The sequence below is a fragment of the Aulonocara stuartgranti genome (genome assembly GCF_965226115.1).
Source record: "Aulonocara stuartgranti genome assembly, chromosome: 10".
Lineage (NCBI taxonomy): Eukaryota > Metazoa > Chordata > Actinopteri > Cichliformes > Cichlidae > Aulonocara > Aulonocara stuartgranti.
Genome location: NC_138946.1, coordinates 1,538,960 through 1,599,907, shown reverse-complemented (window position 1 = coordinate 1,599,907; position 60,948 = coordinate 1,538,960). Strand labels below are relative to the sequence as shown.

The window sequence follows — 60,948 nt, the reverse complement described above, 5'->3', positions numbered from 1 at the left end:
CTCTCGTTAACTAGCAGCTGGTTCATTTGTGCTGCCAGACGCTCGTGGAGTGCAGTCAGCTTCTTTAGCCAGTAGGCGTGAACCATGTCTGGGCCTGGTGCTGTCCAACTCTTCATACTGGAGACCCTTTCTTGGATATCTGCCACTGTGATGGTTACTGGACCCTGTTCAGGGAGGTCGCTGTGGTCTGCCCTCAGATCCACTAGCCACTGAGCATTGCCGTTATGGGTTGCGTCCTTCTCCCATATGCTCTTCCAGTATTGCTCCGTCTCCAGCCTGGGTGGTGCTGTTCTCTTATTGTTCCCTTGCCACTGAGAGTACACCTTTGCTGGTTCTGTGGAGAACAGCTGGTTTATTCTCCTGCCTTCTATCTCTCTGGTGTACCTCCTCAAGCGGCTGGCCAAGGCTGTGAGTCTTTGCTTGGCAGTTTCCAAGGCCTCAGGTATGGACAGCTTGCTGTATTTCTTATGCACCTTCTTTGTCGCACCTTTCTGCAACTCCGTTAGTTGGCTAACCTCCCTCCGTGCTACTTTGATCTTGCCCTCTAGCCTCCTTCTCCATGGAGGGTACTGCCCCTTGTGGCTGTTCAACTTGTAGCCAAGCATCTCACTGATCACTGCTGCCGTATTGTAGATCAGCTTGTTAGTTTCGGTAATCGTGGTTGTAGGTATCGTCCGTAGTGCTGCATTAACATCATCTATTAGACCTTCTGAGGGTACTTCACGTAATCTTGGTAACCGGCTACGGGGGATCCAGGTTTCAAGCTTGGCCATGATCCTATTTTTCAGGTCAGTTCCTCTCGCACTCAACGATCCTTCTCCTATCGCACTTGGGGCTATGTACCCAATCTCGGGTGGGGAAGATGATATCTCCCCCCTGACCTGGCGTCCTGACTCCTCCTTGCCGTAGCATTTGTGTTGTACCTCGTCAATCTCTAGCTGTGATAGCAGTCCCTTCTTTCGAATGTTAGAACACTGAGCTGTCCTCACTCTGGACACTTGCAGTCGTCACACATGGAAATCAAATGTGTGATAAGCTGCAGGATTCAAACACAAGTGTAACTTATAAACACATGTTCATACTTTTATTCCACAATCAGAGAGAAAGAAACAGAGAGAGAGTGCAGGACAGACAGACAGGTGACAGTCTCAAGTGTACACACTGCTACACAACAGCACCAGAGAAGCAGGATTTAGTGTTTGTGTTATTACGAGTGCTAAACAAGAAGAGTTCCAGATGGTACAGTGGACACATGTGTGACTGCTGTGATTAAAGCATCTTTCTTTCAGCTTAACGAGTGAACCGTCAGCTCGTTCAAACACACGTTAAAGTGCGTTTGGCTCGACACCACCGAACAGAGGCAGCAATATAACACAGCTAACATTAACAGTGCAGTGAATCCTGCTTGTGCCGTGATGTTCAGGACTGCAAACCGAGCAGCATCACTGACTTTCAGCTTGTTGTGTTTGTGGATATATGACTGACTTTAATTATCCACAAAATCATCACAATCTCTGTGAGATTAAGGTCGACTGTAGAGGCTTTAAAACCAAGTTAACGCTGAAAGTACAAACGTCACTAATGTCACATAACTTTGCCGACATGTTTCCAACAGTACTGTTTTAAAGTTCTTCGTTATTAAACATTCACACATAAATAAGTGACGTCATATTCAGCACTTACTTTTGACAGTTCACTCTTTGGCCGCTCCCTTTTGCCGTATTTTGCGGCAAAATTAGCCACACCCACCGCCGCGCTATGAATTGTGGGATTTATGGGACCGCGAAGCGTGCACCGGACCATGCTTGATATGGGGAAATCGACGGCGCATTTGGAGTACACTTCGAATTGGGAAAGCCATCCTCGCATGGTGGTGACGTATTTGCACTTAAAATGCGTACTTCAAGCGTGCAGACCCTGAATTGGGACACCCTGAATAGGGGGGGCGCAGAGCCAATGCAAAGGGGGTGCAGTATGAAAAAAGAAAAAAAAAGGAACGCTTGGACACTGCTAGCATCATTGATAGGTTTTTGATGGGGCTCCCACACAAACGCAAAGCAAGAGATGAAGCATCGCTGAATATGTTTCCAAACCAACTTCATTCTAAGCCAAAGACTAGAAAACATGATGAAGCAAATCTGCCCTTTGGCTTCACCTGCACAAGTGCCGAGGTAGGTCTCCCTGCAGGATTGGTTTTCCCTTCTTTGGGAGCAGCGCTGGGCTGTTTAAATCATGGACAAACAGCTGTTTATGTTTTTAAACCTATTTTGCACAGAGAGGCATTTTTTGAAAAATGTATTAATAGCAATGTTGAATATTATTAAATGGTAAAATGGTAAATGGCCTGTATTTGTATAGCGCTTTACACATCCAGTCATCCACTCATTCACACAATGGTGATGGCAGCTACATTGTAGCCACAGCCACCCTGGGGCGCACTGACAGAGGTGAGGCTGCCGGACACTGGCACCACCGGGCCCTCTGACCTCCACCAGTAGGCAACGGGTGAAGTGTCACAGGAAAAAAACAACTACATGTAAAATAATGACACCGTGACGCCTCTGCCTTTGTAAATGGAGGGACAGTAACTGCGTGTAAAACCTGCAGACAGTCAGATTAATGGTATTGTGTCTCTATCTGCCATTCTGCAATTCATCTCATGTAAACAATAACGTGGCGCACAGCGTGACGTGAAAAAAGGCGCATACCTTTGATGTTGCGTGAGGAACTCTGTATTCCTCGTCCACACGTAAACGCAAAAAACGGCGTTAAAAAAACCCTGTTTTCGGTGATTCGAAACGCCGTTTACGTGTGGACGAAAGGTCCACACATAAATGCATAGAAACAGCTGCGTTTCCAAAAATACCCGTTTAAGTGCTGACGTAGCGTAAAAGAGTTAGTAGTGTATTTTATCGCTGCCTGTAATTTATTGCAGTTTACTTCTATTTGCTTAATTGTTTACTAAATGTTTGAGGTGTGAAATAAACCGCAATGGATTGGGGACATTTCAGATAAATCAAGTAGGTTAGTGAATTGTGGTCAGTAAAAGTAGCAACTGGTACCCCTGAAGTCATACGCAACAAAATGAAGTCCAAAGAAAAGCCAGGGTCTGATGTGATCTTTGTTACACAGAAGGCCCTTGATACTCTGGAAAGCACAGAGAAGAACACACATATGTCACATGTTCCTTCATCAGATCAGAAAGGGGAGTGGCAGTGGAGGAAGTGGCAGGAGGTGAGGTCCAGCGTACCTCACCTCCTCCATCACCGTGTGGTACGCTGGAGCCACTATCAGGGACAAACAGAGACTGCAGCGTGTTGTGCGCTCTGCTGAGAAGGTGATTGGCTGCGGACTCCCATCTCTGCAGGACCTGTACACCTCCAGGACACTGCGGCGTGCAGCCCGGATCTCAGCTGACCCTTCTCACCCTGGACACAGTCTGTTTGACCTGCTCCCCTCAGGCAGGAGGCTCCGGTCCATTCGCACCAGAACCTCTCGCCATAAGAACAGTTTCTTCCCCTCTGCTGTTGGACACATGAACAATAACCATATGACTGTTCCCGCCACTAACACATGACCCCACGCTGTGTTCACTGCATCATTCCATGTTTGGCACTGATCACCACCTGCACCCATGTATATATCTTTCTACGTAGCACTTTTAATTCTTATTCTCATGTATATATCTCATGTATATCTCATGCATATATCTTTCTACGTAGCACTTTTAATTCTTATTCTTACTTGTATTTTTTCATGTCTATTTACGCACAATTTTATGACAGTATGTTTGCACTGAAGCACCGCAGCAATTTCCTAATGTTGTAAACGCTCAACATTTGGCAATAAAACCCATTCTGATTCTGATTCTGATTCTGATTCTGAGGAACACTTCAGACAGAAACTATGGTAACATCTGACCTAAAAATCACATCAGCTCATTGGTTCTTGGCTTGGGGAACTATTCTATGACTATCACCTTCACTTATACTGACTGGACCTGACTCAAACTCAAAGTACATCACTGTTGTACAGGCAAACTGACATTTTATCAAATTAATGGTCAGTCAGGCTGCAGACAGTGATTCAAATAGGGAACAAATGTAAAGTACATGATGGTCACAAGTACCACTATATACAGGGTGGACCATTTATATGGATACGCCGTAATAACATGGGAATGGTTGGTGATATTAAAGTCCTGTTTGTGGCTTTTTTAGAATATCAACAAATTAAATCCATAGTAAAAAAGAAATTTAAACCGTGTCAAGTTGAACTACAAACATCACCAAGTGTGGTTCAATTTCTTACTCTTAAAACAGATGAATCAATATCACTTCCTATTGCAAAATGGGAAGCAGATTTATCAGTTAACTTAGACCAAAACTTGTGGTATCAGACTTGCTTAAAAACCTTTCATCTAATTAGAAATCTCAGTCTTCAATTAATTCAATACAAAATACTACATAGAGTGCACTATACAGGTCATCGGATGTTCAAGATGGGCTTTACGTCTACCAACAACTGCTCACACTGCCAAACCAATTCACCGGACAATTATATCCACGCTCTTTGGTTCTGTCCACCAGTTCAGAAGTTTTGGCGCGAGATATGTGAAGACTTATCAAAGTGTCTGAAATGTAACGTTCCAACTTCCCCCTTAGTGTGTTTGTTGGGCAGCTTAGATAATGTCACTTCAGAAAAGAATATAGCCCATATGATCTTCACTGCCCTATGCATAGCCAAGAAAACTGTCCTCATGAACTGGAAAAATAAAAACAATCTTAATTCTAACCAATATAGAAATTATCTATTAGATTACATTAGTCTTGATACAGCCTCTGCCACCACATCAGATCAATTGCTCTGGGCTCCTTTGATCAGCTCCATCACCTAGTGGGGTTGGGGGGTCATAGTTTGGTCCCGCCTTCACTGTTGTGATTGGTGTGGGGGTAGGGACAGGCTTAGGGCATCGGGGGGATCCCCGGAGGCATCTTCCTTGGGGGGCTCAACCCGGGGTAGCAGTCATGTCCAGTTAGGAGCTCTGTTGGCTCTCAGGTGACTGTTTCCTCGCGGCTGCGTGCAGCGGGGCTAGGGGAGGGTCTGTGCTGACGGACGTGGGTTACTGACCTGGTAGCCTGGCTGCCCCTGGGTGGGTCCGGGATGGGCGTGAGGTTCTGGGGGCGCTCCGTCTCTGGGCTGGGGCCCTGGCCGGGCCTCAGGGCCTTGGGTCCTGGTTGGTGTGTTGCCGGGGTTGTGGGCGGGTGGGTGCATGGGGGCCCATCCCTGGCGCATGGTGCCGCCGGTGTGTCGAGCCATCTGGGGGGCTCTTCAACTGGTGGGGGAGATTGTCACATCTTGCAGGAGCTTTCCTCTCCTCAGGAACTCTCTGCAGGAGGGGGAGATACAGGAGAGGTGGAGGAAGATCTCAGCCTGGGCGTCTATTGTCTCATGTAGTCTGGAAGATGAGTGGATGGGGGGGTGGGTGCAGTTTTCTCTGTGGTGGGGTTGGGTGGACTGTCCCGGGCTCTGTGGGGCCGGGGGGCGCTGCTGCACTGGGCCCCGGTCTGGATGGGCCTGGGCCCCCTTTCCCTGGCGGGTCGCGGAGTATGGGGTGCCTACTGGGGTCAGCGGGGGAGCTGGCCCCAGGGAGGGGTCACCTGCCCCTCCCTTCCTTCCCTCCCCATCTCCAGCTGCCTCCCTCTTCCACCTCTTCCACCACAACCACCCACACATGCAGGGCCTTGGAGTAGGGGTATGTCACCAGGGTGCAGAGGAGGCTACCCCTCCCCCCCCCCCCCCCCCCTGTCCCCTTCTGGCTGCCTCTGCCTCAATTTTATCCCACAACTTAGACATTACTCACACTCTCATTACACATACATATAGGATCTTGGGGGTGGGCACAATCACGGAGTCCAAAGTACCATCAGGGTGTACACCTCACCCCTGGCGTCGTTGCCCTCCTCTCAATTTTAAATACACGTAGACATTGAGGGCTAGCAGGAGGGACCATGCGCTTACCTGCTGCTCTCTGGCAGGTAGCTCCATGCCCTCCTGGGTTTTAATTGCACCTTAGAACACACATGCATCAACACTACAATGAGCGGGTGGAGGGAGGTTTGGAGTCTTCTCCCAACCCCCGTTCTCTGCGGCCTGCTGGAGCGGGGGGGCTAGGAGGAGGAGTTGGCCGTCCGGCTGCGGTCTGGAGTGTGGGGCCTCCCTGCTGCTGCGGAGTCGGGGCGGTTTGCCTCTCCCCACCGCAGGGAAAAAGGGTAACACCACCTGGGTCTGAGTGCCGTTCCCCCCTCCAGGGGCAAGGGTACCTAGACCCGGTTTGTAGAGTACGCTTGGGGAGTGTGATCGTGTGTACAGCGTCTCTTTATGTCTGTCTCCACGTCGGTTGAGTGTGGAGTGCATATGAGAGCATGAGGGTGGGAATGGATGTTTGTATCTGTGTGTGCCTGTATGTCTGTGTCTATATGTCAGGTTGGGTATCAGACACCACCTCTCTGGGGACACCTCAGGCCCTCCAAGGTTTGGAGGCCTATCTCCACCCACCACCACTTCCCCTGCCGGTGGCGGACTCCCTCAGGTGTCGGTGCGTTGGTGGTTCTTTGTATCTGGGGGTGGGCGTCCAGGTACACACCGGCTCACTCCTTGGCGGCCGCTTATTGGGGCTCGCTCGGGCCACTTCGGAGGTGGGGTGCCCCCGGCCTCTCGGCCTGGGGCTCGGTCACTCAGGCACAGCTGGCTGCCGGCGGAGCTCACGGGCGCGTCACTGCAACTCCCCCTGGCTTCTGCTCCGCGGCTGCTGAGTGAGCCCTCATCTGGGACTCTCCTCAGCTCTTTCTGGGACAGTGGCGCGGCTGCCCCTCTGTTAGTCTTCCTTGGTCTCTTGTGTTCTGGGGGCCTCTGGATGTCTGGAGTTTTGATCTCCTCCATACCTGCTTCGTGCCCTGGAGGACGGGGCTGTGCCCCCCCCCACACCCTCTAGCAGATTATTACATGAAGGAACCTTTTAAAAAAACAAAAAACAAGCGCGTCCATGCTCACAGGTGTACACACGGGTGATCACACCCACAAACTACACCCTTTTTGGCTCCTACCTCAAAGCACACTGTGTTCTGTTGATCTTATGTGCTGCACAATAATGTTTAATATTTAGTATTTACTGTCATATTCCCATATATCATTGTGATGTTGTTTATTCTATTACTCTTGTTCTCTTCTGCTTGTTTTCTTTTTTCTTTCTCAACAGGTGATCCAGGTGATTGATATATGCATTTTCTTTTTTTTTTCTCTGCCCGTTCTGTTGGTTTTTGTCTTTTGCCCTTCTCCCCCGTCCCTCTCCTCAGCTGTTTCTCTTTCCCCCTTTCTTTCTCCCCTTCTTTCCCCCAGTCAAGTCTGTCCTGTATTCAGCTAGTGAAAATAAAATAAACAATAAAAGGTGAATCAAATAGACCATTACGGCAAGGCTGCGATGGTCCATTAGGTAAAGTAAATCCGTTGGGCATCTTTCTTTGCCTTTAGACAACAATTCTGATGCAAAAGAGCCAAACGGGACAGGCCAAAAAAAAAGAAAAAAAAAGTCCTGTTTGTGGCACATTAGTATATGTGAGGGGGCAAACTCCTCAAGATGGGTGGTGACCATGGTGGCCATTTAGAAGTCGGCCATCTTGGATACAACTTTTGTCACAAGAAAAACAATGGTGTGCTTGGTTTCAGGGTAACTTTATTCTTTCATGAGTTACAAGTTTCTGACCACTTATAAAATGTGTTCAATGTGCTGCCCATTGTGTTGGATTGTCAATGCAACCCTCTTCTCCCACTCTTCACACACTGACAGCAACACCGCAGGAGAAATGCCAGCACAGGCATCCAGTATCCGTAGTTTCAGGTGCTGCACATCTCGTATCTTCACACTATAGACAATTGCCTTCTGATGACCCCAAAGACAAAAGTCTAAGGGGGTCAGACCTTGGGGGCCATTCAATTGCCCCACGACGACCAATCCACTTTCCAGGAAACTGTTCATCTAGGAATGCTCGGACCTGCACCCATAATGTGGTGGTGCACCATCCAGCTGGAAAAACTGAGGGAACGTGCCAGCTTCAGTGCACAAAGAGGGAAACTGATAGGTTTTGTATTGTTGATTGTCATTTATACTTAGAAACATTTACTCATATATGCTTAGAAGTGTATAATCATTTGTAGATTGAAAGAATGTCTCATCTTAAAGGAGGTCTGTATTAACTCTGTGTAGAAGGAAGTGCATTCATCCCTCTAGAGTGTCCTTGGTATAAATCACATACTCCCTAGGAGAGTTTATCTTTTCTTGTTGATTTATGGTATAGCAAGCAAGCGTATATCTGTTTAAGTATAAGAGCCTTTTGTTAGATGGACTCAGACGTCCTGGCACTAGCTTTAGGGAGTCTTCACAGGGTCACGTCTTGACCTCACACAGATCTCTCTCTCACACACACACACACACACACACACACACACACACACACACACACACACACACACACACACACACACACACACACAGAGTATTCTTTGTTCACATGTATACCTATGTAAGACGTCATATGTTAATGAACCTATGCATATTCATATAACCACAATAAAAGGAGTGCTATGGGGAGCCTGGCTGAGAGTCTCTGACGGAGGTCAAGTGGTGGGACGACACTTGGCTCCAGCCAGACACCTCCCTCATGCATGAGTAAACCAGAACTTTGTGTCTTGCTTTTTGTTGCGTAGCAGATTGTCCTCAACGTTCCAGCGAATAGGTTTATGCTATAAACCTAACAGAAACACATCATCATGTAGCAATTTCACATATCCAGTGGCCTTGAGGTTTCCACTGATGAAGAATGGACCCCCTGTCGTTGTGCCCCATATACCACACCAAACCATCACTTTTGTTGTTCCAACAGTCTTGGAGGGATCCATCCAATGTGGGTTAGTGTCAGACCAATAGCGGTGGTTTTGTTTGTTAACTTCACCATTCACATATAAGTTTGTCTCATCACTGAACAAAATCTTCTGCGTGAACTGAGGGTCCTGTTCCAGTTTTTGTTTTGCTCATTCTGCAAATTCTGTGGCCGATCTGGGTCGTCCTCGCTGAGATGCTGCAGTAGCTGGAGTTTGTAAGGGTGCCATCTGTGAGTAGCTAATATCCGCCGAAGGGATGTTCAACTAATGCCACTCTCCAGTGACGTGCGGCGAGTGCTACGCTGTGGGCTCCGCTTGCTGCCTTTTATTGGAAAAAACAGTTACACAAGTTTGCACAAGCACCTCCCCTCGTAAAACCCCCCTTGGTTACAAAGACAAGGTACTGTGTGTGTGTGTGTGTGTGTGTGTGTGTGTGTGTGTGTGTGTGTGTGTGTGTGTGTGTGTGTGTGCGTTTCTCTTCATTCTGAGTCAGTGCATGTAGATGTGTGTGTTTGTGTTCATCACTTTCCTGTTCTGGTGTTCTGGGTAAACCACGGCCTGAAGCGTGCCCTGGGGTCCTGCCCTCCTCCTTTTCAGTTCGTTTGCGACCATTGCTGCTGCTGCTACTCGAAGTTCTGTCCGTCCTGGTTCTGACCCCAATTGGGGCAGTCCTTTCTCCAGTGTCCATGCTCACCGCAGGTGAAACCTGCATCTTCTTCTGTGTTTTTTTGCCCATTCTGAGGTGCCTTCTGACCTCAGTTACTCCTCCTGTCTCGGTCACGCCCTTTTCGCCGCCCGATCATCCGTGTTGGTCCATCACTGTCCTGCACAGTGTGAATGCAAAGTTATCAAGGTCAGCATTCTTTCGCTCGGCCTTACTTTTCATTCGGGCTTGGCGGGCGTCTCTTTACAGCTCTGTCAGCTGACGCAGTCTGGGAATTTTTTCCCCCGTGTAGTGAAACGGGCCTTAGGTTTAGTGCTCTCTGTCTCTGCTGCATGAGATCACATTCCTGCAGCACTGTTGACATTTTCAGTTCGTTGTTGTGGGTCCAGCTGTTGCAGCATTTGGTCAGTGTCACGTATGGGGGAGAGCAGGAGTCCAGTCCGCCTCGGCTTTCAGGGCCGGCAAAGCAGCCTGTAATTAAATATGTATAGAAAAAACAAAAACAAAACAAAACAAAAACAAACAAAAAACAAAAACAAACGAACAGGAAAATGTTGTTGTGTTGGCTGTGTTATTCAGAGGGGAGACAATGGGGCCAGGCCCTGTGTCAGCCTTCTCTCCCCCTTTTTTTTTTTTGTTTTGTTTTTTCTCACCATATAATCAGCTCATGACCCACCAAGCTGACAGGACAACACAGGTACATATTAAAATTCTTAAGATCATGTTTAAAAGCCCAAAAAAGGAACTTTCTTTCATTCAGTAATCACTTTTATTAATCAATCAACAGAAAACATGTCACAATTTGAATCTTTTAACCACTAAATTTGTTGCATCTTGCCTGGTTGGTTAGACCAGTGTTACTTTTTTTTTTTTAAATTGTTGTCCTGCAACCCAGAGGGTTTCTTTGTCAGTAATGTATAGACTTCATCATTTAACTATGTTAATTTTTCTTTAACCTTGCTGGAAAATCTTCACGTGTTCATGAGTGTAAGCTGTTTCTTCATTGCGTGAGTGTGCATTTGTATAAAAGCAGGTTAATTTTATCTTTTCTCAAACTAGGCGTTACCTTAAAAGGAGCCTTTCTCTCAGATTTCTCTGCTTGTGTGTTTTTGTTTCACCTTTTTGTTGTGATGCTCCGGACGCCTTCCCAACCTCCACAAGTCCGTTGGCCCCAATTTTATGTGTTAAAACTTCTCTTAATTTCTCCTCTAATTCTCTCCTCGCTGCTGTCTTTTTCACAGCTGCTGATTCGTGCTGGGTGTGGTTCCCATTACCTATAATTTTGCTTCGGCCGCTGTGCTTGTGGGGGCAGTTGGTCCAGGTCCGCAGCTTCCTGTATTAACACACTAAGAGATTTATTTAATTTCATTTTCATCACTTTTAAACCGATAAGCAGGCAACACGCCTACCTTGACAGGGTAAACTGTACGCCAGTCTCCCAACACATTCCTCTCTGTACTCCTCCATAATTCTCCACTGCACACCTCTTACTATCTCTCCTTTTTATTTTTATTACACCACAGAGTAATACACCCAATTATGCCCGTCTATCTCTATGTGGCTCCAAATTCCCTCTTTATTTAATTTCACACTCGTCAGGGGACAGGCACACAACAATTTCAACCACTGAAACGAGGAATTCAACCTTTTTTATTTCTTTACTAATCTAGACTCAACCTTTGTTCGCAAAATGTGTCTTGTTCTAGTCCAGAATAAATGTGAACCCGTGATTACACGGCCGTTCCAGTGTTATTTCCGTAGCTAATGCGGGAGTCCTCAGTTCCCAAGTTGCCACCTTAGCACCCAGACGCCGCTGGTCCTGGCCATGCGTCCACGACCAGGAGGGTCGCCACACCTTGAACAAAATTTCCACAGGTACACTAGGCATCAACCTTTGATCCTAAAATGTGTCTTTGCTCTAATGTCCCCCTAATCAAACACATCAACCGTCACTGTCACTGTGTTCACACTTCACACTCACAAAAACACACTCAAAGCGCGCCTCACCCACAGCCAGAGCGCGCCTTACACACACAGCGCGTTTCACCATCAGTGAGACACACAGAGAGCGCCTCTCATCAGCAGAAATTTGCACAGAAACCTCTGAGCTCAACTGTTAAAACTCTTCTGGAGCACAACAACCAAAGATCAAAATACCCTTTTCTCTGCGTTATGGCCGCCACAACGGGGCAAAGTCGCATCATAAAAGTGATGCCTGCGTCCCCAGAAGTTATACCCGACACCATAAACCAGGTTTTGCTCTATGTACTTCTTGGCAAGTAAAATTTTACTTTGTTTTATGACCGCAGCCCTTACTCGACAGACACCATAAACCACCGTCAAACCTCTATTCAATGTACTGAAACCAGCACCAACCACTACTGCACTTCACGGCCGTACCACCGGAACACAGCCGTATCATAAACCAAAACCTACGGATGTGTTGCGCTTTCGGCGTTGCCAGCGTTTAACTGCACCGTGAGCCAGCATCTGCTTTTCCTTAAATCAATTTCTATTTCATAGCCGGCAAAGAGCCAGGACTTAACCGACACCATAAACAAACTTCAAATCCTCGACTTCAATGTACTGAACTTATGGCTGCGTCTCCAGAAGAAATTCTAATGTATTATTGCTACAGAAGCCAGTTTTAGACAAAATTAAATGTGGAAGGTAAAGTGGGCTGCAACTAGTCCAACGTAGTATGTTATTAGTATCTCGGTAGAAGCAGATTACTTAACACACTGGAATTCAGCCTCAACTTTTGTTGTTAGTATCTTGCGCCAAAAACCAGACACCGACAAATTTACTGTGAAAATACATGTAACTCAGTGAACAGATTAATTTGGAAAGCCCAATATGCACATTTGGTATTTATAATACAACAGGCTGTGCTTACCTTTTTATTTTTGGACCGGTCCTCTGTTCACCTCGCCTCACGATCTCACCAAAGGCCAAATCTGCACCTCCTCAGCACACCAAAGATCCGGGTCACACGGCACCAAGTTGTTGAAATCTCCCAATTCTTTGAATCTTTGGGCTGAAGGAGGGACAATACTCGGTGTATAAATGCTCAATCAACAATCATTTATTTCCATACATTTCAACACTTATGAGCATTAGAACCATCATGATGGGGAGACCTGCCTGAAGAGGGTCACAGCAAGTCTCAAAATGGTAGCAACTTTCACAGACTTTTATAGCTAGTAACAGCCCCCCTCCTTGTCATAAAAGCCCAAACATTCACATTCTTTCTCTCACGGCGCCTAAATTATGACCTCGGCTCTCTGTCTTTCTGTGTGAAGTAGGAAGGGGGGTAAGGAATGTGGTTTTATCTCTTTCTCCACAGACCTCAAGTCTCCTGCTCACAACCTTCTTCATATGATTCAGCAGTAAAACATGTCAAGAAACAATGTAATACATTCAACAGTGTTGAGTAATACAGGTCAAACCAATAGATCGAATGATTTTCACACTCTTTTAAGTCAGAAGTATAATGCAAACTAAAACTACATACTGATCACACACTCTATATTAAAGGGTCTAATATGATCTACAGCAATATCATTATTCAACTATTTTGATTACATATAAATGGTAACATATAATAACAGAATAATATCACAGTGTGTGTGTGTGTGTGTGTGTGTGTGTGTGTGTGTGTGTGTGTGTGTGTGAAAGCATGTGCAAGAACTTGTGCGTGTGTGTATGTGAGAATGTGTGTGTGTGTCATGGGGGTGCGTTTGTGTGACCTCCTGATCACAACTGTTTCTAACAACATCCTTGGTCATAAAGGGGGTAATCTCCCCCACACCCAATATATGGTTCAATTCCTGTATTGGTTCACCATACACAACACAGTGAAACCATAAAAAGGGCAGGAAGCTTACCAAATATCAAACAAACCTTCACAAGGGATGTGCCTGTGATAAAATACTACAGCCTCCCCCCAGAACCTCGAGAGGCTGGGGAGGGGGACAAAGGAATGCCTTGATCACAGAGTTTGTGACCCACACCTGTTTTCACAGAGTTCTTTCAATCAGCCAGGGTTTCGGGTTTTTTCACACCTTGGCTCATGTGATTAGGTAGAGGATCATCAGGGGTCCTTTGTCCCTCTTTGGGGGGAAACTCCTTCTGGGTTTATATCTGGGACTCTCCACCATTTGACCTTAGAACTGAAGAAGCTTCTCGGATGAGAGGTGAAACGTCTTCAAGCAACTAAAAGAAGTCCAGACGCTTTTCTTTCCAAGCTCCTTAGACTACGATGACCTGGATGACTGAGAACCTTCACAGACATTTTCTTGCTTCCACTTTTTGGCAAATCCAACACTGAACCAGTTTCACCAAACTTAGCAAGCAGTTTGCTAACTGTAGCATGGGAGATGGGTGGTCTCGTAGGGTGTCTTGCATTGAAATCTGCTGCAATGACCCGGTTACTGCGTCCACCAGATATCAACACGATTTCGATCCGCTCCTCACGTGTTAACCTCTTCGACATGTCAATGGCTGTGAACAAAGAGAAACTTGTAAATAACTCATGAAAGAATAAAGTTACGTTGAAACCAAGCACACCATTGTTTTTCTTGTGACATTACCAATAAGTTTGATGTGTCACATGGCCCTCTTCTTATTGAAAAAACAAAAGTTGTATCCAAGATGGCCGACTTCTAAATGGCCACCATGGTCACCACCCATCTTGAGGAGTTTGCCCCCTCACATATACTAATGTGCCACAAACAGGACTTTAATATCACCAACCATTCCCATGTTATTACGGTGTATCCATATAAATGGCCCACCCTGCACATCAGTGACAGCTGGTGCAAAAACACAAAGACTGTAGAAAGCTCCGGATTTGGAATATTTGACTGTGAAGTGCAGACTTATTTATTTATTCTATTTATCCCCTTCGTATATTTTATTTTTATTTATATTTGTCTCTGTATTTATATGTGTGTGTGTGTGTGTGTGTGTGTGTGTGTGTGTGTGTGTGTGTGTGTGTGTGTGTGTGTGTGTGTGTTATGATCAGTGTGTATTTGACAAGCAAACGATATAAAAGGTAAGTTGGTATGTTCGACCTGCGCGCTGACATCACACAGACGCTGCGTAGTGAAATATGACACTGAGCAGCTTTCCCGCCTTCCTCAAACAGTTTGCTGCTCTGAAACTCGTAAACTAAGCTGCGGCTGAAAACCAGCAGGAGTGAGTATTATTTAAATGCTTTTCCCTGAAAGCTGTTACAAAAGAAATGTTTTATAGTTAAGAATTTTACATTTATAAACTATTGTTGATCTTGTGGTTTGAACAAAGAAATGTGAGAGCAGATTATCGCCTGTTATGGGTTCTGTTTCCTGGTAGTGCGTGCCATTGGCACAGCAGCTCTGTCCTCGGGCAGCATCTCCTCCCATCAGGAAGTTTGTTTCAGGGAAGCTTTTTTTTTTCTGCAGACGATGAATAAAGCACCTCTGCAAAAGCCTGTATACAGTGTGTGTCGTATGTACCTGCTCCTTAGTGCAAGGAGGAACAGGATGAGCAGTGCCGGAGCTACAAAATGACCTGCAGCAGGTCAGTGGTGTGACAGACGGGGTCCTCGGGTCCTCCTGGTGAACAACACCTGCCCTCATGGAGAATAGAAAGGCTCAGTGCAAAGGAAACACTGACTATAGAGCCTCTGTGTAAATGTTGTTGTTCGTGATTCTGATCTGCTGCCGAGTCGATTTCCCACAGCTGGAAACAGAACACACAGATCACTCTGTGTTTACATGACAGCTCTCAGAGGGCGGGGCCTTTAAACTGCGTTTCAATAAGTGTTAAAACAAGGCTGAAAGTAGAAATGAAACTTCTCAGATGAATGTGAGGTGCAGTGAAAACTGCACAGTGTGCTTTCACCTCTCAGTGTGTTGGCTTCATGGAGCTGGTGTAACAGAGCGTTTCTGTCCGTGTGTCAGATGTCAACGATTTCAGAGGAAGAGTGGAAAATAGCTCTGACCGAGATCCTCGAAGAGCTCGATCGGTCACAGTACAAGAAGATGATGCTTTTTCTGTCGGGTATCCCCAAACATGTAAGGACGGACAAGCCCAGAGAAGAGATGCCCCAAGTAATCATCGAGCACTACGGAGTGGAAACATCTGTCCATGAAATCAATAAAATAATGGATCGGATACCTCGGAGGGACCAAAGAGTTCAGGACCGACTGCGCCCCTTTGTGGAAAGACTGAAGAAGAAACAGGAGAGTGAAAGAAGAGGTGAGTTCATCCTGTGACCTGATGTTTATGTGAAGTTTCTACAGATGGTCTGTGAGCAACAGCAGAAGCTTTAAAGGTCAGTGCAAGTGATAATCAAGAGGTTTTTACAGATGTTTGATGTTTAGGTCTTTTTTTCTTTCTTCATGTTAAAATGAGAATCTAAGATTTAATTATTTATAATTTATTGTAATTCCACATTTCTTGAAAGGTCGAAAAATGTTTTATGAAAGTGCCAGATACACATCACATGTTCCCAGATTAAACCAGGGACCACTGGGAGGGTTTCATGCTTACTTTGTGGAGAAAACTGCTGCCTCACACGACTTTAACAACCTGTGTGCTCAACCTTTAAAAATGTGACTTTCAGGGAAGAAGAGGAAACAGAGTGAAACTGTTCTGAGGTCAGCGGGCAGAAAGGGTGAAGCTGGTAGGTGAACATCTATCTGTATGGAGTCACAGTGTTTCTGCTGAAGGTTAATGTTGTTTTCATACCTATAGTTCGGTTTTTCTGATCACAGAAAAACCGAAGTGAACCAAAATGTTTCTCTAACCATGAGAGAACGTTGAGTCCACTCATTGGTCAGACATGTCTAGGGATGGGTATCGTTTAGGTTTTATCCGATACCGGTGCCAAATCGGTACTTTTGAAACGGTGCCGGTGCTCAAACGGTGCTCAAACCGGTGCTTAAAGAATGAAGAACACAAAATTGGTCCAAAAACCTCTCATGTTCAGCTGTTTTTTTGTAAAAATATAACAATGTTAGCCTTTTCTGCAGCTATGGGGCATATATGGTATCACTCTTGGCTGGAAGCAGTGCTTAAACAATGGAAAAAACACAAACTTTGTCCTAAACCTCTCATGTTTAACTGTTTTCCACTTTTTCTTTGGTCATTTTAGCCTTTTTAGCCAGGGTGAAGGGAGTATCTGCCATCAAACAAGAAGACAGCTGCATGTAGCTATGATGATGTTTGCTAGTTCACCTTACATGCATTAATTTAATAACGTGGTTAGCCTACTCAACGTAAATTACACACGAACAACATTAAGCTACTCACGCAGAGAAGAACGGCTGCTGCTGCATCATCATCCTCATCATTTCTGCTACACTGGCAGGGCTAGGGGCCAGGACTCTCCTCTTCGGGTTCTCGGGGGATGTTGCTAACTCCGGGTCCGATAACAGGCACCACACCCGCAGTAGATGTGCTCGGTGTGAGGTCTCGCAGCAAGCTATCAAATACGGCGCATTTCTCGGCTTTTAAAAAAAACGCTATGCGTCGCCAGGTGTTTCATCGGATTTGAGGTGTTACCTCCTTTGACAGTATCACAGTATCAGCTTAAAGCACTTGTTGCTGCTGAGTTTGCATCTTTTGCTGTGAAGTACAGCCAGACTTTGACCGCTTCGCCTTGGGCATTTTTAATCTGTAGCTCTGCTCTAAAAGAACGTACGTACCTGGCCCCGCCTACTATCCTCGGAAACGTAAAATGATTGGCTAGAATCTAAAGTGTATCACAGCTCAGGAAAAAAAAGCACCGAAATAAAGCACCGAAATGTGCGCTGCTTTTCGGTCTGGTTACTACCGTTTATGTCAGAACCGGTGCCATCATGGCACCGGACACCGGTACCCATCCCTAGACATGTCTGAAGGCAGCAGCCACAAAAGTAAAAAACTGCACTTGTAGATAACATTGAGAGTTTGCATAAACAGCTGGTTGCTCGCCTGTACTGACATCTATGGCATCCTGCTGCATCCCAGAATGCAAAGCGTAGCTACGGGAAGGCGCTTTGTTTCAACCTTGTAGCATTCCTGGTAATTTGTTTGGAACAGGACCGAGACCATGTCGTCCAAAGGGTCTTGGTGCAGTTGTTTTGGTTGCATTCAAGTGTGATTACTGTCAGTTCCTGCATATCCCTGAATAACTTGTAACAACGGGCCTGACACTCGGTCCTCCCAGAGCTCCTCCTACAAGACATCCATAGCAGGAGACCACAAGAGACATAAGGGAGCCAAACCTCCTCACGTTGTGAGAGTAAAGTGTTGGTCCCGTGCTGCCAGCTGGGATGAAAAGTGCATCATCCAGAATGTGAGGATGATCTACCTGCTCCAGTAACCTGACATAGACCTTCCCAGGGAGGCAGTGGAGTGTGAGTCCTGATCACTGCAGGAACCACACTCTGGTCCCCCTCTTTAAAACGTGGGACCACCACGCTAATCCAGAGGCTCTGACCCAGATATCCATGCAGTGTAGCAAAGACCCGTCAATCAAAGCAACTCTGGTTGACCTTCTGATGTCTGTGAGCTGACTCAAAAACTCAAAGGCTATAAAAGCTAATCAAACTCGACTGGAGATGGTTAGCTTGTGGCGCCACATTGTTGATGCCACAACAGGAACCAAGGAACCTTACGGCCATAGCTGCATGTAGCTGCCTCAGTAGTTGAGGTCGGTAACTCGGCCCATACTGACTCTTCATTGAAGGTCATACCAGAGCTCCCAGCACGTCCTCACTAAACACCAGAGCACAGCAGGGCACCAGATCCAACTCACGCCCAGGTTGTGATCACACAGCTCTGCTCATAGATTCAGCTGAGTCTCCATGTGGCTGCACATCTGATGCTGGGCTGGTGTTTGGCTGTGCATCGAGGTGAGCCTGACTATATCTGGTAATCTCTCAACCTCAAACACAAGATGAGGCTCACTGGCCACCACAGAGCTGACAGTACAGGCTCCAAAAGCCAGTTTGGATCGGACTTGATCCACAAACAATCATATTAAACCGACAGACTTGAGGGTTTTACCTTCAAACCAGAGTAACACAGTTTCTTCTCTTATAGGCAAGCAGAAAAGCTGCCAGCCTGACAAAGTCAGAGTGAAATCATCATCATCATCATCACCGAACCGCTCCCTCCGTCAGGTATGGTCATTTATTCTGCTGCTTTTATATCTCCTCAAATCAGAGGAAGCGGAGGAAGGTGATGATGTGACAAACACAGAGACACCAAGGGAACAGATGAATATAATAATGAGATGAGGGGACAGATTATGGAAAAAAAGATTCATCAACTGAACACAAATATAAGTAACTGATAAGATTTATTAACACAGAGAAGCTGAAACCATGCTGACAGATTATTCATATTTTCATACAGTGTTTAACACAAAGTCCCTGCAGTACATCAACATAACTCTGATTTGAGCTGCTGGTTTCCTCAGACTGATCCTGGGACAGCAGAAAAGTCCAAGGAGAAGAAGAAGATGGAAAACAGAGATGCATCCAAGACTCACAAGGTACCCACTGCTCTCAGAATACAAGGGAACAGAGGGAACATGTTATAAAGTGAGGGAACTGATTAACAAGTCACAGGACATGATTGATAAACTGATGGAGGCTGCAAGATGATACGGTCTGTGGTTTTAGAGGATTGTTGCATGAAACAGCCTCAATCTTAGTATTTATTGTTCACTCTGATTTTAATACAGGTACACTAGTCCAACCTGTGGGTCGGGCCCCTGAAAAGGGTCAACAGATAAATGTGAGGTGTCATTTCATGATTAGAAAGAGATTTCCAACTATTTCCAGATCAACATACAAATTCCTGCCTCCAGATTTTGGACTTGTCTTCACTTTTATAGTTGCGGTGAAGTTTTGAATGACAATAACAGAGAATTGAAAAAGACTCAGAAGACACTGTCTCTTGATCTCTTCACTGCCGGAGTTACACTGGGATTGATTTTCTAAACTTACTGTTTTAATGTATAATCTAAAATAACACAGCTGTGTGAGTCCAGTATCTCTCTGTGTCTCAGGTGCCAACGATTTCAGAGACAAACTGGAAAAGAGCTCTGACTGCCATCCTCGGGCAGCTGAACAACCCTCAGTACAATGAGATGCTGACATTTCTGAAAATCCTCCAAAAGAAGAAAACCACTAAGTTCAAAGAAAATTTGCCCCAAAACATTATTGAGCGCTTCGGAGTGGAAACTTCCATCCGGAAAGTCAAAGAAGCACTAGATCGGATACCTCGGAGGGACGATGCAGTCCAGAAACACTTGCGACCCTTTGTGCACAAACTGAAGAGCAAACAGGAAAAGAAGAAGAAGGGTGAGGTCACACTGTGAGGTGTGTAAATGTCACACTTCTACAGACAGTCTGTGGCAGGACCAAGCTTTTATCATAAGAAACCCTGTTTTTAAAAGTTCATTAAAGGATTCAGAGAATCTGAAATTTCTGCACACACAGAGAAACCTGCAGACCGGTACTGAGGCAACACCTGCTGTTTCTTATTTCAGCAGACAATGAACAAAGTACCTCTGCACTTACACTGACCTGTCTGCAGTCCACACATGAAAACATTTTTGTCATTATTTTGTCATGTTTCTCAGGTCTTTGTCTGAATTTCTACGAACATTATTGCTAAGGATTGTCTTATTGCATTGGAGTCACACTGGGTTAAATATGTACACTTGGGTTTTAAGGGGTATTTATTATTTTCTTCTTTTTTTGGGTTGTATGGAAGCCCCAAACGCAATTTCATTGTTCTTGACAATGACAATAAATAAATACTACTACTACTACATCCGCGGCAGGTTTTTAAACCAGCTACTAAACCAAGGAGCTGATTGAACATACTGTGATCAGCTTAGTCTCTGATCACAGAGTGAATCAGCTCGCAGTTTGAAGTTAGAGTTTGTTTTCTGCTTCTCGAACAGAAGCCAGATCTTAACAGCATTTTTCTTCTTTTAAAGGTAAACGGATAAACTCTCAGCGTAAGGTAAGAAGAAATAAACCACCATTTTTAACCACATGGCCCCTGCAGTGCATCACAAATAGTTTGTGTTTAATTAATGATTGTTGTGAATTTGGTCTCCACAGACTGATCCTGCCGGCATAATGAAGTCCAAAAAGAAGAAGATGGAGAACAAAGATTCATCCCTGAGATCAACTGAAACCACAGAAACTCCAAAGGCAGCTGCTGTTTTCAGCCCCTTGCCCATGAATACTGTATCATCCATGAGTTTGAATGGAGCCACCAAAACTCCCGAGGTAGCTTCTGTTTACTGAGTGCAGGGTGTAAATGTGTTTAAATAGATTTTGAGCTAGTTTTTATTCAGTTTTTTAGTATAATATAAGGTAACAGCTTAATAAAAGAGAGGAAATAAACTGAGGGAGCACATTAACAAATCAAGGTAACAGCTTAATAATTTTATAGAATTGATTAGTAAACTGAGGAACCAGAACTGTGGGAACTGATTAATAAAACGAGGGAAGTAATTAGTAAACATAAGGAACTGAATAATAAACGTAAGTAGTAAAAGAATGGAATAGATTTATAAACTGAGTTAACAAAGTATTGATTTAAGAGAACCTATTGATAAACTGAGGTAAATTAATAAATTAAAGATAACTAAAAAACTAAAGGAATAATAATGGAGTGGATTTATATAGCGCTTTTCAAGGCACCCAAAGCGCTTTACAATACCACTATTCATTCACTCTCACATTCACACACTGGTGGAGGCAGCTACGGTTGTAGCCACAGCTGCCCTGGGGCAGACTGACAGAAGCGAGGCTGCCATATCGCGCCATCGGCCCCTCTGGCCAACACCAGTAGGCGGTAGGTGAAGTGTCTTGCCCAAGGACACAACGACCAGGACAGAAAGCCCGGGGATTGAACCGGCAACCTTCCGGTTACAGATACGCTTCCCAACCCCCTGAGCCAAGGTCGCCCCTAAACAGATCAATAAACAAATCAATAAACTTGGAGAACCGATTACTATAGTTATGTTAACAGATGAATTATTCGAGGGAATGTTAAGGTTCACATAATTGAGGAAGGAGACTACAAACAACCAGGTCCAGAAGATCTTGGTCAAACAATTGATTTTAATGAATACACGCGTGGGAAGACCACTGTACGCAGACAGCACTTGATCTTCGACTTAATCAAAGCATACACAGATTTTTATAGCATCAGGGTTTGAATTAATGACGCCCCTTCATACGTCACAGACAGAATATATACATACGTCAAATCAAAACCACAATGACTTTTAACACTGTTTAAAGGAACGTTGTCTTCTATCTTCATGTCCGGTACTTCCTGTCACTGCCGGATGCTCTCTTGTCATCTTGACACATCAGCAGCAGTTCTGCGACAAACTGCTCTTTTTGCAACCCCAAGCAAAACATGATTAAACTTTCACCTATAAATGATTCTCTAACTGAGTGTGTGTCTATGTCGTCCTCAAATGCTCTCTCAATTCACCCGTTGCACTTCTGACCTTTTACCAGACCAGAGGCTCATCCTTATGTGTAATAACCTAACTGAAACTATATGTACTATGTTGAATAAATGTTTTAATCAAGAACCTCTACTAAGAGCTTAGTAAAAGAATATAAAAGTATAACAGACAATTTGAATAACCTAGTAATTCAAATAGCCTCGTCTAACCTGCTCAGAATGACTTTCGGTTTCAGTCCTGCAAACTCTCTGCAACTTCCTGTCAACTCCTGCAACTTAGTCTTTCTAAAAGACACACACACTGTTTAAACCTCTGAATACAATATCAATGCTGCAGATTCTATTATTAATGCAATGGTAATGATGATGATTATTTAACACTAGCAGTAAAATAATTTCCCTGCTCCACAGGAACTTATTCATGAATTTAGGGAACTAATTAATAAATCAAGGTCAGTGAACCAACAACAGAACTAATTGATAAACAAAGAAACCGAATAGTACTGAGTTAACAAATTAATAAACCCAGGGAAGTGATTAATAGAGGGACATTAATCCATCAAGGGAACCGGACATTAAACTCAATAGTAAACTAACAGATTAATTCACCAAACAAAAGGTTTATCAAATGGCAGTTTACACTCTCACAGTTAACATCCATAACTGACAGGATGTAGTAGAGAAACTCAATTAGAGGTCAAAATGTATTCATGTATCTATTAATATTTTTACATATTAATATATAATATTTCTTTTAAAAATTATCAATAATATTTATTAAATAATTATATTTGGTTTTACCATATGGCCCCATCATTGCATCACAATTATTTTGTGTTTAATTACACTGTAAATGATTTCCTGTTTTAATTTGGTCTCCACAGACTGATCCTGTCGGCACAATTAAGCCCAAAAAGAAGAAGACGCAGAACAACGATTTATCTATGAAGTCAGCTGAAACCACAAACGCTCCCGAGGTAGCTGCTGTTTCCAGACTGCAGAGTGCAAATGTTTTTGATTTTCTTCCTTTTTTAACAAGTCAGTTGTTATTCAAATGCTTGGTAAAGTACAAGGGAATGGCTTAAAAATAATGGAAATAAACTGAGGGGACATATTAGTAAATCAAGATTACAGATTAATAAACCAAAGGAACAGATTAGTGAAGGGAAGAAACCAAAGAGTGTGTTTAAAAGGAGGAGCTAACATTTTAATACATTAAATTTAAGGATTGGATTAACAGATTTACAAACAAGGAGTAAAGATTAGTACCACATGACCATTAGGGGGCTCTGTAATTTGGGGTTTTTGGGTAACCTTGTGCTCTTTTTCAGTCTGATTGTTCAGAACCATCAGAGGCTAAACTGGAGGAGCCAGCGAACAGAGATTCATCCCTGAATTTGAATGGAGCCACCAAAACTCCCAAGGCAGCTGCGCAGAGTGCACCTGTCCACCCTGGGAGAGTTAAAATCAAAGCAGTCACATCCTTCAATAAAACCAACACTCACCTGGTGGTGGATGTAAAAACGGAGCTGAAGGAGTGTTTTGTGAGGACTCGTCTCCTGGCAGAGGCACTTGGCTACAAAATGGATGAAGGCGTTGAAGCCAGAATCCGCGAGGCAATGCCGATCTCAGCAGAGGCTACAATGCAAGGAAAGAAAATTACGGCCATTAAAAAGGTTTAAAAATGTATTTTTATGATTATTTAATTTTACCTGTCTCACTCTGTTTTTCTAAGCTCATTGTGTAAATGACCATTAAATGGACACACATATTTCAGTAGTATTCTCACGTTTTTTGAATGTTTTGTTTTGAAGTTCAGCCTTTTATTTTGAAAGACAAAATTATAGTGCAAAACAGGAAAAAGGCTAAGTAGTAAGAAGTAATGTGAGATAAACCTCGCAGTGTTTCCTGGTCTGTTGGATTTTCAGCATTATTTCCTCTGTTCAGATTGTCGGTCTTTGGTTGTTGTTGAGTTAGTAGTTTCAGGCACTTTGTGTAGCACTTTTGGAAGTTACAGATTTTCCCAGTGTTCCAATAACTGATGGATCAGAGGCACTTTCAGACTGAAGGAACTTTTTCAGAATTTTTAAAAACTTTTTAAGTGACTGCATCTTTTTTTAGCTTCTGCCTCCAACAAGTTAGGTGCTTGGAGTTCTTCAGTGGTTGAACAAAGAGGAGCACCAAGAACAGGCACAAACATGGTAATATGGTATGTTGTTCTTGTGGAGGTAACACATTTGGACAGTTACCCTCAGGTATGGTTCTTCTATATTATATACAGTACTGTGCAAAAGTTCAAGGCATGTGAGAAAAATTGCTGTAAACAAAGAGTGCTTTCAGAAATGGAGGAGTTAGTCATTAATTTCCACAATCAACAAAATGCAGTGAATGAGCAAAAGAGAAATGTAAATCAAATCCATATTTGTGGTGACCACCCTTTGCCTTCTTCTAAGTACACTTACAGGGCGATCGTGGCTCAAGAGTTGGGAGTTCGCCTGGTAATCGGAAGGTTGCCGGTTTGAGCCCCGGCTCGGAGAGTCTCGGTCGTTGTGTCCTTGGGCAAGACACTTCACCTACTGGTGTTGGCCAGAAGGGCCAATGGCACGATATGGCTTCTGTCAGTCTGCCCCAGCTGTGTCTACAACTGTAGCTGCCTCCACCAATGTGTGTGTGAATGGATGGATGACTGAATGTAGTGTAAAGTGCTTTGGGGTCCCTAGGCGGGACCAGTAAAAGCGCTATACAAATACAGGCCATTTACCAATTATTTACTTGCACACAGTTTTTGAAGGACTCGGCTGGTAGGTAGTTCAAATATCTTGGAGAACTAAGCACAGATCTTCTGTGGATGTCGGCGTCCTCACATCCAACTGTCTCTTCATGTAATCCCAGACACACTCGATGATGTTGACATCGGGGGTCTGTGGGGGCTGGACCATCACTTCCAGGACTTCTTTACACTGCAGATAGTTCTTCATGACTTTGGCTGTGTGTTTGGGGTCAATGTCCTTCTGCAGAATATATTTGGGGCCAAAAAACAATCATTTATATTTCTGAAAAGTTTCTGTTTACAGAATTTTTTCACACCTGCCTAAAACATTTGCACAGTACTGTAAATAATAATAATACTATTACTACTATGAATACATTTGTTACTGTAAGTATTCTTAAACTCTGTGTAACATTTGAGGCATTTTAGATGATAAGATAAAAACATTATTTGTTTCCCTATCTTACATGCATAGTTATGTGTTGTGGATGATGAAGTAATCACTAACATTACACATGAAAGAGCTTTTCTACTTTTTGTTTGTAATTACCAAAAATCATTGAGACAAAAAGGAGAAAATGGAATCTCTCTTCACTTTTTTGCTTCTGTACATACATTTTTTAAATTTTGCATACCAAATACAGTCGTCATTGTTCTGCCTGACTGATAATGACTTCCCGTTAAATGGTGAATGATAAACGGTGTTACCTTTAATGTTAGATGATTTTCTTCCAGACTTAATCCTTTCTTTTACTAACTGTACTGTTCCTTTAAAAGCAGTTCAGTAGACAGTTTGAATGTCAGTAATAAACTAACGAGGCCTTTTTTTTGCTGGGTGTACTTTTTGACCAGGTTTTGATTTTGCTTCCAAACATGGGTTACAGGTCTGTTTGGTGTTCTTGAGGTTTTGTGTCTGAACCATTTCTTTATCATCACACCACATTAAAGCTGTGTTTCCTGTTCCTGTTCTCTTTGGCTTGTTGAATATTCAGTAGAGTTTTTTCTGTTTCTGGTGTTTTAAAAAAAAAAATTAAATTAAACCCACTTGCCTCCATCATACAATCACACAGGCCTGTGCCCTGCAGTGTTTCAGGCTTATTTGTTCTTGCGGGCAGCAACCTTTTATACAAGTACAGCTGAACAGCGGAAAATTCATCATCTGCAATAAAATAATTTATATTCTTCTTGAGGTTTTGTGTCGTGATCGTGGCTCAAGAGTTGTGAGTTTGCCAATCGGAAGGTTGCCGGTTCGAGCCCCGGCTCCGACAGTCTCGGTCGTTGTGTCCTTGGGCAAGACACTTCACCCGTTGCCTACTGGTGGTGGTCAGAGGGCCCGGTGGCGCCAGTGTCCGGCAGCCTCGCCTCTGTCGGTGCAGCTGTGGCTACAATGTAGCTGCCATCACCAGTGACCGAATGTTGTGTAAAGCGCTGTACAAATACAGGCCATTTACCATTTTACTTATGATGTAAGACGGTGAGGTTAAGTCACTCCATAACACAGCCCGTGTATTTTCACTATAATACCCGAGGTTATTAGATAATTTAAATGCCACTCTTACACAGAAACATTACAGTAAACATTCATGTTAAATCTGGAGGAATTACAGATTTATAAACATCATAAAGTGCTTCCACATTGTTCTGTAAAACATTTATACGTGTCCTTTACTGATCCATAACAGAGCTCCAACCTAGTGTGACAGGAAGCATACACATGAAGACTAGAATGAAGCTTTTTTCATTTCTTTTAATAAGACATGATTAAAATCACCTGATATTAAGTGTGATGCTTCATTTTCGCACCAGCAGGTGGAGTGGTGGATTGTTTGATGGCTGTGTTAAGATTGCTGTTGTGTGAGGAGAGGCAACAGGGGGTCCAGTACTGAACCTGAAAAACTGATGCAGCTCATTAGCTCGGTCCGCCTTCTCTCTATATGTATCTGCTCCTCCTTGTTCCTAGACCTGAATATCCTCGTCTTTTCATTCAGCTTCAGGTGATGAAATGGGAGAAACGTACTGAACTCAGAGAGAAACAAGCAAGTTAGCAATCAGCCATGCTAGTATTGATCCAATACCAACAACAACATATCGATATTACCAATATTTGGATTGATCCACCCCTTACACAACTTTCAGGTGGGCACAACAATAAAAAGGAGTCCCTTAAAGTTACCTTGCACATGGGAGGTGACTTGGTTAGATGTATTATGAGTCTCCACAAACTTTCATTCCTTCAGTGTGTCTGTGTTTGAGTATAGAGGTCTGATGTCCTTAACACTGTGCTCTGAATTTAATTAAAAGCATTTAAATGTAAACTGTAACGAGCACTGATACACAGCAGAAAACATCTGTTTGTGTCAAACTGGCATCAGTAATGAGTGTGCCATTTGGTTAAATGCCTCGACTGTCTTATCATTTCTTCATGTCCTCTGCTCACATCGCCGGTGGGAGGGGCTAACATGAGGAGAGGCATGGCAGAGAGTAATCCACGATGTGCAAATTATGAAATGAGGAAGCAGGAAGTGGGGCTCTGCTCTGTGGACAAGAACTAGTGACTGGATCGTTGCTCATGGGGGAGGAGACCTATTATTTCATACTTGGGGAGGCTTGTGCCACCTCATGCCCTCCTTTCAGACACACACCTGGTATTAAAAGCGAGCTCTCTATATAAACGATTTATTACACTTGCAACACTGACAGCTGCAATCACAACAGCTGATGAGTCATTTGTGTTACACTGCCCAGAAGACCATGCGCATGCGCAACTGTCTCACAGACGAGTCTGGTCGCAAGTTGGCTGTAGAACCATTTTTAAGGCGGTATCTGCCATTTGTTGGTATAACTCTGGGACGTGCTGGGACTCAAAAGTTGAATATCTCTCCCTGCTGTTGACAATACCTGAAACACACACACTTCAGAAGAAAACAAGGAAAGGTGAGCATTATTGAGAAAATGAATCTTACAGCAACAAATGCTCTCTCTGCGAGTATCACTTCCTGTTCCTACAACACTGTGGTGTTTTTGTGGATCTTATCTGCATAGCCAATTTAATTAGAAACCTATAGATAACTTATTTCATATTGTAATCTTTAAAGTGTTTTATCCAAAGCACACTCTCTGTTGATTCACCTGCTAGTTATATTCACAGTATTTACTCACACTGTTCATGTGTCTAACCGTTTTTCCCCACTCGGCGACACACCCGCCGGGGGTCCAACTCTGGTTATTGGTGATTCTGTTCTCAGACATGTGAAGCTAGAGCCGGCAACCATTAGGGGTGGGTTTTTATAATCGATTCATCGATTAAAATCGATTCTGGCTCGGATAACGTAAAATCGATTCATTAAAATCCTGAATCGATTTTTTAATATAAATTTATTTTGTCCGAAATGCCAGAATCTCTGGTGACATCTCACAAAATTTCAAGAACCACCAAACAGTAAATGAGAGCAGGTACAGGGATTCTGCACATAGACTTAAACACACAGCGCGACCCGCGGATCAGAATCAGTTAGATGTCGCCTTTCTCACAGTCGGGGCTGAAAGCCGACAGCTCGCTGATCCGGGTCCGCGCTTTGTGTTCACGCCCTTTATGCGCTGATTCTAAAGCTGTTAGTTTGATCTCTCTCCAAACAATATTGACCGAACCAGCAGCAGAAGAAGATCCGAACGCTTCACATAAACATCGTCATGAATTCACTCTTTTACTGTTTTGCTTCCATTGCGATGCGCAGCTCTCTCTCTCTCTCTCTCTCCCCCCCTCTCTCTCTCGAACAGTTTCCCTTTCTTCATTATTCGCTTGCTTGTTACGCACAAGTCTACCGTTGTTTACAGGCTGTCGGCCGCTGTTTTTTTCCCTTTTTTTTTTTTTTACATTCTTCCGAAAAGAAAACCTCATTTCTGCTGTTCAATACTGAACAAATTTAAACTTTTTAATATTATTCAAAATGCAAAACGCTTAGCCGTGTGTCTAATAAAACCGCTGTAATGTCAGAGGTAATGTTCATTAATTAATGGTTTTCTTTCGTTTTTGATGTACTGCAGAATATTTTTATAAAATCCCAGGCCAGGAAAATCACCTTCATGTTTTTCTGTGTTTTATCTTCAGCTACTTTGACACAAAGGCCTCTGCTGTGATGCTCACACCTGTGATAAAGTCTTGCGTGTGTCAGCTTCCTTTTTATAGATACAAAAATATGTAAATGTTCTGATCTGAATTATACTTCTGACTGTCAAAATTTCCCAGATTTAAATCGAATCGAATCGAATTAAATCGAATCGTGGATCGAATCGATTTGGGACCTTGTGAATCGGAATTGAATTGATTCTAGAAATCAGTGACGATACCCAGCCCTAGCAACCATAGTCAATTGTCTTCCAGGGGCCAGAGCAGGCGACATTGAAGGAAATTTAAAACTGCTGACTAAGAGTAAACGTAAATTCAGTAAGATCATAATTCACGTCGGCAGTAATGACACCCGGTTACGCCAATCGGAGGTCACTAAAATCAATATTGAATCGGTGTGCAGCTTTGTAGTTTTCTCTGGTCCCCTCCCCAATCAGACCAGGGGTGACATGTTTAGCCGCATGTTCCACTAATTACAGTAATACTTAGGCTGCGTTCACACTGCAGGCGAAAGCGCATCAAATCCGACTTTTTTGACCCTCTGCGACCCATATCCGATCATGGTGTGACAGTGTGAACGGCACAAATCCGATATTTTCAAATCCGCTCTGGGTCACTTTCATATGTGGTGCTGAATCGATACATATCTGATGTTTCAGAAAGCGACTGCTGTTTGATGGTCACGTTGCATTAAATCCGTCTTTTATGTCACTGACACAAGACAGACGCCAACTATCAGCGCCGGAGAAGACATCGCGAACGCTTCCTGACCATCCCGTGTAGATGTCAGTGAAACTGTTGGGAAGACAACGTGAACATTTTATTTGTACTGTATAATCTGCAGCTATCCTTTGAAGCACCGCTCCTCTAAAACAGCAATAAGGATCATTATTAGGTTATTTACATTATTATGTAAATAACAAGGGCGTTTTGATTTTGGCGTTGGTGGGGACGGATGATTCAACCATCGAATCCTGCCCTGTTTCTTTTTTCCCCCTTTTTGTCTTTGCTTCTTGATAACAAAAGGAGAAATATAGCCTACTTGCCTACATATGCTATTCTACCTGCTTTTAAACCATTTAAAATTACAGTTCATAGTTTTATATGTGAATTATATGATGTTAAATTACTATTAAACAAATGACTGACTAAGTATTTCAGGCTTTAGTTTACTGCAGCCATATTCCATATAAATCAGGTATCATACAAAAATAAAAATAGCTTCAAATACAGTCATGACAATAAAAGAATATGACTTGAAGGACTTAACAACATTAGTTCAGTTATAGTACACCAACATCTGTTATACATCAGCACTAAGGGAACACTGAATGACCTGCTGGGTTTTGTCCATAAAACTACTCGTCTAAGATGACCACAAAGTAAAAGATCTCTCAGCAAAATTATGCAACATTTTAGGCACTATTGCTCCGATCAAGTCAGTGAGCTGAGATTTTTTATTCTATACATGAACTACTGTTACAGCAACAGACATGGACTATTGGTGTCCCACACAACAACTCAATGTCCACTGTGTGAAGCAGCCAAACACAGGCCTGCTCCTCTCGTTAGCTGAGATAAACTGCTGGCATATTGGTTTTCCATCTATACTGTCCAGTGTCTCCTGGTGGACACACAGCAGCATTGTTTAATCTCATTCGAGTCATTGTTGACCTTAGCCATGTTTTTAGTCTTCTGAGAGCACTGAGGCTTCTTTCAGCCTCAGTACCTGCGTTTTATCCTCAGATTAAAATTATTACTATGTGCTTGATGTGCCTCACCTTTGGCCCTGGCTCCTCCCCTCTGACTGCACTAGGACATATTGCCACCTGATAAAATAACACATTGATTTGTGCCATATAAAAAGTGAGACGTGTCAATTCAGATTCTTTGTCAAACATACACTAATGAATCAGTTTACATCAGCAGCCTGACAATTGTCATGATAATAAATACCAGTTAATCTACAGTCACCTGTGCGCTCGCCTCTTCACCTCTGAGCTCCAACATGGCAGAGCTGCCTCTGTCACCTGACAAACAGGACATACATGACAATAAGAATAAAATGTGCAGCTGCTTCAGTGTTTCTGTCACTTTGTGCAGATCCTGACTCGTCAGTAATGTTTGTAGGCTGAGTGCATTTTTAAAACAATTTGTGCAAACTGCACTACAAGGTGGAATATTTGCAAAATCATGACTACCTCATGATATTTTGTCTCAAAAATGAACCCTATGAATACGTCAGTGCCATTAGGATGAAATTATTGTGTCACCAACATTTTAACGTTAGACATATAATTCTAACAGCCTCTGTAAACTAATATCCTGGCTGCTCGAGGCTCCGTTTTCTCTGACAGTTCCAATCAAAATTAGAAATGCTGCTCTGACACTGAGAGAACTAACAGTGCTGCCTGCTGTGCAGTTAGTTTCCAAAACACCTTATTCATGGTTACATACAGTTTTAGATGATACAGGTCATAGCCTGTAACGTTATTATGACGGACACATTTTATGAGTGATCTTGACTTTAAGAGACTTACAGGTTTATTTGAAAAATACTTTCTTTCATCCAGCTTCTTCCTCTTTGCTGCCGTCCTCCTCTCCTCCTCACAGCGCAGGTTTGCCGCTGCTAAAACTAAACAGAGCTCCCTGAAAGGCTCAGCCAATCACATTGGCCATATTTGTCACATGATGTAGGACTCCAGTAGAGGACGTAATTTAACTCTTTCTGCACCGCTGGGTGAACGAGACGCTGACAGATCGTTTTTTTCTTTCTATCGGGTTTGTTTTTCTTTACTCGAAGAGATCAAATTATTGGTGGGGACAATTCAATAATCGCTGGATATTGGTGGGGACATGTCCCTTCCGTCCATGCCAAATCTACGCCCTTGGTAAATAACAAAATACCTTAAAGCAAAAATTGGGAAACTTGAAGTCTTTATATTAAGGGCCATCAGTCAAACAACACTGTTTGCTCTGGGTCTAAACAGAGCGCGTCGTGTGTGACGTCTTCTTTTGCGCATGCGGGCCGCTTTGAGCGTTCACACTAGAGCGCGTTTGCTGTCGCATTTTATTTGTAGCATGAACAAGCAGACAAAACAATCGGATTTGGTCAAAAAATCGGAATTGAGCATTAAGACCTGCTGTGTGAACGTAGTCTTAGAGATGGCGCGATACCACTTTTTTTTATGTCCGATACTGATATCATAAATTTGGATATGTGCTGATACCAATATGAATGCGATATAGTCTATTTTACAATTATTAAACCCGATTCTTTTATCCCCATGATAGAACAGAGAAAACCCGACTCAGAATGGTCAAAACATTTATATAGCCTATTTTTTATTCAATCATCTTCCAGAAGAGAGAGCCCTGCACAGCCCAAAGCCAGTTGCAGAATCTCTAACATTAGAGCAGGGGTCGGCAACCCTAGGCACGTTTTTTGTAACGGTATAAACACGGAAAGGTGGTGGATTGGCCAGATGCTGGTCGGTGTGTAAAAATAACTCAGTTGTTCGGTGGTGGCATCGCGGAGCTTCCACAGATTCAGTAAAATTAACAAGTGGTGGAGGCCAGTAGGTGGATGAGAGGAAGGGGAGGCAGGAGGAGCAGAGACCCCAGGCGGCCGCCGGTCCGAGTGTCAGGTGAACTGAACTTCAGTTAAGAAGTTATGACAAATCGTCAACATATTACGTTTTCGGCTGCCCACCACCTTCCTAAATGACGACCTCGGAAAAATGAGCAAATATGAGAACCGTCTGGACTCAATCTACACATGTTCGCTCTTTTTCTTCAAATCGCTTACAAACACGCTATTTAACGTCATTAAAGTCCTGGTTAAGGTCAGGAATAAGGTTATGGTTTGGTCTAGAATACAGGGCTGGAACATCTATTACCGCGGGAGTGTCATTGCACTGGATTTCAGCCATAACCCTTTGCATACCATAAGAACGCCGAAGGTCTCCTTTCGCATTCCTCAGGAACACCGCGGGACGTGACAAAACGTCGGCATGTTACGCCTCGGGAGTGAGAACGGGCTGTTACTGAATCATCAGAGCTGAACAGGTGATGGAGAAACAGGTTTACCTTTTAGGTGACATGAATGAGTTGAAGTTATGAACTGTTTCTGAGAGACAAATAACACCAGGATCCTTTTCTAAGTAGCTGACAGCTGGTAACTGTGCAGGGGCGGATCTAGCAAAGTGTTGCCAGGGGGGCAGGTAGGGCATTAACAGGGAAAGGTGGGGCACAAAGACATACTTTTCTTTCTTATTCTCATTCAAAATATCTAGCTTTTATTAAATAATTATCTGAGTCTTACAACCAACGTTTTTATCTGATGTAAAATGTATAGAAATCATACATATACAGTGGGGCAAAAAAGTATTTAGTCAGCCACCGATTGTGCAAGTTCCCCCACCTAAAATGATGACAGAGGTCAGTAATTTGCACCAGAGATACACTTCAGCTGTGAGAGACAGAATGTGAAAAAAAATCCATGAATCCACATGGTAGGATTTGTAAAGAATTTATTGGTAAATCAGGGTGGAAAATAAGTATTTGGTCAATAACAAAAATACAACTCAATACTTTGTAACATAACCTTTGTTGGCAATAACAGAGGTCAAACGTTTACTATAGGTCTTTACCAGGTTTGCACACACAGTAGCTGGTATTTTGGCCCATTCCTCCATGCAGATCTTCTCGAGAGCAGTGATGTTTTGGGGCTGTCGCCAAGCAACACGGACTTTCAACTCCCGCCACAGATTTTCTATGGGGTTGAGGTCTGGAGACTGGCTAGGCCACTCCAGGACTTTCAAATGCTTCTTACGGAGCCACTCCTTTGTTGCCCGGGCGGTGTGTTTTGGATCATTGTCATGTTGGAAGACCCAGCCTCGTTTCATCTTCAAAGTTCTCACTGATGGAAGGAGGTTTTGGCTCAAAATCTCACGATACATGGCCCCATTCATTCTGTCCTTAACACGGATCAGTCGTCCTGTCCCCTTGGCAGAAAAACAGCCCCATAGCATGATGTTTCCACCCCCATGCTTCACAGTAGGTATGGTGTTCTTGGGATGCAACTCAGTATTCTTCTTCCTCCAAACACGACGAGTTGAGTTTATACCAAAAAGTTCTACTTTGGTTTCATCTGACCACATGACATTCTCCCAATCCTCTGCTGTATCATCCATGTGCTCTCTGGCAAACTTCAGACGGGCCTGGACATGCACTGGCTTCAGCAGCGGAACACGTCTGGCACTGCGGGATGTGATTCCCTGCCGTTGTAGTGTGTTACTGATGGTGACCTTTGTTACTTTGGTCCCAGCTCTCTGCAGGTCATTCACCAGGTCCCCCCGTGTGGTTCTGGGATCTTTGCTCACCGTTCTCATGATCATTTTGACCCCACGGGATGAGATCTTGCGTGGAGCCCCAGATCGAGGGAGATTATCAGTGGTCTTGTATGTCTTCCATTTTCTGATGATTGCTCCCACAGTTGATTTTTTCACACCAAGCTGCTTGCCTATTGTAGATTCACTCTTCCCAGTCTGGTGCAGGTCTACAATACTTTTCCTGGTGTCCTTCGAAAGCTCTTTGGTCTTGGCCATGGCGGAGTTTGGAGTCTGACTGTTTGAGGCTGTGGACAGGTGTCTTTTATACAGATGATGAGTTCAAACAGGTGCCATTCATACAGGTAACGAGTGGGGGACAGAAAAGCTTCTTACAGAAGATGTTACAGGTCTGTGAGAGCCAGAGATTTTCCTTGTTTGAGGTGACCAAATACTTATTTTCCACCCTGATTTACGAATAAATTCTTTACAAATCCTACCATGTGGATTCATGGATTTTTTTTTCACATTCTGTCTCTCACAGTTGAAGTGTACCTCTGGTGCAAATTACTGACCTCTGTCATCATTTTAAGTGGGGGAACTTGCACAATCGGTGGCTGACTAAATACTTTTTTGCCCCACTGTACCAACAAGACTGTACATCACTGTCACGACAGGGTTTGTTTTCATTCAAAGGCTTTATGGCTTTAATACCTGGGGGGCCGGTCTTTAGTCAAGCCCGGGCTGTTTTTTGTCCCAGTCCAGCCCTGGGCACGACACGCAGTGAATTAATCTGAGAAGGTGCATCAAAACATAAATGGCCGCGCCAGCGTTGCACATCGCAAATCAGCTCGCATAGACACATTAGTTGTGCCTCTTCTTAATGACGGTACCTTAACTAACAAACCCAAGTACCAGATTCAACTTGTAATTGGCTAAAAATAACTTGGTACTAGTAAGAGGGACGTTGTTAGCTTTCCACATTCCGACACTTCAAAAGCTTCAGGAGCTGTCCGCTCAGCATCAGCACCACGGAGATACACGGATACGTTCGTAGGCTTCAGACGCAATGCATCTTTGGGACTTTCAGGTGTTTAGACCAATGTTTTATTTTCTGATCAAACCAGAAAGCTTTAATGAGCAGCTGGATTTGTCTCGCATTAACTGGCTGAGTTAATGCCAGTTAATGCAACATCGAAGCAGCTGGAATCCACAGCTGTGCGTGCTCATGGAGCTGCATGTTCACCTGCTGGACGTCACTACTTGACAGGTTTAACTGTCTTCAGAACATTGCAGAGGCCTTATTGACAGTATTTGGCTCTACATGTCTGTGTGAGCAGGTTGAATGAATAAGTTCATACAAAAATTTAAAAAAACAAAACACTAAAGTTATTCTAATACACTTGTATGCAAAAACATACACTGCGCCCAAAATATTTCGCAGTTCAGCAATACTGATCTTTTTATTTAAACTTTTAGCAGAACTTTAAATCGAAATATTTAAACTAATATTCAAAAACTAATTTAAAACGCAATTTTATGCAGATTTTGAAAACTCTTTGGTTCTGAAAAAAGGAAGTGCAGTATCAGCAAAAAAAAAAATGTTTATATTCAACAACTAAAAAAAAACAGGTTGTAGAATGGACCCTTTTATACTTAAAGCTGAATATAAATAAACATGCAGAGTGTAAAGCAGTGCAAATGCAAACACAGCTTCATGACACTCATCTGTTATTAAGATGTCAGTGTGAGCTGTTTCTATCACATTTAAGCTGAGACTGAATTTTGTGTAATTTCTATACAGAACTTAACACAAGTATGAAAAAAAGTGTTTTTCATGGGGGGGGGGGGGGGGGGGGGGTTCGAACAATGGAACTGTTTAGCCTGCAGCACAGTTTTTTCAAAGTAAAACTTGAGTCTATCCATCGTACGATCAGACTTAGCCATGGCAACGCACAGACGTCCGAGCTCCAGAAATCGGCTGTTAAGCTTAACGTGAGAATGCTTTACAAACATTCAGAGATGAACTTACACACATGCTTTATTTCTCTGGTATAGCTTTCTCGGAGATGAAATGCCAGTTTGGCAGCACGTAGCGAAGCTCCAGTTGCTTTCAGTGTGAAGTAACTCCAGACCGCCGACAGGTCTCGTACACAACAGCCGCTCTATCACATGACGCAAACTGCTCCAGTGTGCTAAGGTCACTACCTGGGTTACGTCATGTCACAAGTTTTGTGAGGTGCTTTTGTGATATTTAACCTCCTAGGACCTGGCGTCCACATATGTGGACATCACATTTTGGGTTATTTAGACCAAAATACTCAATTTTGCTCTACAAGGGCCTGATATCCACTTACGAGGACATTATCCTGCTACTGTTCTATCAAAATTTTAAACGAATATCCTCATATGGCTCTTATTTTTCTTAAAAACAAAAATAAGGTAAAAAAAAAAATCTGGTAATTCTTTGTTTTTACATTCATCGGGCCCCAATATGTCCAAATATCAAAGAGAAATTAAAAATACTGCTGTGGAAGAGTTCGGGTCCTAGGAGGTTAAGGGACCGGGTTACATTTTTTATTTCTCCCCGATAGCCGATCCAGTAATTTAGGTCAGGATCGGACGGATACTGATATCGTATGTTGGATAGGTCCATCCCTAGTAATAATTACACATCTGACACCATAACTACCCTACATCACATCACAGACACCCAGTGAGACAGCATAACACACTCAAAGAGTCCATTAAAGTCATTTTCTCTTTTCTTTTCTTTTTCTGTCTGCACATGGTCAGCCAGTCATCCAGAGGTTACCAGCACTTAGCCTAAATATATAGTCAGTCTATGCTGTACATCTCATAGTGTTAAAGTCAAATCAAAATAAGTCATGTTAAGTTGTGTTAAAGGTGTCGTCGTCATGGGTCGGAGGTCTCCTGAAGAAGGGATATCTTTGTGATGGGTATGCATACATGGCTGATTGGGGTCTTAACCAGACCTGGCTTACAAGCCCTTTTTGGTCTAGCGCAGCTCCTTTGACTCTCCCAATGATCCAGGAACCACGAGGTGCAGAGTCATCCAACATGAGGACCACATCTCCAGGAACAAAGTTGTGTTTAATCCTCCCCCATTTCTGGCACTGTTGAAGTTATAGCAAGTGTTCTTTGATCCATTTTTTACAAAACAGATCAGATGTATATTGGAACTGTCTGCATCGTTTTCATGCATAGAGATCACTTTTGGAACTGGAACAGACCAGGTGGTAAACATGCGTTGGACTTGAGAAGAAGGAGGTGGTTTGGTGTTAAAGCTTCCAAATCATTTGGATCGGTCGATTCCAGTGTATTGGGTCTACTGTTGAGGATTGACTTGACTTCACAAAGAGCAGTTTGGAGTCCTTCTTTGTTAAATGCTGTGTCTACAGGGTGGAATTAAGGACCTTTCTGATGGAACAAATTAACCGTTCCCATGCTCTGCCATGGTGTGATCCAGTTGGAGGATTAAAGATCAATGTCACTCCCTTCAAGATGGCACATCAGAGATCTTTTCCTGATTCCACTCTCGTCTCAGTTTGCACTCTGCACCAACAAAGTTGGTCCCATTGTCGGAGCACAGGAATTGAACCTGACCTAGTCTTGCAATGAAACGTTGTAAGTCGTTAATGAAAGAATCAGTGTCAAGAGTTGAGGCGACCTCAATATGTACTGCTCTTATCGCCAAACAAGAAAAAATAACTCCATAGCACTTCACAAGACTTATCTCACGCTTCACTTCAAATAGACCAAAATAGTCCACTCCAACAAAGCTAAATGGGGGTTTCTCAGGGGTCACTCTGCTATCGAGCAAGTCAGCCATCTGCTGCTGGCTTGCAGCTCCATGAAGCCTTCTGCAGATCACACATCTCAACATAATGCTTTTAATCAAAGCACCAGCACCAGGAATCCAATATTTCTGATGCAGCTTTGAAGGCATGTGGTTCCTTCCACTATGACCCACCTTTGATGAATATGCTGTAGAATGGGATTCAATTCAATTCAGTTTTATTTATACAGTGCCAAATCACAAAAGTCGCCTCAAGGTACTTTATATTGTAAGGTAAATCGTACAATAATAGATACAGAGAAAAACCCAACAATCATATGACCCCCTATGAGCAAGCACTTTGGTGACAGTGGGAAGGAAAAACTCCCTTTTAACAGGAAGAAACCTCCGGCAGAACCAGGCTCAGGGAGGGGCGGGGCCATCTGCTGTGATTGGTTGGGGTGAGAGAAGGAAGACAGGATAAAGACATGCTGTGGAAGAGAGACAGAGGTTAATAACAGATATGATTCAATGCAGAGAGGTCTGTTAACACATAGTGAGTGAGAAAGGTGACTGGAAAGGAAAAACCCAATGCATCATGGGAATCCCCCGGCAGCCTACATCTATTGCAGCATAACAAAGCTATATGCTTTAGCAAAAAGGAAAGTTTGAAGCCTAATCTTGAAAGTAGAGATAGTGTCTGTCTCCTGAATCCAAACTGGAAGCTGGTTCCACAGAAGAGGGGCCTGAAAACTGAAGGCTCTGCCTCCCATTCTACTTTTAAATACTCTAGGAACAACAAGTAGGCCTGCAGAGCGAGAGCGAAGTGCTCTAATAGGGTGATATGGTACTACAAGGTCATTAAGATAAGATGGGGCCTGATTATTTAAGACCTTGTATGTGAGGAGCAGGATTTTGAATTCTGGATTTAACAGGAAGCCAAAACAGGAGAAATCTGCTCTCTCTTTCTAGTCCCTGTCAGGACTCTTGCTGCAGCATTTTGGATCAGCTGAAGGCTTTTCAGGGAGTTTTTAGGACTTCCTGATAATAATGAATTACAGTCGTCCAGCCTGGAAGTAATAAATGCATGAACTAGTTTTTCAGCGTCACTCTGAGACAGGATATTTCTAACTTTAGAGATGTTGCACAAATGGAAGAAAGCAGTCTTACATATTTGTTTAATATGTGCATTGACAACACATTCTCACTCCCAAAGCGTAACATTTTACGCTAGGTGACAAATCGTCTGTATGTTACACTTTCGGCCACCCAACATGTCCCTATGTTACGCGTTCAGAAAAATGAGGAAACATGAGAACCGTTTGGAATGAATCTACACATGTATGTTTATTTCACTTTAATCGCTTTGGAAAACACTATCTAACATGATTAAGGTTATGGTTAGGGCTGGAATACACAGCTGGAACGTGTATTACCGCCGGGAGCATCAGTCTATTGGATTCCATCCACAACCTGGTGGGTATCATAGGGATGTTGAAGGTTACCTTTCGCGTTCCTGAGGGACGCCTCGGGACCTGACAAATCGTCGGTATGTTGCGCGTTGGGAAAGAGAATGCTCTGGCGTTGAAGGACATGTCCTGGTCAAAAATGACTCCAAGGTTCCTCACAGTGTTACTGGAGGCCAAGGTAATGAAAGTGTACTTTATTGGTCCCCGTGGGGAAAATCCCTCTCTGCATTTAACCCATTCACTCAGTGAAGCAGTGGGCAGCCATTGGGCGCCCGGGGAGCAGTGTGTAGGGACGGTACCTTGCTCAGGGGTACCTCAGGGTAGCTGTTCAGGGGAATCAAACCCCCGACCTTCCGATCATAGGGCCACCACTCTACCTACTGAGCTATCCCATGCCATCCAGAGTAAGAATCTGGTTAAGATAAGACTTTATTGATCCCACGATGGAGACATTTTTGCGTTGGGATCAATAAAGTCTTATCTCAAAGTCTTATCTTAGATACCATATTTCTATGATTTTCAGGGCCGCGTAAAATAACCTCAGTTTGACCTGAATTTAGAAGCAGAGAATTAGAGGCCATCCAGGTCTTTATGTCTTTAAGACATTCCTGACAGCTGGATCACAACAGCTGATGAGTCATTCCTGTTACTCCCCCTGTTGAAAACAGTTACAAAAGAAAAAAATGGAAGTTGAATTTGACGTACGTTCATCACCTGGATGCCTCGGCTCGACTTCTCAGCTAAAGAAAGTTTGAAGTGAAATGAACTGAACACGCTCAGTGTGAATGTTCTCAGGAGTAAGAACATTAAAAACATTCCCGGGAGTGTCTCGAAGGCAGAGTCCACCTAACGCTGAGTCTGACTGCTCTCTGAACCTCTGCCAACATCTGGAGAACATCAAGAGATAATGTGGCCATTTCAGTCACATTTTCTGGGTTAATTTAAAAATTGGGTGTACCCTGCCTCTCGCCCTATGACAGCTGGGATAGGCTCCAGCGCCCCCCGCGACCCTGAAAAGGATAAGCAGATGCGAATGGATGGATGGAATTTAAAAATTATTTAAAATTATTTAAAATTATATGAATAATAACTGAGCGAACATCCAAACTTCCCCTGCTCCTAACTCAACCTTCTCCCTTGACTTAGGAGCCTTTTTATACTTCAGTCATTCATAAGTCAGAGAGAAGTGGCTTCATAAACAGAACATATTGTTTCAAAGAGCCAGTGTCTAAAGAAAAATTTAAAGGCTTTCAGAAAGCTGGAGAACTATTGCTCAAGAGCACTTCAAAAAATTACAAGAAGGTCTGGCTGCTTGGAAGCAAAATATACAGAAATGAGGGGTGGCTCTGACCTTTGCACAGTACTGTGAGTATATATTTCTAAAAGCAATGCACACATTTACACGTGTGGCGTAGTCACAGCAATAATTTCTGTAATACTTTGCAGGACAGCATCAGGAGCTCATCTTATTTTCCTTTAGCTGGAGCTTACTTTTTTAGCAATAAAGGCATGAACTTTTTCTAAGCAGATGATTCACTCCTTCATTAATTAATCTCAGGTTATACGGTATTAAATATATTATAGCACCAAATAGAGACCCTACATTAATAAAAAGAAAACAGAAAAGTACCAGAAAAGCTGGTACTTCAGCTTATATCACTACCACAGACCGTATAAAACAGACCCGAGCTTGTACGTCCTAATTGCTTACTGGCTCACGTGAGAATAAATTTAGATGCAGTTTGACCCACTTCAGCCACCAAAAAACACCCCTATCAGAAAACAGCTTACCGTAGATACTCAGACCAGCAGCAGCTTACAAAGACAAAATATTCATATTGAGCAGAGTTCAGTTTACTGAGTCAGCTTCCACAACTGTTCCAGTTTCTCCTGTGTCCCCTTTTGAAAATTAATTGCCCACCCCTTTATAAAAGACGGGCCTGCTGTGACATTACACACTGATTTCATTTCATTCTCATTTTTGTGAACTTTTGCGTTACATTAACAATTATTGAAATAAAGTTTAAAGGAGAAAACGGTAAAAACTAAAATAAACTGTAGTAGTAGCTTTCAGATAAATGCACTGACGTAAAAAGAAATGTGTTTCTGCTTTTGTGTCGCAGATGGCAGCGATTTCAGAGAAACAGTGGGAAACAGCTCTGACTGAAATCCTTGCAAAGCTGGATGACAAAGAGTACGATAAGATGTGGGAGTTTGTTTCGAAAATCCCAAAACAGAAGAAGACGAAGAAATTAAAAAGAGAGATGCCCCAAAAAATCATTAAGCAATATGGAGTGAACGAGTCTATCCAGAGAATCAAGAAGGCAATGAATAAGATAAGGAAAGACCCTGGAGTCCAGGACCTGCTGCGCCCCTTTGTGGACCAACTGAAGAGCAAAGCAGAAGCTGAGAAAAAAGGTGAGTTCACACCATCCCACATAGCAAAATTGGCATGGTCCAGCTCTGGTCCACACAATGTGCTTACACATGGCCCACATACCGCAAAGAATGACGGCCCTTTAGTGGCCCAGATCTGGTTTGCCAAAGGTGGCCCACACATGGGCCAGCACAAGGCCAGTTGCAGACACACTGTTGGTCCTTTGCTGGCCCATGTGTGGATTACCTCTGGCAAACCTGGTCTGGGCCACCAAAGGGCCGTCATTCTTTGCGGTATGTGGGCCATGTGTAAGTTGTGAGCAGCCACGGGCCAGTTGCAGACACACTGCTGGCCCTGTTCTGGCCCAGAACAATTTCAGCTCTGGCCCCAGATGTCAGCTTAATGTGTACCTTAATAAAGCCATGTAATAACAACATGTACATAATAGTGCAAAAGTAACATGACAAAACTGTTCAGACAGTGAATGAACAGATTCTTATATAGCACTTTTCTACTCTCCTAGATTACTCAAAGTGCCCTATACAACATGCCACACACTTCCTCTTAACTGAGTGCTGCCTAACTACATTCATACACACAACATGCAGACTGGAGGAGCCAGGGATCGAACCACTAACCTTCCAATCAATAGGTGACCTGCTCTACCGCCTGAGCTACAGCCATCCAGTGCCAAAGATGAGCAAACCCTCACTAGGTTTTGGATAAAGCGTACACTCACAAACTTGTCAAAACTGCATTTGAAACGTTGGCTACCATAGCAGTATAGTATTGCAACATGGCATTTGAGTGTTCTAACTAAAATAGGAACATAAACAGTGGCCTCGTTGCCAGACCTGGCCCACATCTGGTTGACATACACCCTGCCATGACACCAGTCAGTCAGAAGTGCCAGCTTGATGCCGGATCCCGGCCAGGCCTGTTTTCTATGAGCCTGGGCCACATAAACCAAACCACAATCGAGCCAGATGTGGCATGCCATCACATAAACAGTGCCATCTATGCCAGGCCTGGCCCATATCTGGATGACATATGTCTTATCATGCCAGAAGTCAGCCAGCAGTGCCGGCTTGATACCAGATCCGGGCCAGACCTGCTTGCTATGTGGGATGAGGTCTGGTTAATATCAGGCTCCTGCAGAAGGTCTGTGAGTTTCATGATTAATGCAAGTGATCACAGAAAACAAGGTGCTTTTCCAGTTTAATGTGCTAACGTTAGCAAACATTGTTTTAAAATGAGAACGCACTAACTCGGAACTGACACGACTCCCGAGTAGGGATGGGTACCGGTATCTGGTGCCATGATGGCACCGGTTCTGACATAAACGGTAGTAACCAGACCGAAAAGCAGCGCACATTTCGGTGTTTTTTTTTCCTGAGATGTCATACACTTTGCATACCAGCCAATCATTTTACCTTTGCAAGCGTAGTAGGCGAGCCCAGGTACGTATGTTCTTTTAGAGCAGAGCTACAGATTAAAAACGCCCAAGGCAAAGCAGTCAAAGTCTGGCTGTACTTCACAGCAAAAGATGCAAACTCAGCAGCCTGCAACAAGTGCTTTAAGCTGATACTGTGATACTGTGCAAAGGAGGTAACACCTCGAATCTGATGAAACACCTGGCGACGCATAGCGTTTTTTTAAAAGCAGAGAAATGCACCGTATTTGATAGCTTGCTGCGAGACCTCACACCGAGCACATCTACTGCGGGTGTGGTGCCTGTCATCAGACCCGGAGTTAGCAACATCCCCCAAAAACCCGAAGAGGAGAGTCCTGGCCCCTAGCCCTGCCAGTGTAGCAGAAATGATGAGGATGATGATGCAGCAGCAGCCGTTCTTCTCTGCGTGAGTAGCTTAATGTTGTTCGTGTGTAATTTACGTTGAGTAGGCTAACCACGTTATTACATTAATGCATGTAAGGTGAACTAGCAAACACCATCATAGCTACATGCGGCTGTCTTCTTGTTTGATGGCAGATGCTCCCTTCACCCTGGCCAAAAAGGCTAAAATGACCAAAGAAAAAGTGGAAAACAGTTAAACATGAGAGGTTTTTGGACAAAGTTTGTGTTTTTTCCATTGTTTAAGCACTGCTTCCAGCCAAGAGTGATACCATATATGCCCCATAGCTGCAGAAAAGGCTAACATTGTTATCTTTTTACAAAAACCAGCTGAACATGAGAGGTTTTTGGACCAATTTTGTGTTTTTTCCATTGTTTAAGCACTGCTTCCAGCCAAGAATCATACCACATATGCCCTATAGCTGCAGAAAAGGCTAACATTGTTATCTTTTTACAAAAAACAGCTAAACATGAGAGGTTTTTGGACCAATTTTGTGTTTTTTCCATTGTTTAAGCACTGCTTCCAGCCAAGAATCATACCACATATGCCCTATAGCTGCAGAAAAGGCTAACATTGTTATCTTTTTACAAAAAACCAGCTGAACATGAGCGGTTTTTGGACAAAGTTTGTGTTTTTTCCATTGTTTAAGCGCTGCTTCCTGCCAAGAGTGATACCACATATGCCCTATAGCTGCAGAAAAGGCTAACATTGTTATCTTTTTTACAAAAAAACAGCTAAACATGAGAGGTTTTTGGACCAATTTTGTGTTCTTCATTCTTTAAGCACCGTTTGAGCACCGTTTAAGCACCGGCACCATTTCAAAAGTACCGGTTTGGTACTGGTATTGGATAAAACCTAAACGATACCCATCCCTACTCCCGAGTTCTGACATCCGAGTCTTGAGGTATCTGAAATGCAGCATCAAACCCTGGTGGGGTTTGCTGCTGCTGTCACCTTGCAGGTGGTCCATAGAGTTATGGATACTCCCTGTAATCATGTTAGATGTTAGCATCCCATGAGCCACACGAATCACCTGGGAGGGATGTCAGGATGGATTCCAGGTGGACTTCAGAAACATCTTCAAGCTTCTAAAATAGAAGAGCAGCTGCTTTCAGCTCAGGTGCATCACCTGGATGACTGAGACCCCACACAGACAAAGATCAGTTATACTCCTAAAGCTACTTTGATAGTGGTGACTGTCTGTGACCATCTGTGGAACAATGCATTTTATTCCAAAATAAATAAAAAATTGCACATCATGTAAACCAGTCAGATTTATAGTAATAATAATAATGATAATCTAATAATCTGTGTTGAACTCTGAAACATTTCTTTTAGGAACGAAGAGGAAACTTAGTGAAACTGATTCAAAGGCAGAGGATATGAAATCTGAAGCTGGTGAGTGAACATACTAAAAGCGTGACACTGGGTCTGCTTTAGTGTTAGACACAACCTGCTGAACTGCATCTTGCTGGGATGGTAGACTTGCAAATAACGGCTGAACTGTGCTTGATATTTACCTGTTTGAAGGTGGGGTTATGATGAGATGTGTGTGTTACAGGTAAGAGCAGTGCTGCAAGTGATTCTTTCGATGTAGAGCAAGAGGCTGAAGGCAAAAATGATGGGAAGTTGACAGCGAAAGGTCAGCTCTGTGAAACATGTTAACACTTCCTCCAGTAACAAGAGAACAGTATGAAAACTCACCGTTTTATTTGTTCTTTATAGACGAACCGGGGAGATTGCCTCAAAAGGTAGCAGTTATTAAATATGTCAGTTAGGTTAATGAAATATTTCACATCATTTATCAAAGCACCTCCAGCAAACAACCACACATCCATAAACGTTAAGTTTTTCCACACTTCCATCATGACAAACTGAGCATTTACACACAGTTTCTTTTCCAGGACAGGAAAAGCCAGTCATGGGTGAGCGGATTTCTCTTAATTTCCTTTAAGTAAAACAACAGGAAATATTTTTCCTTAGACCTGATCACTAGATCAGGAATGAAAAATAAACTCCTTTATTTTGGTGCACTTCCTGTTCAGTGTTACCTGAATCCTGTTTAAACATTACAACTTTTAGTGGGGCTCTCTGTCATAGCAAGGCAGTGGTGGAAATAAAACCATGCAACATCCATGTATTTACAAAGGTAACAACCAGGTAATAGTGTAGTGACTTTTAGCTGACTAATGTTAGAATGAATTCTGTTTGATGGGACAACAGAGCTGTTAATGTGTGAACAAATATAAAGATCAGTAATAGAGTAATATTTTGGTCAAAACCTGCTAGGCCACTATCAGGGCTATTACTTTTGTCTCTCCATCTGTGTTCAGAGAATATCCATTGGCGAACTAAAGGCCAGTGGTAACCCTGGAAACAAAGCAATTGGTGGCAAAATCGTGCAGAAATCTGGTCTGCGTACATATCAAACCAAAAACAAGGAGAAAAAGTTTTTCTTTAACCTGGGGGTGGCCGATGAAACAGCCAGTATTAAAGTGATGGTGTATGGAAGAGAGCGCTACCAAGACATCCAGGAGAAGAGCTGCTACCTGTTCAGAGAGGTCATCATGGAGGGAAATGACATTAAAGTCACCAAATTAAGCAAAGTATCGAAGACACCACAGATTGATGTTCCTGAGAATCTGGAGATGGAAGCTCGGATGCTCATTGATTTCCAGGCTCCAGTTTTCTCCATCGAACAGGCCAAGAGATCAGCGGAGAAGACATCAGTGAGTGTTAAAGGAAAAGTAACAGAGGTAAGTGTGAACAGATATTCTGCAGAACATTTGGGCGGCCATTTCCTCACAAGCTCAGAGGGGTGTGCTATGAAGCCAGATTAATGTGTTAGTGAGGTCAGCTGAGCCTGAAGTCTGAGTTTTCAGTGTCACAACAGTGTTTGTATTTTTACCGGGATGAAGCACTATCGCTAAATTATGCTGAACACATCACCTGGTCTGGAGCAGCTGATGTTCAGAGTGTCGGTTTACAGTAACTGGAAGCTCCGTGTTTTCTTTGCAGTATGTTTAATGTGTGATGAAGTTACGGCAGCAGATTGCATGTATTCATATTCACATGGTGATGCATTAAATGTATAAATGTTTTATTTTGTTCACTGCTGATGGAACACTTAGAAACTGACCAGTTACAGTTTTATATTTATTACCTAAAATTCCTGTTTAAACAAGAAAATTCCTCCCAGTCTGATCTGGTAACAGCCTGAAGAGATTCCCAAGTCTCATTTGACTTTAAACTGTGTGTAGTTTCAAGTCTTGGAGGTCTACTGTGCAGCTGTCACATTATAAACAGGAGCACTGAGTGGTGATATAAATATATTAATACATATGTGCCTCTTTTACTCTTCTGTGTGATTGTGATGATCAAATCACCTGAATGATGATTTTCTGAAGCATTACCTTTGTCTGATTTGTGGCAACAGTTTATTGTAAGGCAAAGACGCTACAATACTACAGAGAAAACCTCAACAATCAGGTGACCTCCTCAAAGTAAACACCTGCTCAGTGTGACAGTAAAAACTCCCCTTTAACAGGAAGAAACCTCTGTGACTCAGGGAGGGGCGGCCATCTATTGTAACCGGCTGGGGGTGAGGGGAGGAAGTAGGTGGTGCTTGATCCATTTTGTGCAGAAGAGTCACATGAGGTATTAATCACGTGTGTTTACCTAAGTATGCACGGCGCTCGAGGCGGAGAGGCAGAGTTAACAGTTGTGATACCTGTTATCACAGACTGGTTTTTCTGGCTTTATTGAGCCAGCAAACAAAAGAAAGCCTGACTGTGGTCCAGAAGTTCGGATTGTTGAAATATGATGAGCTTTAAATTCCTTTTAAACTTGAACTGAGTGAAGAGAAGACCTGTCGATATCTCCAGCTCAGCTTAAACTACAGCGGGCTGATGAGCTGTGTGGATCTTCTGAAAGATCGACTCACCTTCACAGCAGGACCTCTGTACAGTCACTTTTCCAACGATAAGTTCAGCTGCTGTTAACTGATTAGTTAAAGCTTCAACCTTTCATCTAAATATGTTCACTTCCATCTCTAACAAACAAACAACACAAAAACCAAACAGTTAAAGTCCATCTTTCAGATTCAGTCTGTGATCACCGATTATGGGATTTGAGTCTCTGTATCCTGAGTTGTTCACATGTTGTTGCTTTGTGCAGATCGGCTCCGTTGAAAACACCAAAGTGAAGAACAGACGAGGAAAGACAGGCAAGCAAGATTTTAAACTTGAAGACAACACCGGTTCAATCAGGATCACCTTGTGGGGTGAAGACATCAAGCATCTCAGCGGAGTATCATGTGGAGACGTTGCCAAGGTGACCAACGTAAAGACCAGTCTCTTCCAGGATTCAGTATCGCTGAACTCAACAGATTCCACCAAAATTTTAAAGGTAGCTGCTGGTTTTAATCCAGGCAGCGTGTGACACACAGACTGCAGTAACATGGGTATCTTTGATGACTCTCTCAGCTCTGTACAACTCTGTTTAACCCCCCCACACTCTTATTCTGAGAGTTTATTTTCCACTAACCAGCAGGTCATCAGCAGAATCAGAATCAGAATCAGAATGGGGTTTATTGCCAAATGTTGAGCAGGTTTACAACATTAGAAAATTGCTGCGGTGCTTCAGTGCAAACATAGTGTCATAAATAGCACTTAAATAGATATGTACAAATAAAAGTAGGGATAAGAATTAAAAGTGCTACGTGGAAAGATATGTGCATGAGTGCAGGTGGTGATCAGTGCCAAACATGGAATGATACAGTGAACACAGCGTAGGGTCATGTGTTAGTGGTGGGAACAGTCATATGGTTATTGTTCATGTGTCCAACAGCAGAGGGGAAGAAACTGTTCTTATGGCGAGAGGTTCTGGTGCGAATGGACCGGAGCCTCCTGCCTGAGGGGAGCAGGTCAAACAGACTGTGTCCAGGGTGAGAAGGGTCAGCTGAGATCCGAGCTGCACGCCCCAGTGTCCTGGAGGTGTACAGGTCCTGCAGAGATGGGAGTCTGCAGCCAATCACCTTCTCAGCAGAGCGCAGGATTAGAGACTCACTGAAGGCAGCCAGTCATATTTCTCTGTCATTTACTTAAAAGCAGCACTCAGAAAGAATCTGGTCCTAGTCTTAATGGCAGTGTGGGGTTCTTCTGAACCAGTCATCGATGCCTCGTGAGCTCTCTGTGGTTCTAAATGTCGGGCTACCTGTCGACCTGTTTAGCTTTTTAGCTGTTTATGAGATTCTCAGCCTGTCCTGATGTTTGTGTGCAGGTTCAGAGTGCTGCAGTCCAGAGCGTCACCATCGAGATTATCGGGATCATAAGAGCCAGCGGGACGCAGACTGAGTTGGAGGCGGAGCTCAGCCATAACAACGAGGTGCAGCCGTTTGTGGTGGCTTCATCCCTGCTGGCAGGAGCGTTGGGTGTCAGCCTGGGGGGCGGCTTTGAGGACAGGTTGCTGAATAAAATGCCGTTCTCAGCAGATGTAGAAATCAAAGGAAACCAGATCATCAAAATTAAATCCGTCAAATAGAAGTAAAGATGGCGTCCACTGTTCAGGCTGGGCTGCAGCCACATGATTCATCTATTTTTACTAAAGTTGTTTTTTTAAACTGAATATTTTTAATATGATTCCTTAAATCTATCATTTAATGTAGAGGACATTTCTGATTATATGATGTCAGTTATTCTTTCTTTCTGTGTTTCTTGCAAATGAGTTTTTTTCTGTTTTTATTCTGATTTGAGCAGAATATTCATAATCATCATCAGTCCTGGAAGCTCAGGAATTCCCGTGACTACACCACCTGGTGCTGGGAACGTATCCATTGGAATAAAAAGTCAAATGAACTTAAGAATAAAAATAATAATCCATCTCTGAAAAAAAAAAGTGATTAATGGTTTTATGCTGAATATTTGTATATTTGTACTATTACCTGAGAGTAGCTGAGAGCATGGAGAGGACCAGCCATTATATGAAACTTTATCAAAGTATGTAATGGCTGACATTTTATGCAGTTCAAATATTTCATTGTTATGGTACTTTATGTATTATGGCTGAAAATGTTTGGTTCTATAGTTATTATGATTTTGAAGATTTAAAAATAAATCTCATAGATATTATCACTAGAATAATATAGATCAAGCTACTCAGAAGCATATAAATCATTAAAATCTTACATTCAATTCAAATTCTCGCGCAGCTGTAATACATCCATATGAAAGCATCTACTTCTGCCTGAAAATCAAACCCCGTCTTTTCTATACTGCGTTTTTTTTCTGATTAAATGTTCTGATTTTGTCTGATTGCAACTTGGTGTCAGATTTCTTACCATTGGAAAGTGTACACTTAAACATGTTTTAAAGGTCTTCTTGTGCAAAAAAATAACAAGGCTGAAGCTCCAGCTGTTGTATGCAGGCAGTGTAAGAGCAGAACTCTTCAAACAGCTCGTCCTGTTTTTCTCGTTTTTGTTCCAAACCGTTTCTCACATCTGTAACACGGCGCCATTTTATCAATTTAATTGAAAGTATCTTAACGTTTAGCATCTAACACTACATTTATGATGTAGTTGTGTCACACTAACATCACTTTTCTGTTCAACGCCTGCTGCTTTGCCTCAGCCTTCCACTCAGACATGAGGAGTCAGAGAGTAATGGTAAATGGTCTGTATTTGTATAGCGCTTTACTTTAATCTAGTATGTGCCTTGTGCTGCTCGTCACTCTGGTTCTCAGGCAGTCTGGCGGATAGAAGGCTGCAGAACTTTATTTAGTACAGAATGTTTGTATTTTTGCAACCTCTGGCGACGGCAAAATAGGGAGAGACATTAAAGTGCATTTCACACAAGCTTCCACGGTAACTACTCACCTGGCATTGCATTATAAGCAGAAAAAGCCTGTGAGTGGGCAAACAGCAGTCTTCTTCTTTTTTTTTTTTTTTTAACGTGATCAGTAAAAAAAGTCACCAAAAGCATCTGAAGATTCATTCAGAGCTGTGAACATAAAAGTAGTAATAACTACAATAAAATAAATAAAATTTTATTTATGTAGCACCTTTCTAGACAGAATCACAAAGTGCTGCACATAAGATAACAAATAATAAAAAGGTAAAACAGACAGTATAAAACAGGCAGAAATTTAACCAAAAACAGGTGAGTTTTGAGTTGTTTTTTTTAAAAAACAACGACTGAGGCCACAGTTCTTAATGTTGGGGGGGAGAGTCCACAGTCTCGGGGCCACAGTGACAAAAGCTCTGTCACCCTTAGTTCTCATCTTAGTATTTTTTATAGCAAGTAAGCCCTGATCAGATGACCTCAGGGACCTGCTGGGGACATCGGGCTGTAGCAGATCAGAGATGTAGGCTGGTGCCAGTCCATGCAAGGCTCTAAATGTCAAGACCAGGACCTTAAAATGTACTCTAAATTCAACAGGAAGCCAGTGTAGCTGAAATAGCAACGGTGTCACATGTAAGTACTTGGAGGATTTTGTCGAAAGCCTAGCTGCAGCGTTTTGCACAACTTGCAGACGATCCAGAGAACCTTTGCTTAGACACATAAACAAAGAGTTACAATAGTCCAAGCATGAGGAAATAAATGCACGTATAGCTATCTCCAGTTCAGAGCGAGATAAAATAGGGCTTAACTTAGCCACATTTCTTAAGTGATAAAAACAAGACCGAACCAGAGATTTCACATGCCCATCCAATGTGAGAGTCGAGTCAAAAGTGACACCTAAATTCCTGATAGAGGATTTAACATACACTGAGAGAGGACCAAGGGCTTTCACTATCTGGGATAAAAATCTGTCCGGAGCGCATATGAGGACTTCAGTTTTCCCCTCGTTGAATTGGAGGAAATTTGCAGCCATCCAACATTTGATGGAATCTAAGCAATCATTTAGAAGCTGAAGATTAGATAAATCCTGGGGCTTAAAAGAAACGTACAACTGAATGTCATCAGCATAACAGTGATAAGAAATGTCCTCAAAAGAGCCCATTATGTGCTGGAGGGGGAGAAGATATATTAAGAACAATAAAGGCCCCAAAACCGAACCCTGAGGGACACCACAAGGGAGGGAGGTAGAGGATGACCTAAAACCGGAGACCACCACAGAAAAAGATCGGTGATGTAGATATGAGGAGAACCACTCCAAGGCAGTACCCGATACACCAACTCAATGTTTAAGCCTTTTGAAGAGGATGTGATGGTCAACAGTGTCAAAAGCTGATGTGAGGTCCAACATAAGGAGGACCAAGTATTTTCCTGCATCATTACTCATCAAAATGTCACTACAGACCCAAAGAAGAGCTGTTTCTGTGGAGTGAGCTCATGGAAAGCTGGACTGAAACTTATCGCAAGTTGCTTAGCCACAACCTTTTCTAGAAGCTTAGTGATTAAGCAATAACATTGTAAAAAGTTTTATTCAGTACTTTCTCAACTCAGACCAGTTTGAGTGCCAGGTTAGCTCATGGTGTGAGCAGATCACCGTTTACCACAGAAGGTGAATGCAGCTGTCCGGGTTGGATTCAAACCTGCGGCCCTTTGCCGTCGGCTCTCTGCCATCAGATCCAATAAAAGGCAACAACTGTCTCAAAAGATAAACCAGAGTGCCCGCTTGGCTTTCCCCTCAAACGCTGTTCTGGTTGAAATATCTGACAACTGAAATATCTGATCTGCCAGCTCATCTTTTAACTTTGTGATGGTGGTTTGTTCAGGCTGCACTTGGTGGACCATCGAAGCCCAAAAAGAATAAGCGATCCAGCTCCAGAGGCAGCTCCAGCTGCTTCCAGCCTCAAAGCCACGTCAACTCGTTTGTACATTTTTCCTGTCTGAAACAATAAAGCTAAGTTTTTCTGGTCATGGTTTAATTTGAAGGTTGGTTTGTGGGGTCATTCTTCAGAGGTGCCGTCACCTGACCAACCACACGCAAGCTCAGGACAAACTGTGCTCCTCACAGAGACCAATAAAGAACGAGCTCTGTGGCGAGTTCAGGTTCCACGGAGGACGTCAGTCTGACGGGGACACGCTCGTGACGGGGACACGCTCGTGACGGGGACACGCTCGTGACGGGGACACGCTCGTGACGGGGACACGCTCGTGACGGGGACACGCTCGTGACGGGGACACGCTCGTGACGGGCATTAAACCCACAACTCTGGTTCTGCTGTGGCTTTAATGTCTGTTTCTGACCTGTGCAGGTGAAACTGCTTCACTCATGACCTCGTGTGTCTGCTGGGTTTGTTTTTTAAGCTAGGTTTGTTACGACGTTTATTCCCAGCTAGCTTTAGTTGATCCCGAGCTCAAAAAACATTAATAATGTGAAACAACCTGTTTATTTCTACTTGACTTTATTAAAAATATCAAACATGAGGAAAACAAGCAGACACACACACACACACACACACACACTGCAGCATCGCTGAGTGAACGACAGTTTCAAACAGTCCAACCGATTTCACTTTGAAAAACAAAAACCCAAAAACATTGTTGGCGTTCATCTACAACAGAAAAATAAATGAGTAAGCAGAGTTTCACTTCCAAAGACTTTGCATCCGATCTGATAATAATCGAGGGATAAAAACGACCTGATGTTCCCGTTTGATTTCCAAAAATATACAATATTTATATAATTACAGTGAAACCTTGGGCCGGCGGCTCGCTTTGGGAGGAAACTCTTGACTTTAAAGCTGCGACACTAACGATCTGAGTTACATCCACACAGGAACACACCTACAAAAATAGAGCGTCAACATTTTACACATCCACCGCCGCCTGCTCTGTGATCACACACAGACAGCCGCTTCTAAACCCACCGAGGGGGAAACACCACGTCGACCCGCTCTCTGAAGGTCAGAGGTCAAACGAGTCGAGTCCAACACAAAGAGGAGGAGACTGCTGTCAGCGGGGAGCGTTTCTGGAAGTTAAAGATTGAGCTTTGTTTACTCTGAACTGCTCCCGTTTCTTCCCCCAGTTTCCTGTTTATTAATATTTACTCGTCAGCTTTAAGTCAGCAGGTTTGAGTCGGATCAAATGATCCTGATGTTTCAGGAGAAGCTAATGAAAGAATGCAAAAGAACAAATATCCCGAACGATTAAACTGAAGGTGTTTGATGGGAAAAATCATCTCCAGCCTCAGCCTGAGGCTCCTGCAGAGGAACGTCAGCGGTGGAGCGGCCTCTGGTGGGCGGGTCAAACCTGCAGCAGCCCTTCATCACGTTTGAGCTCGTTTTATTTCATTGAAGATAAAGTGAGGAAGAATAAATTCTGATGATCACTCAGGAAGTATTTGAACCTTTTTTCTCTGACTGCTTCCTTGATGTCGCTGCAAATCTCGTGTCACTTCCTGTTTGGTTTTAAATCTGAGCACAAGCTAAAAGACTGACAGACGTGGGGTTAAAGGTCACACACGGCTCGCCTCATCTTTTATGGTGTCAGTTTCGAGGCGTTTGAGCAGCCGAAGCTTCTCGTCCCGCTCTGCGCTCTCATTGGCTGACGATGAGCTGTCGCAGGTACGACTGCGTGAGGCCTCGCAGCTCCTCCAGCGTGTAGTCCTCGGGCATCGGCAGGCGGCTGATGTGCGGCGCCAGCTGGGCGAGCGGGATGCTGAGGGAGTCGGCCGTATCGCCCTGCTGCAGGCTCAGCACCGCACGCAGGATGTTCGCCACGCGCTTCGCCATTTCTGCAGAAAGGGAGGGGACCAGGGGGCGGGGCTTTGTTAGATCACCTGATGTGGCTGCGGAAGCTGTTCAGACTTTAAACTGCTCGTTTCTGTTAGAGAGGTGTGCGTGTGTCAGCTACTGCGCGCCTGGACAGTTTCAGTCACACACTCCTCCCCTCCATCTGACATCAGCCAATCAGGACAAAGATGCAGTTGTTCTCTTACCTGATTGGGCGAGGCGGTCTTTAGCGGTGCGGCAGGGCAGGAGCTCGATCCTGCTGCAGAGAGACGTCACATCGGTGTAGAGACGCTCCAGCTCGTAGCCGGCGTTTTCCATCTGACAGCGAGGACGGAAACACGAGATCAAACTCGGCGTGAGGACGAAACAGTTACAAAAACACGTGAAGACTTTACAGCATTTTACAACATTTCACAGCATTTTACAGCCCTGCTTTCAGATTTACTCCAGATCCTCCAAACACTGTTGGATGAAACCACGGCGTGCTGCGTGAAGCAGAGACTCGATGCTGCTCGTGTTCATCGCTCTAATGCAGACGACCAGAAATGAGCTCGAGCTGCGATCACATCGCCTCGTGTGAACACCGCAGACGCCAGAGATGTGAGGAAAAGAAAAACCTGAGCTGAAAACGTGTTTCTATAACTACTGCATCACTACTTTTACACTTACAGTAAGTTTGTGCTTCTACTTCAATAAGCATCATAATGAAGTACTTTTACTTTGAAAGAACAGACGCCCTCATCGAGCTGAGCATCAGAAACACTCAGAGGTGTTTGGTACCTGCTGGATGTCCTGCAGAGTCTTTATGACTCTGATGTAGTCGAGGTAAACCCCCCCTGCTGTGTCCCAGTCCTGGATGGTGGCGCAGTGCTCGGGGAGCGCCAGACCCTCCAGGAACTCCAGGAGGTAGTCGTGGTTATCGTTGATGATGCAGTCTGAGAGGGGGAGAGAGAGCGAGATTCAGCAAACTGATCTCACACATGAAACATAGCGTGATGTGTGGACTCGAGCGCCTCAGCACTTGTTGGCTCATCGTGTTTTTGAACCAACTTTAATTCTCTCTAACGTAACCATGTAATGATGCTAATTATTCAGATCAGAGGAGTCCGAAGTTTTTGACTCTTCTGCAGGACGTGGTTCAGACCGCGTGTGCAAACAGGCGGGTCTACCTGAGGCCAGGTGCTGGATCAGCAGGCGGTGGCACTGGTTCCAGTATCGGGCTCGGTACAGGTGCAGGGCCTGCTGGTGTCTGTCGCCGTCGCGGTGGGCTCGGGTGGCCTTGGCCTCGTGGATCCACCGCTCCGGGATCAGCAGCTGCTCAGTCAGGAAGCGCTCCCTGCGGACCGAGTCCTCCGTCTCCTGCAGGGGGCAGTGCAGCGCCAGCATCTCCCTCACAGCTCGCTCCCTCTGACTGAAGACGCAGAGAAGAAGATCAGACAGGAAACAACAAGCTGAGATCTAAAGTGAGGACGGCCTTCAGAACAAAGTGGGCCGGAGCGCAACGATCACGTTCAACTCGACTGTTACTGAAGATCACCGAGCCAACACGCCTACAGCTGAGAGCCGTCAGCTGTTTCCATGAGACTCGAGGATTCAAAGCTCCGAGTCGTAAAGCAACCTGAGCCCTGTTTGGCTCAGAGCCGAGCTGCTGTAGAAACGCCATAGCTGCTGGCGGCGTGGTGAACGTACGCGTGCTCGGGGATGTGCAGCAGGATGAAGACGGCCATGTGCCACAGGCCGGCGCTCTCCAGCTGCGCGGCGTAGCTGGCGTGGAGGAGGCCCTGCCGTGGGGCGCTCAGGTGGGTGTAGTGCAGCGCCTGCAGGACGCCCCACAGGTGCCAGCTCAGGCGGTAGTCCAGGCGCTCCCAGGTGACGGCGAGAGGCTCCAGCAGCTGCTGCAGGCCGTAGTGTCTGCAGGGCGACAGGAGAAGCGTTAAAGTAGCGCTCTGCACGTTTTACCCAACCAGCGGCTGAAGCCTGGTTACCTGTCGCTGTAGAGTTTGAGCAGGTGGAAGCAGAGGTCGTACAGCGGCCGTTTGGACGCCTCCTCCAGATCTGGCTGCTCCGCCTCCAGGTATGGAGGCAGGGGTGCACAGGCGTACTTCCCCGCCTCACACAAGCCCTGCAGGACAGAAACAACGATCACCGATCAGCACGAACACAAGCAGGTCACTAGCTACACCCGTCACGCCGCACACGCCGCCCTCTGCTGAACACAAGACGAAGCTTTACGAGTGTAAATGTAACCTGAACGCTCGACAGTCAGAAATGAAGTCAAAGAAAATCAGCGGCGGCTCACCTGAAAGGCGGCTTCGTATCTGGCGAGGGCGTCGGCCACAGAGGCAGTCGGGGGCAGCATGAACCAGAGGTGGACGGCCACGCAGCGCTTCCAGTCCAGCTCGGCGCACACGTTCACCAAAGAGTCGGTGGACTGCCACACCTGCAGAGAACACCGTCAGCATCCAACCACAGCTGAAGACTGAGTGGAGGTTGTGCAGATCTCTGCAGGCAGCAGCCCTGATTTCAGCTTTATGATTTACAAGCATTATTAACATGGATGCAACGACTGAAGTCACTGAACAATAACCACGAGAGAAGCTCGTGAAAATATTTCTTGTTTTACACGCTGTTGATTCTTTCCTGGTAGGACGTGATGCGCCAAAACCAGCAGAAGGTGGAACTAATTCGGGTCGTTAGCTGACGACCTCTAACACCACAGAAGAAGATACTGCATGTGTGACATTAGCTTTATAGACTCTGGTCATGGCGTCATACTGGTTTCCCGGCGAGCAGAGCGAAGATGCGGAGTCGCTCCTCGGGCAGGTAGCAGTCGGTCTGCATGCGGTGCCAATCGGCGAGCTGAAGGGCGAGAAGGTCCCTGCAGTACTGCGAGCCCACGGCCTGAGACAGCAGCAGGGACAGACGGTGGTCTCCTGGACGGACAAACAGTTCAGTCGGAGGTTTCATTACAGACTGGAAAACGTGTCGCCGTGTCTACTGAGCGCCACATTCAACACTCATCGCTGCTACTTCCTGTTTGAGCGAGTGAACCTCACCTTCCTTCTGGGCGAGTCGGCACGCCTCGCTGATGCGGTTTCCCGTCAGGTAGCTGAAAACCGCGTCGACATGGTGACCTTTCCCGGCCAAAGCCACCTCCTCCTCCACCCTGTGGGAGGCACCGCGGGACAGCCAGGCCGAGAAGCTCCGCCTCCTCTCCAGCTGCTGCTCGTACTCGCTGAGCACCTCGGCCTCCTGATCCGAGGGGCCCAGCCGGCCCCACAGCGCCGCACACAGAGTCCAGACCTCGGCCCAGTACCCCAGCAGCGCTGCAGCAGAGAGAGCGTTTAAACCGGCGCCAACACCAACGCGTCATCTTTCGGCTGTGATGTCATCACTTACGCTCAGTGTCGCCTCGTCTGTCTTTCAGCTCGGCGATCCACTCGGCATACTCGTGCAGCGCCGCCACGCCGGGCTGTGGTCGCACCACAGGGCAAGCGGAGCTGTCGGGGACCTCCACGATGCTGTGCTTCAGGCAGATCTCCAGGGGGCGCTGCAGCACCGCCTGGCTCGCTTCATCTTCCTCTTCTTCAATGGTTTTCCCTCTGGGAGGCTCCAGACCCACCACCTGCTCCACCACTACCTTGTAGGGGCTTTCTGTGAGTCTGCAGAACCAAATCAAGCAGTTTAATGGAGCTGATCTGTGGAGGGCGCGCCGCTCCTCCTCGCCGGCGAGGAGGAGGGGCGCGCCGTGGAAGTAAAACCATTTAAGATCGACGGCACATTACATCAAGGTGAACCGTACAGGCAGATGAAAATGTGCCTGTACGGTTCACCTCACATAATGGAGCCATGTTGTCATGGTAACTATAGACGCAGCCTGGCTGATGTGTTGGCGTGCGGCGTGTTCGTGGCTCTTACGGTTTGCTCCTGGCAGGTTTCGGCAGGAAGCTGAAGTCAGTCTTTGCCGTCAGTTCTTGGTGCTCGAACTGCTTGGACGTTGGCGAGCTCAGCCGGCTGCCGCAGTGTGCGAGCGTCCAGCCGGGACCCCACCCGACCCGGAAGGAGCGCACGGCGAACAGCCCGGTGTCCATGAGTAAACCTCCCTGAAAAACAGCGGCCCGACTTTGAGCTTAGGGGGAGAACTTGTCTCCTCTCGGAGAACCTGCCGTTCACATGAAGATGATGCTTTACAGACTCTGACCTCTGACCTCTAAACTGGATTTCTAAGCGTTAACAGGACTCAGTGACATGTGACCGTCACTTTGAGCACTCGAGGTGTTTTCAGAGGAAACGCCGACCTCCTGAGCACCAACCTTCCCGTGAGTGATCGACTCTTTGAGGGGGACGGGGCCGCCGAGCCGCCGAACGCCAACCGTCCTAAATGAAGGCTCCGGAGTCCGGGAGGGCAGCGTGAAGGGGGACGGGCCAGGCCCCGCCCACTGCAGAGAGCGGGGGGCTTCAACGCTGGCTGGAGACGGCCGTGATGGAGGAAGGAGAGGGCGGGGAGAGTCTGACAGCTGAGAGAGGCCCGAGGTGAATCGAGCCTGAAGGAGACCGCCGACTGCAGAGAGACAGAAGTTTGATTACGTCGCCGCCATTTTTACTGAAGCCTGTTAACAGACTGATGAGAAACATCGTGTGAGGGAGCGAGCGTTTCATACCAGAGGGTCGGCCCTGAGCGGCCGGCAGGACGAGGCGAGGAGACGAGACGTCCGTGGAAACCTTCATCGCCGCGTGATCGTGGAACATGTCGCTGTCATCGTCGTCCTCAGCAAACAGAGACGCCTTCATGATCTGAAGACGAGACAATTTTACTGAACAGACAAACGGCAGAGTGAAGTAAAAGGCTCTGGTTGCCTCGGTAACCCCCTGATGCATCCTCACGTCTCTGAAACATGTTTAAACATGTTTGCTAAAGGAGGTCAGAGCGGATCGCCACGTGACTCCAAAACCATTTCCTGCCAGTCACACATTCATGGACTGCATTCATATAACATTATGTATGATAATGTTATAATACATTATTCACCATTTGGTCTTTAAAATAAAAAAAAAACAACAGGCCCTGTGATGCACTTCCTGTGGGCGGAGCTCATAGCTGTACCTGGAGCGTGTGTGGGTTGATCCCCAGTGTAGAGGCTATGTGGCCGGATGCAGATACGCCGTCGAGCTCTGAGGAGGCCAGACCGCCGAGCTTGGAGATCGTCATGTCCGTCTCGCACGCCAGCAGGTCGCAGTCTTCCTCTCCTCCCAGCATGCTCTCTGTCGGGAAGCTCTGGGTGATGTCAGCCATGTCGCTGTCGAGCTCGATGGCGCCGCCCTGGTGCTCCATGATGGCGATGGCCTAAAGGCAAACAGACATGGCAGTGATTTTGCTGTTTCTAAGAGTTTTCATATTCAGAGTTTACAGAGCGTGCTCTTTATAGACGATGTGGGCGGAGTTCAGAGATCGTGCCACCTGATGGCCCCGCCTCTATGTGTTACCTGTGGTTTTGTTACTTTAACACAGCTTCATGTCGGATCCTGGACAAAACGTTTGAACGTCTCTTCTTGTGCCGTGTTCGGTCGTGTTCCAACCTCAGACGTTCAGATGAGTAAAAATAAAACCATCTCTGAATCGAGCCGAGCGCTCACCGACAAACAGCCCAAAAAACATTTTTGTCAAACCAGGCGGGAATAAAACAGGCGGGTTCTCCTCTTTATCAGCCAATCAGAGCTGAGCTTCTCTCTGGAGTAACGACCATCTTCACACAAAGTTTACAGACCAAAGTTCAAATGTCTTCATTAACTTTATTTGTTTTCATTCATTTCAACGAGGAAATGTTACATTTTGTCACAATTTAAATCAGGTTTCTATAAAAATCTCCCTCATGATATAAACTGAGTTTGTTTACAAAGATCAAACAGTCTGTCAGCGTCTAAACATCACAAGAACACAAAACAGCAAAACGTTTGCGTAGATGAGTGAGAGGCGATTGGACGCCCGGGCGCTGCCACAAAGAAAACTGACAACTTTAAATCCTCCGAAGAACTCTGACCCTGAAACGCCCTTTTTTTTTTCTTCTACTTCACGGCTTCTGGTTGTAAGGCTGACCCGACCTTTCACCTCGCGACCCTCTCACAGGTGATAAGCCTGTCGTCTGTTTCTGACTCTCGGAGAATCGAGCGCCTGCGATCTTTAGTTCTGGAAACCGCTCGGACTAGCGCAGCGCTCGCCGAACATGAAGAGATGTGTCTGTTCTTGTTTCTCAGTTTATTGGTAAAAGAAAAAAGTGAGTTTTTTGCTTTGAATATAAATATTTTGGATTCTGTCTCGACATTCTTCGCCCTTCTGTCATCGTTAACGCTGAACTTCCTTCGTTAATCCTGTAAAACTCCTGAATGCGTCTCGTTATTCTCAGACTTCATTACAGCAGCTCAAAGTCGGCTCCTTATTGAGCGCTCTGTTCCTGACCTTTGACC

The 60,948-nt window shown here is 44.5% G+C and overlaps 3 protein-coding genes and 1 long non-coding RNA gene across 11 annotated transcripts in view; 2 read left to right on the top strand and 2 right to left on the bottom strand.

Annotated features, from left to right (window-relative positions):
• Positions 1-14,714: 14,714 nt before the first annotated feature.
• Positions 14,715-25,816, top strand: LOC309715093 (uncharacterized protein). 2 transcript variants are annotated; one of them, XM_082547923.1, is made up of 10 exons: positions 14,715-14,800; positions 15,547-15,844; positions 16,212-16,271; positions 18,677-18,756; positions 19,056-19,130; positions 19,650-19,944; positions 20,589-20,614; positions 20,716-20,808; positions 22,969-23,061; positions 23,416-25,816. In XM_082547923.1, exons 2-10 carry the CDS (start codon positions 15,547-15,549, stop codon positions 23,764-23,766), a joined length of 1,371 nt encoding a protein of 456 aa, XP_082404049.1. In that variant the 5' UTR covers positions 14,715-14,800; the 3' UTR covers positions 23,767-25,816. The 2 variants fall into 2 exon arrangements, with proteins under 2 accessions (XP_082404049.1, XP_082404048.1); XM_082547922.1 differs by having other exon boundaries at positions 20,716-20,886.
• A 1,622-nt stretch (positions 25,817-27,438) lies between these two features.
• LOC309716107 (uncharacterized protein) lies at positions 27,439-50,125 on the top strand. 4 transcript variants are annotated; one of them, XM_082549713.1, is made up of 11 exons: positions 27,439-27,788; positions 32,964-33,048; positions 41,702-41,996; positions 42,479-42,607; positions 45,147-45,206; positions 45,370-45,450; positions 45,534-45,559; positions 45,713-45,733; positions 46,142-46,564; positions 47,985-48,215; positions 49,089-50,125. In XM_082549713.1, exons 3-11 carry the CDS (start codon positions 41,702-41,704, stop codon positions 49,347-49,349), a joined length of 1,527 nt encoding a protein of 508 aa, XP_082405839.1. In that variant the 5' UTR covers positions 27,439-27,788; positions 32,964-33,048; the 3' UTR covers positions 49,350-50,125. The 4 variants fall into 4 exon arrangements, with proteins under 4 accessions (XP_082405839.1, XP_082405838.1, XP_082405840.1 ...); XM_082549712.1 differs by lacking the exon at positions 32,964-33,048 and having other exon boundaries at positions 27,461-27,788; XM_082549714.1 differs by lacking the exons at positions 32,964-33,048; positions 42,479-42,607 and having other exon boundaries at positions 27,473-27,788.
• LOC309716108 lies at positions 29,795-32,936 on the bottom strand. The gene is made up of 3 exons (XR_014279367.1): positions 31,521-32,936; positions 30,955-31,010; positions 29,795-30,809 (listed from the first exon to the last, which is right to left on the bottom strand). It is a non-coding gene; the product is annotated as an uncharacterized lncRNA (long non-coding RNA).
• A 3,015-nt stretch (positions 50,126-53,140) lies between the features above and the next one.
• nup98 (nucleoporin 98 and 96 precursor) overlaps positions 53,141-60,948 on the bottom strand; it is a 21,861-nt gene continuing 14,053 nt past the window's right edge. For all 4 annotated transcript variants that reach the window (XM_082549708.1, XM_082549709.1, XM_082549710.1 and 1 more), the window contains exons 22-35: positions 59,591-59,830; positions 59,148-59,280; positions 58,800-59,047; positions 58,405-58,589; positions 57,886-58,148; positions 57,543-57,812; positions 57,262-57,419; positions 56,786-56,926; positions 56,472-56,608; positions 56,176-56,397; positions 55,656-55,897; positions 55,267-55,421; positions 54,693-54,804; positions 53,141-54,488 (exon numbers count right to left, since the gene is read on the bottom strand). In XM_082549708.1, the coding sequence (XP_082405834.1) occupies positions 54,292-54,488; positions 54,693-54,804; positions 55,267-55,421; positions 55,656-55,897; positions 56,176-56,397; positions 56,472-56,608; positions 56,786-56,926; positions 57,262-57,419; positions 57,543-57,812; positions 57,886-58,148; positions 58,405-58,589; positions 58,800-59,047; positions 59,148-59,280; positions 59,591-59,830 (2,703 nt within the window). In that variant the 3' untranslated portion in view covers positions 53,141-54,291. The remainder of the gene's footprint in view (positions 54,489-54,692; positions 54,805-55,266; positions 55,422-55,655; positions 55,898-56,175; positions 56,398-56,471; positions 56,609-56,785; positions 56,927-57,261; positions 57,420-57,542; positions 57,813-57,885; positions 58,149-58,404; positions 58,590-58,799; positions 59,048-59,147; positions 59,281-59,590; positions 59,831-60,948) is intronic.

Excerpts from the sequence above, each read along its gene's own strand:
- LOC309716107 (XM_082549713.1), top strand. The coding sequence starts at position 41,702 with ATGGCAGCGATTTCAGAGAAACAGTGGGAAACAGCTCTGACTGAAATC. Across the intron at positions 46,565-47,984 it reads TTAAAGGAAAAGTAACAGAG|ATCGGCTCCGTTGAAAACAC; the intron begins GTAAGTGTGAAC and ends TGCTTTGTGCAG. Across the intron at positions 48,216-49,088 it reads ATTCCACCAAAATTTTAAAG|GTTCAGAGTGCTGCAGTCCA; the intron begins GTAGCTGCTGGT and ends GTTTGTGTGCAG.
- LOC309715093 (XM_082547922.1), top strand. The coding sequence starts at position 15,547 with ATGTCAACGATTTCAGAGGAAGAGTGGAAAATAGCTCTGACCGAGATC. Across the intron at positions 15,845-16,211 it reads ACAGGAGAGTGAAAGAAGAG|GGAAGAAGAGGAAACAGAGT; the intron begins GTGAGTTCATCC and ends TGTGACTTTCAG. Across the intron at positions 18,757-19,055 it reads CGAACCGCTCCCTCCGTCAG|ACTGATCCTGGGACAGCAGA; the intron begins GTATGGTCATTT and ends TGGTTTCCTCAG.